Raw genomic sequence first — 72089 nt, 5'->3', positions numbered from 1 at the left:
TTATTGACGTATGCACATTCATTATACCAGGGCACAACGAAGTTGTAAGGAGGTATACTGGAATCAGCTTTTCCATTTCCGCCCAATAACTTAAGATTCCTTTGACTTACATTCTTCATATTTGGTATTTAAATTGGTCATGATTAGTAGATGATTGATTTTGAGGTCACCAGGTCAAAGGTCAAGGTCACAGCTAGGGGCCTTGACTAAAAAAATTGTCCGCCCAATAACTTAAGATTCCATTGACCCACATTCATTATATTTGGGATGGAGGTTGGCCATGACCATAAGATGACCCCTGTTTATTTTGAGGTCTCCAGGTTAAAGGTCAATGTCACAGGGGCCTTAACTAAAACATTGTCCGCCTAATCACTTAAGATTCCTTTAACCCACAATCTTCATATTTGGCATGGAGGTTAGTCATGATTAGTAGATGATCCCTATTGATTTTTAGGTCACTGGGTCAAAGGTCAAGGTCACAGGGTCCTTGACTAAAAAAAACTTGTCTGCCCAATAACTTAAGATTCCTTTGACCTCCAGTCTTCATATTTGGCATGGAGGTTAGTCATGATTAGTAGATGACCCCTATTGATTTTTAGGTCACTGGGTTAAAGGTCAAGGTCACAGGGTCCTTGACTAAAAAAAAACTTGTCTGCCCAATAACTTAAGATTCCTTTGACCTCCAGTCTTCATATTTGGCATGGAGGTTAGTCATGATTAGTAGATGACCCCTATTGATTTTGAGGTCACTGGGTCAAATGTCATGTCACAGGGGCCTTGACTTAAAAAAAGTTTTACTCAATTGCATAAGAATGTTTTGGGCAACGGTCTTCATATTTGGTATTGAGGTTGCTTCTGACCAGTAGAAGACCTCTATTGATTTTTAGGGGACTGTGTCAAAGGTCAAGGTCACATGGATTTTACTATAATAAGCTCGTCTACTCAAATGCTTAAGAATACCTGTCCACAGTGTATTGATTTTGACATTTTCACATTTGAAGCAATGGTAGAATACATAACTTAGCAATGCACTGGCTTAGTGACCTCAGATTTGGCAGGGATGTTGTCCTTCAGCTCTAAATGGCCACTGTTGATTCTGACGAAGTGGTGTGAGGGGGTATTCACACAGGTGGCAGTATCAGTGTTTGGACACCCCACCCCTATCTGCCCCTGGACCCCTACTTCAACCCTGAAAAAAAATTCAACACTCTTAGGCTTACTAAAAGGTACCAAATACAAAAAAAAAAAAATTTTCCACTATCAAAATTATAGTTATAGACTATAACTATAATTTTGATAGTGGAAAAAATTTTTTTTTTATATAATTTCATCGGTCGTTTTGTATTTGGTACCTTTTAGTAAGCCTTAGAGTGTTGAATTTTTTTTTTTTCAGGGTTGTAGTAGGGGTCCAGGGGCAGATAGGGGTGGGGTGTCCAATCACTGATACTGCCACCTGTGGGTATTCACGCCACGACAGTGGCAGTTCTAGTTTTTTATGCTGTGCATGTACCATGTTACAATGCAGTTGATTGGCTTATCTGTTTGATAGAGGAATATTGTGAAGCGATAAATGAAGTGATAAATAAAGTTTGATTTTTTTTTCAGTCATTATATGATGCAATGCGAAGAAAGTTCATCACCACGTCAACTTTTGAGGCAAAGGAGAATGTTAGAGATGGTGACCATGGTAATATTTTAAATACATGTTTTATTTTTATTTTTTATGAAATACTTTTAAATTTATTCATATAATGCATTGCTGTAACATTTTGTTAAACAATGATTATAATGTGTGCTTTTACGCATATTTTAAAAGCATATCAACACATTGTTATTGATCCTCATGCACAGATTATGTTTAAATTAAGATGTTGATATAACAAACATGTTTTAAAGAAAACTGTGATTATCATTAACTTGATGGTTTAGTATGTACAATATTGTTTGCATTTTATATTGATGCATTCATACAATTTTTAGCTCTACGGATTTTATGATTTGACGACCATCTTGTTTGTTGAAAATATGCAGTAAAAGGTACCTTTTATTTAATTGTAGATTTTGTTTTCAATCCACGTATTGGGAGTTTAGATGGTGATCCGCCAGCGAATCACGTACAGAAAAGGTTCAGTGTCGGTCTGTGTACACCGAGGCAATAAATCATGGCAAAAAAATGGATAGACAGATTCCTGACACACATATATAGACCTTAAACAAAGACTCTGCTAAAGTGAAATATTCTGCGTTTTAACATACATTTTAATTTGGTATATGTTTTATTTCCAGGTTAATTAAATCTTAACAAACAAAAGAGAATATGGTAATACTCTGTGTCAGTCCGTCCCACATTTCTTGCTCACTGTCACATATAGTTACAGTGTAAACTTTTAGAATTATTGGCTGGCTGTCATAATGACATCTCCCCTGAAACCGTTTGGTCATAGATCCCAAACCTGTCAAAAAATAAAAATAATTATCAGATATGTTTATTACAATAAGAATTTCACCGTAACATATATTTGTTAACAAGAGTCAGTGTTTATGATTATTCAAATAAAAGGTCAGCGTAGGGATGTAGCAGAACTTAGCAGAATTGTTTCTATGAATTTGCGCAATCATAAAAATTAATTTAATTTCTATAAGGCACACGAGGCATTGAGCTTAAATATTTTTTTAATGGATCTCTACGTACAAGTTGGTTACAATTTTAAGCCTGGGGTTATGCACTGATAATATAAGGAATCATAATTCTATCTTTTGTTTGATTAACATAATCTCTCTGTTAAATTTCAATTTTTTTCCGTCTGCAGCACAACTCTAGGGTTGACCATAAATAAATAAAAGGAACAAGTGGAAATGAAGAAAATCTTCCTGTCAGTTCCTGTTTTTCAATTACCTCCCTTTATTCCAAATAATTTCCACCAAAGCAAAAGTCCAGAATCTATGACTACTGGAAGAAGCTTAAGTACAGTGACCAAGAAGTAAAGTCATGTAATGAAATGTCTGCCATAGTTTGTAATTTTTGTCAAGAGCACATCTGTATTTGGTTTTCATTATAAAAAATAAACTTTATTAAAATGAATAATTCTGCTTTCCAACAACAAGCTGACACATTAATTTGTGGATGATATGAATGTCAACATGGCTCTTGTTGAATACTTTTCAATGACAGTTCTACGAAAATTGTTTGTTACTGTGATTCTAGAAAATATGTTTTATTACTACATGTTTGTTAATTAAAATTTTAATGATTGTTTAATAACTGTTATAAGATGAATAATGTATTAAATGTGTTTCAAAAATAATGTTTTCCCCTTTTCATGTCCTTTAATTACGTATAATGTGGTCTGTGTTTGAAACTCGAGTTATAACATTTCAAAGGTTAAATTATTCCATGGTTTAAATAAAAGTTAATCATCTTTTAACTTTAAATTGCAACTTTATCATCTTTATTGTTCAATTGTTTATATTGGGTAAAATTATCTTATTTGTTTGTATTTCTTTGCCTATCTAAAATAAAATATTAAAAAACAATGTTACAATTAATTTATTATGTCCTTTATTCAATTTCTATGCCAATCTAAAAGACAATGTTTAAAAAACAATGTAACAATTAATTAATTAAGTTGTTTTTTTTCAGTTTCTATGATAAATGATAATGGTGGTAAATTAGAAATGCCACCTTTCATTTATGAGGAAATTTATAGCCCAACTTTCTTGTTCAAGTTAGCACCTTAAACGAAGCAAGTTTAAAAGCATTTGTCAGTTATAAGTTGTTTTAAGTTTATTGTGACATAAAGCAGTTTTGTGATTAATAGAAAACAATGAATTTAACTGTCCCTTTGAAAATTATCCTTTAAATTTACTGTGACAGATACAAAAATGATCTGTCTACAAAACACGTCTAAATAAATCATATAAAATTACCATATCTAACTGTGATCACATTATTATTCCTATGACAGCTTTATTTAAGATAATGAGCCGCGTCACAACAAAACCAATGTAATGCGTTTGCGACCAGCATGGATCCAGACCAGCCTGCGCATCCGTGCAGTCTGATCAGGATCCATGCTGTTCCCTTACAAACCCTTTTACAACTATAGAAACTGATAGCGAACAGCATGGATCCTGATCAAACTGCGCGGATGTGCAGGCTGGTCTGGATCCATACTGGTCGCAAACGCACTATGTTGGTTTTGTCGTGACGCGGCTCATATAATTATTTTCCTTATCCTCTAAAGTGAAAAGGATTCATGATTTATCATGATGTTGTGGATTAATAATCTAAATGGAAATTAATAATGGATGAATTGGAAAATATTTCTAAGACATGGTAAAATGTTATATATATTTTATAAGACATTGTAAAGTGATGGTAAAGTGTAAAATATATCTTCAAAGACAAAGGCAAAGTGTTGATACTTGTTAAGTGTTAAATACATACATGAATACGAAATTAATTATTAATGTCTCTGAGACATGGAAAAATTGTTAAAAATACTTCTAAGATAAATTAATTTTTTTTCCAAGACATGGTAAAGCGCAAAAAAATATTTCTGAGACATGTGCAATATTTTGTAATATGATAAAACCACCAGAATTTGTAACCTCAAGTAAATTATTTATAATAAGATAAATTCTCTCTCTTATATTTAATACAAGAATTGGCATTAAACTAAAGGCATGTTCCCTTTAAATAAAAGATGTGGAACAGTTCCTGGGAATAACTACTTGTGATTTATTAATTGTTATTACTTTATGCCCCAAGTTTCTATTGGTTTTCTCTCATTTTCAGCTCACCTAAGCACAAAGTGCTTAGAGGTGAGCTTTTGAAATGACAATTAAACATCTAAACACCTTGGTATATTTTGACCAAACTTCATGTGGCACTCTACAAAAGTTATATAATGAATGGTTCCAGTGTGATGTGTAAAATCAGAGGTGATAAAAACAGTCTTGAAAAAAATGAAATCTTTAAAACTTCTTCTCAATAATAACAATGCTGAGGGCTTAAACGGTTGGCATGTAGCATTACCTTGTGGTTATCTACAAAAGTTATATAATTTGTGTCTATGGGGTAAAGATTTGGCATGGCCCCTGTAGTAACTTCGTTTATATAGACCTATATAGGAAAATACATTTAAGTATTCTATTGTGATACTGCAATGCCTAGAGCTTAGATATAACCTTGTTTTTCTTTTGAAAAATGTCATTGATCATACCTCAGGGGTCAAAAACAGTAAAAAAGTTTTGTTGTTTTCTTCTTCAAAACTCCAATGCCCCGATCTTAGATATTTGGCTTGTAGCATTCATTACCTTGTGGTCCTCTACAAAAATTATGTAAATCATGCCTTTAAAACACATTAAAACTTTACAGGATAAATACCAGAAAAGCCGAGAGCATAGTTATTTTACAAAAGTTTGCTATATCATGCCCCAAGTCAAAAATGACCCCACCCTTAGGTCATATCTTATTTCTCACATACATAGACTTATATAGAAAACATGTCTTTAAAATACTTTCTTGGAAATTCTAATGCACAGGTTTTTGGCATGTAGTATGAATTTATCAGTCATTCCTCTGGCATCAAAAGTTACCCTATCCCAGGGGTTTATTAGTTTATTCAGGCTTATAATTAGAGGAAAACACTTTTAAAACTTTTTTTATGAAAATGCAATGCTTTTACCATGCAGCATTGTTGTGTGGTTCTTTACAAAAGTACATAAATCATAGTTAATATCCCTGGGGTATAAAAGGTCCAGCCGTCGGTTCCCTTATTTATATAGACTTACAAAGTAAAACACATTTAAATCTTTTTGTGCCCAGGGCTTTGATTCACTAAAAATTCATCTTTTCTGTAGACATGCTATTTAGATGGTAAAATGAAAGTTTAATTTAAAAAAAAATGAAACTATATTTACTATGTAAAATTTAATAAAAAGGAATTTATGTTCCTCTAATGATGATTAAAAAAGGCATAAACAAATTGGTCTGGCTTTTTTTATCAACTCTCTTACTATGGTAGCTTTTATGATTTTAAATCAAATTTCCTCTGTCTTATCAAATCTCACAACTTGTGTCAACACAATGGTATATTTAAATTTAAGATTTTATGACCAACTTTATTGTGTGACCGGGCAGAAAGATAAGACCACAAATCTTTGTGTGCTTCACATTGGTGGTATTCACTCCATGTTTTTCCCTTTCCGTGTCATCTAATCATTGTCTGTAGTCTGCACTACTCACTTCTCAGTCAGTACATGTTTTGAAATTTTCCCTAAAAATGATAAATGGTTTTGTGCAGATTGAAAGATGGACAAGTCCATTTAAGATATTTTGTGTGGTAAACGATAAATATTATCATAGTTAATATGCTAACCATATCTCAGTGGAATGAAAATAACCAATCTAAGCACAAAACTTGCATAGTATTACATGTACTTGATATTGAAAACACCTTGTAAAAAAAAAGTTCTGTGCTGTTGCCCAAAAGGTAGAAAACTTTTTAAAGGCACATTAAGCCTCAGAAGTCCATTTTTTTTAAATTCTTTAGAAATCTCAAAAAATGTGTTTAATAATGTTTTAATAATGGATTTAGAGCATATTAGATGTTTTATAACTGGAGAAAGTTGTGCTGAATGTGCAGTAATGTTTCATAAACGTAGCTAAATGTAAACAAAGTAATATTTTGACTTCCATACAAAATACTCATTCACCATGATTATACCCATTGCCAACAGAGCAAAAGATGTAGACCATGGTGGCAAATGAGTATTTTTAAAAAATTTTTTTTAAAAGTTTTTGTGAAATAAAAAATGATAGCATTCCTGGGGCATAATGGGACTTTAAAAATGTAATACAAAATTCAATGTTCCCAATCACCCCTCTTCATAACCACTAATTGCCTACACTTTATAACCCTCTCTAGAATATCCCCGGGAGATGCTTCGGTAGTTTAGCACGGAGGAAGGTAGTCTAGTACTGGTGTAACTCTCCAGGAATGATGGTTAGGAAACTACCCGCCTATATGACTGAAATACTGTTGGGAAAAGGCATAAAATGAAACAAACAAAAACTCTAGAATATTTTTCCCATATGAGATAGAAAATGTGTAAATCATTTTAAATTTTTGGTAGCGTTTTATGACTGCTGTCAATAGAGAATGATAAAATAACATGTGATTATTACACCAGTTCATGTCAATTAACCTAATTCTACCATTATATATGTCACAGTTTAGAACTGTTCACTTTTTAAGGGAGTTGATGTGCACACAGCTGGATCATAAGCACAGTTGGTAGAGCCTCGGAAAGGTATTCCGAGGGTTCTGGGTTTGAGTCCTGGTCAGGCTGCACATTTTTCTTACCCTGTGACACAACAATAATACAAGAATTTAAAGAGCCATGAAAGTGCAAGATATATTCTGTTTAACTTTGATAGCCTTTTATCATTGGGACAATAAACTAGTTTTACAATCTTATACTATAATATTCTTATCTGTTATGTGTAAATTCTATCAGGAAGGTCATCTTGGCAATCTTAGGATTCCCAATAATGCACTGATAACAGTAGATATCCCTGAACTCTGATTTTTTCTTTTTAAACCAATTGGATTAATACAGAAATATATGATTATCATTTTATTTAAGGACAGATATTCTGGGCTAAAACAGAGACTTATAAATTTGCTATATAAAGCTTTATGGTAAAAATGCAAAATTTGGTACTAATGGAATTTAGTGAATAAAGGATAATATAAACCAGCTTAATTTTCATAAGGTATAAAAATGTTGTGTTTTTCCCCTTATTCCCACCCCCTTTTATAATTACTCCAGTAATTGGATTTAAGGGATTTATGATTCATGCTTTCTAAATTAATTAAATAAATTACTTACAACCATGGTGAAGAACATAGTCACACTTAGATTTAAATAAATACTGTTTTAATACTAAATCAATTTTCAATAATTATATGGTAGATTCTTAATAGAATGCCTAAAAATAGCTTTACTGAATATTGTTTTTAATAGCTGCTGCAAAAGTGCTATTTAAATGAATATTACATGTATAAAGAAGCTTTATTTATTCATTCTATCATAGCATTAAGGTAAAATTAAAATTTGATATTTGAAAATATTTAAAATTGCTACACAGTCATTTTGTAAATATATAAAATAAACACATGTTTTGGTGTTTTGTTTTAAACTCTACTGAGAACACATTAGATATGAATTGAAATTTTCATGAAAAACTGGCAGTTTTTTTTTAAGAAAGCACCATTTAATTATAACTTTTAATTGACCGAAAATAGGGAAGTCACAACTTCCCATACAAAGTGTGTACATTCTTTTATTCAAATTAGACATAGGCCTATTCAGTAAGAATTTCATGAATTTCAATAAATTTCTGCAATAAACATAAATTATTTTACTCAAAGATGGGCATACAGTACAGTAGAATACCAAACTGTGAACAGAGGTTTCATTCTTTTTTTATATATTAGAGAGATATCTAGAATCATTGGTGGCTATGACTATAACCTTGGCAACAACTTATGATGGGGCAGTGTATTAAATTGCTTTTTTCAAAGATCCTAGCTAAATGCAACCACGGATTTATATTATTAGTAATATAAATTATATTATTAGTAATATAAATCCGTGATGCAACCCAACATTTCTGAAACTGTAAAGTTATGCTGGATTGAAAAATATACATCCTAGCTCCAGCCCTCTAACTGCCTTGGAGTATGCTTGAACAGATTGATACACTTTTTTTCTTACATATTTTAAATTGAAATATATTGACTTAAGAGCAGTTTTGGGGGCATCCGTTAGTCTTGTTTTTAGAGTGAAAGCTGAACAACTTTTCGAGATCAAGGGGGACAACATGAAATTAGAGTAAGTGTGCAAGAGTGACGTCCCTTGAATTGATTAAAGATGTCAATTTGTTAATTGATCTGGAAATCCTGTGTATGAACAGAATATATTAGCTGCATGAGCACATACAATAGGTTTTCAATTTCTTTGTGTTATTCATACCATAACAATTGTTGATAATGCTAAGACAGATTTATCGTGAAGCAAATTATTCAATTAAATTGTCACCCCACCCACTGTGTCTAGTCCTATAAATATGACGTCGCTTTCAGATATTTTTGCTTCTGGACATAAACTATCACAAGCCTGTAATGCTAATTTATTGGACTACCACTGTATTTGCAGTTGAATCCGAGAAACTACCAGAGTAATGGTCTTTCGGTTTATTATAGAATTAATGCTACAATGACTGATGCATTACCGACCTCCTAAAATGTTTATCTGTTTATGTTACCTTATCAGGGAACAAGACACTTCACCCCCCGTCCCCCACATACACACACACACACACGCACTTCACACCTCAAATTTTAATGGGAACACTTCTCCACCAAAATCAATAAGACACTTCACCACTCACCCTTATGATTTCTAAAGTAAATATTTCAACAAAATATAAACATTTAATTTTGTTAATTTTCTTTATCTGTTTATTTTAAGCAGGGTCTTTCTATTTGAAAGACCCTGTTTTAAGTAAATTTCAACAGATCTCGAGACATAGGATGATAGGTAACATGTTATATATGCCTCTGATTTTAATGAAATACTTAATTTTCAGTATTTTCAATCTATTTTTAACATTTAAAAATGTACCATCGAAGACAATTTACACTTAAGTTAAAATACAACATGATACTTTTAATAAATAACAACATTTTAATTATTACAACTTTTAAGCATAACATGAAAGGCAATATATTATAGACTTACTCCAACATTAATATTTTGGTTCTTCCCAGCTTATCTGGGGGTTACAAATATAACTTTCACAGTTATAGCTTCAAGAATAATTTCAACAGGTTTATTAATCTACCTATTGTGACCGGTAGTGCACTGTGAAGTTATAACCTTCAAAGTTTGTACCCGTGATTAGCTTGGAAAAACACATATTTGCCGAGTTCCTGATAACTTCTATGTAGAGAATCAGATGACATACAAATAGAATAAAATCGAATAACAGCTGTAAAATTGCTGACAAGAATATGTGGGACTTTCAACTTAAAAGTCATCAAGGTAACTACTGTAAATTACCGGACAAAGGAGGTGTGAAAGGGATTTAAGTATCATCATGCATTATGTACTTTTAGTGTCTAGCTTTATTTGTCATCCAATGAAAACCCTGTATTTCTTAAAAATTATGTGTGTTCATTTTCATAGAAGAAAAAAAGTCAATACTTTATTGAATTCCGTTCATAGTCTCCTTCTATTTTTTCGTAGTACTTCATAGAACCGCGTAGTGACGTAATTAAGTTAATAATAATGCGGCCAAATAAAGCTTGACACTAAGTATGTTAGTATTCATCCGTAGCTGCAGCTGTTCTACAGAAATTAGAAACATTCTCCTGTCACTATCGCTCCCATCGAAGTTTCTAATTTCTGTAGAACAGCACGGATGAACACTAACATATACGTATCATTAAAGACAACATTTCACACACTTTAACTGATTGATATAAAAATAAGTTATTTTAATAAGTCAGACTTTCATTGCAATTTTAATGTTATAATTATATCTTCAATGAATATTTTTTTTCACCATAGATTACACCACACATATTTCTCCTTCATTTGTGTAAAACACAAAACCAAAAAAAAAAAAATGGGGTCGGGGTGCCTCAATCAGATTTCATAAAAAGAGGTGTAAATTGTCTGCAAAAAATGGTCTAGGGTGAAGTGTCTGAGGGGTGAACTGTCTGTAAATCTATTATCAAAGTATTTAAGTCGGCTTTTTTCATGTTTTGGATAATTTAAAGTATCTCGAAACTTATTTTTTTCCAAAAACTACTTATTTAATGAAATTATTTTACTGTTAACTTTAACATCTTTTACTTTAATTACAAATAGACATGTATAAAAGTTTAAGACACCAGGGATTTCAAGACAACCCAGTTGTTAAAGGCTGAAAAATATATCAGAATTGCACATCAAAATATTTTGTCTAGAGGCTGGGTAGTTTAAGGTCTTAAGTGCTGTGACAGAACTGCAACAGCCAAAAGAAAGTGGCATATAAAGTTTCGGAAGCTGGTGAAATCCCATGTAATAAGTTATTAACTACCTGGCTACTTAAGTACTTTCAATAATTTCTTACCTTACTCATTCCTTTTGAGCTATACTTGTATATTTGTAAGAAATGATCTTGGCTTGTAATGTTTGCGACTGCAATATATAGGTCAATCTGCCGTGATTAAAGGTGAAGCTACATATGTAAATAAACACATGTTTGGATTGCTTCGACGCCACACAGGGACGCAGTAAAAATGTGGACCTTTATAAATGAAATATCATATAACATCAGCTACTGTGATTTAAGATTTTATCCAAGTAAGATTTTTTGTTTATATAAATGTTTTATAGATTTTTTTCGCTAGAGCAAGATATTGGTAGCCATTACTAAAGTTTCAACAGTCTGAACTTTAATTCTTTAATTTATGTTGGTGATTTTTTATAATATTGTAGATGTATAGCTGGTCACGGAGGACAACATGGAGTGTCAGAGGAGTGAAAATGAAAATACAGCATATTCCTCTTCAAGTTTGCAAAGCATGTATTCGATGCTATGTAAGTTTAAAATTTAATAAGGAAATATTTATTAACTATAAGTTATCACAAGTTTTTGGTTAAGTTTATCTTGGTATATAACATGGGCTGACTAATGTTGTTTTTAACATATTTATTTAAGCTTGATTGCGAAACAAGTTCTTGCAACTTATATTAATCACTTTGGAGTCCGCTTCCTGGAACCAACCAGTACTGGTGTCATATGAAGAAATATGCTCGTTACCCTAGCTCAAACCCATGATCTCTGGGTTGAGAGGCAGACACCTTAACCACTAGGACACCGCTCCCCGTTAAATGTTGTGATGTGGTATAAAAATAGCAAGTTACATGTCAGCCAAAAAACTGATAGTTTAATAACCAATCTTCATAGAGCTAAATGTTAAACATATATACAGTCAAACCTGTGTCAAAAATCACCTCTTAATTGAATTAGAATTACATAATTTATGTAATGTAATGTTCAGTTTCTGTTCTAATCTACTTAGTTAGAATTTACCTCTTAAAAGTAGACATGCCATCCACTAGAGGAAGACTTGCTTTTGATTTTAATTGTTACACAAGATTATATTTGAAAATTATTAATACATGTAATAATGTCATACATGTCCTGTATCTTTTTTCTTCTACAAAATGAAGGGTCATCAATCTTTTACATATTTTAACTTTAGTACATAATTATTATACTTATATTAAAGGTATTGTAGATTTTAAAATTGCTGCAAATATATAAAATGTTAGATCTAAAAAGCATTTTTTTTCCTTTTACAAAATGAAGGGTAACCAATCATTTAAATGTTCATATTTCAACTTTAGTGCATAATTAAAACATATATTAAATATTAATTGTAGATTTTAACATTTCTGTAAATGTAATATCTAAACAATAAATGTCCTAGAAAGTTTACAAGGAATATATCACTAAAGAGATACACAATGTAAGTGAGTTGAAATATTTCCTCATTTTAAAACAAGCACTTGTATCATAAATATACCACAATTAAATCATTATAAAGAGATACCAGGAAACATGGTTTTCATTTCATACTGTAGTTTTAATTTGAGGATATTAAACATGATTGCACAAAATTACAGCAAGGCCAGCCTGAACATCCATGCAGACTTGACTAACTAGGATCTGTACTTTGCAGCTTATTTTATCATTCAAATAAAACCTTGGCAAAGTTCCAAAATCAAACCAAAGTCCAAACTCCTTTATACCAATATAGCATATTGAAGGTTCAATCATGTTATAATATACATTATTAATAATGTACTGTACATGTTTAACTTTCGGATTGGAATGTGTGCGTTTAAATTGACCTCGATAATAAATATACAGTATTTATATTATAATGTACTATACATGTTTAACTTTCAGACTGGAATGTATGAGTCAGAATGGACCAGGATATGTGTTTTCTTTATAACATTATGCACTCTGTGTTGTCTATTGTTTGGTTGGGTATTGTTTCGAGACCCTTGCTTTGAATGGGATATACGAACTAGTTTAGTAAGTTGTCATATTTTTTGTACTTTTCTACAAATCAGAAAACATGTAATAAAAAAGTTATTGCGCATGCAAAAAAAAAACTTAAGCATTTGTAGATCCTTTCTATGCACATATTTGAAAATGTATACATGTCTGTGGGTGCAGGGTTATGTGTCACTTTTCTTTCTGATTATAAACACTTCATAATTAATTTTTGGGTATGCGATAAATAGAATATTATATTTGTATAACTTCATTTTAAATTTATTGAACGTGTTGAATAAAGTGATATTATGCTTGCCAGAGGCTCCCATAATATAAATTTATTTAATAAACACAACCAATTCAGTATGAAATCTACACTCATTCAATATCCTCTTTTCATTTATCTGATTATAGAAAAAAAAAAGTTATTTTAAATAGTTTGTAATATCTGAAGAATAATTTGATTGTTTCAGTGTAATGACTATGAGAATGGGTTGATAGCTGGTTCCCTGTGTTATGATCTATGTGCAGAGGAACTTTCTTTATTATCTAATTGTATAGATCAAAACTCCCATATTTCTGTAAGTATTTTATATTCTGTAACACATTTGTAAATGTTTAGTTCTTGGAATAATAAATTCTTGGAGGGCTATTATCTATATAAGGAGGGGGATATAGGTATCATATTATCCTGTCTGGTTGAACCAGTACAGTAAAAACTGTTATTAGTTGAAACTTGAAATGCAAGAATTATACCTCTTCATTGCCTATTGATAATGTGATGCGACCTTTTCTTAGGTTATTTGAGTACAAAGTGCTCAGAGGTGAGATTTGTGATAACTAGTTTACAGTTAGTAATTTGTCATTTATATCAACATTTTTTTAACCGCATTCACAAAATTAAGTTAAGGATTTTAAACAAACTTCACAGGAATGATCTGTAGGTGGCTCTCTTCAAAAGTTTTATGTAAAATGGTTCCAGTTTGATTCATAATTAGGTCACAAGAGCTAACAATAGACTTTGAAAATGAATTTTTTGAAGTCTTCTCTTCAGAAACTACAGTGTCTCTAGCATATACATTTGGCATGTAGCGTGACTGTGGTCCTCTACAAAATTTTTATAAATCATGTCCTTGCGGGTCACTTATTTTATATACTACACCTAAACAAGAAAACATATCTTAGGTCTTTTACTTGAAAACAACAATGTCCATAGCTTAATTATTTGGCATTTAGCATTGATTACTGTGAAAGTCATCAAAAATTTTAACACAATGTGGTCTTCTACAAAAGTTACGAAAAAACCTGCCACTGGGATCCTGCCCTGGGAAGTCACATAATGAGTGTTTATATGAACTTGTAAAGGAAAACACATTTAAATCTTATTCTGTGAAACTTCAGTGCTTAGAAATTAGGTTTGTTGCATTTTCTGTCGGACCGCTGTTAAAGTTATATGAATAATGCTGCTTGAGTAAAAAATGACATGTCCAGATGTGATCTAATTACCTTTTCTAACAACAAATAATCTAGGGTCATAATGGCAAATTTTTTTTACATTTAGTTACTCATTCTGAATTTGATAAAAGTTTTGATTTGCAAAACCTTTATTATATTTATTGGAAGATCTTTAAAGTTATTTCAGAGTTTGCATATAACTGAAGCTTGAAAAAGTGTACAGTCATGTTGATACCACTGTAATTAGCATGAAATGTTATGACCCTTGCTCTACCTATCTTAATGGTCTGACTCTTAGACTAAATCCTATTGCTTGTGACAGGCATATAATGCATTGACTGACATCTTGGTCTAAGAGCTGCACAGTCCCCACCTTTGCCCCCTCCAAAAAAAGAAAAATGTTTTATAGCTTCAAGTAGTAATAGGAAGGATAATGTCCAACAATGAACACAATGACTGTAGTTTGTTATTTTTCTGAATTTATGAAACAGGTATTTAAATGGGAAGGAAATGTGATAAAAGCCCGTCTACCTGAGAAGGATGGTACCCAATCTAAATCTGTGTCCGGTACCCTTTTTAACAGAGACTCTGTATGGGAGGGAATGACACGAAATGAATTCTCCAATGTGATAAAGAAGTATTTTTCTCATATACTTGGCAACAACGACCATTCCCGCCTTATAGAGAGAGCCTTAAGTTTCGCTGACTTCAATAAAGATGGCCAGGTATAAAATACTCTTCTAATTTATGTGACTTTAACAGATTTTTAATCTGCAGGAAATAATGTTCAATGGCTTACTATTGTATTTGATAACTGAACATGAAACGAAAATATTTGAAATTTCTCATGTTAGTTGATGGATAATAAATACGTACAATAATCAAATAAATATCCTAAATACATGATGATTATGTTTATTAGATTAATATTATAAAATGATACTAAAAAGGCGCAACCTTTGACAGGATCGGAATTATTTGTTCTAGAAATTTTATGTACCATTTGATACAGGTGTAGATGAAAAATATATGTGCAAAATTTCAGGTCATTCGCTCTATAGGTTAATTCTTAAAAATCATTTTACTTGTCAAAATGAGTTTTTATGCCCCCACAATGTGGGAGCATATAGCGTTGCACTTGTCCGTCCGTCAGTCCGTCCGTACGTCCCGAAATCTTGTGAACGCAACTCCTCTTAAACCGGATGGCAGATTTTGCTTAAACTTCCAGGGATGAACAACCTTAATGTGTAGATAGTAGTAAAGAAAGGAATTTTTGCTGCAACCAAATTTAACAGAATTATGGCCCTTTTTTGATTTTTTCATTATATACTATTAGAAATTTTGTGAACGCAACTCCTCTTAAACCGGATGGCAGATTTTGCTTAAACTTCCAGGGATTAACAACCTTAATGTGTAGATGGTAGTAAAGGAAGGAATTTTTGCTGCGACCAAATTTAACAGAATTATGACCCTTTGTTGATTTTTAGTTTTCAACTTGTGGCACATGTAGTCCAAAAAGTATTTGACGTAGAGTCATAAGATTGACAGAACAGTGGCGTGTGGGGGGCATCCGTGTCCTATGGACACATTTCTAGTTTTGAACTCAAATCAGACTAAGAATTATAAAAAAATGTGTTGTTTTCTTTCAAGTTAACTGTAGTATATTTACATATTAGCTTTTGTATAATTTTCTGTTTTCAGTGTCCCATCTCATAGTGATCTATGTAAGAATTTGAAGCTTCTTTAATGTTTATTTTATGAATACCACATATTCCACATATTCATTTTTCCTCTCTTGTATTTCAGCTGACATATGGTGAAGTTAACTCATTTTGGCAGTTACTTCAGATCCAAGAATTCCAGACATTGTTTATATTTCAAGATAAGTCAGTATTCCCTCTGCTAAATGGAACGTGTGGTAACTTGTACTCACATGAGGCAGCTTATTATCCAATATTGTACAATAAAAATACATCATCATATATAGATATAGCATTTCCTAATAGGTAAGTAAAAAAATGACTTTTCAAATTTGTCAATTAATAATAGAATATAGTAACGGCTTGAGAACTAGGTGCTGATTAATTCATTTCATTTCATGCAGTCATGTTTAGATTTTCCATCTCTTAAGTCTTGTCCTCCAAATTAAAGTCTTGTCCTCCAAATTAAAGTATTGTCCTCCAAATTAAAGTTTTGTCCTCCAAATTAAAGTATTGTCCTCCAAATAAAAGTCTTGTCCTCCAAATTAAAGTCTTATCCTCCAAATTAAAGTATTGTCCTCCAAATATTTCTTTCTAATACATGTATATTGTACTCACCCAGGCATTGGTGTCACAATTTAGTTTAATTTTTGCATGCAAGTTGGTGTCTCAAAAAACTACTGAAGGGAGTGGATTGAAATTTCACACACCTATTTGAGAGCATAATAGGAGGTCACTGTCCAAGGTTGTTGATTTAGACATATGGCCCTTTTGAATTTAGAAAAGCCATTTTTGATCTAAGAAAATTCTACATTATTCAGGCTCTTGGTTTACTATCAAGCACTAGTCGAGCATTCTGTACTACTGACAGCTGTTGTTAATTGAACACATTAAGTTTAGTTTTCATTTCTTTCTGACATAGTTATTTTATGGACATTGCTTTATATTCCCAACTTTTAATAAATATTTTTTTAAAAATTGTAGGAATTTGAATTTTATTTAATAACCTAACAATATTTATTTAATTAAACATACATTTAATAATGATTTATTGTAAAACATATTTCTTTGAAACATAAAGCAACAAAATCAACTGTATAATACTGAAAATAATAATATTGAAAATAAAATGTACCTGTATATATATTTCAACAGGTACAGATGGAATCTTCCAGAGTTCCCTAAACGATTACACATATCCCTTGGTCTTTTAGAATATGTTTATACAACGATGGAAACTGAAAATACAAAGTTTTACATGTGTAACTTCAGTCCAAAAAACTTTGGATATACCCAATATTTTGAAATGAAAGTATCAAACGTACAAGGTATTGTATCAGAGCCATTTTTGAACACAACGTTACAAAGTATTACGTGTGAAACTGATGTAGATTGTTTATATGGTGATGTTTGTAAATCTCAGTGCAATAGTGACCTAGGTCGATGTTTCGGGGTCGGTGCAAATTACATTCCAGACTTAGTCAAAATATGTCATATCTTGCAGGACTATATTGTGTACAACTTGCCAGTTAAATTGAAATACACTCTAAGTCACATTGTCGCAGACTGTATCAGAATTGGTAAAAAATTGCGGCGGAAAAGTCCGTCGATGATTCTGGTGGATCAAAACCTTGCATTAGATCGCCTGAATCAGGTACTTTGGAATGAGTTAAAATATGAAGAGAATAAGTGGCTGACTAAACCAACGAAAAAACCAGCTGTTGTTTTATGAATTGTTTTAATATTGTTTAATTTAGACTCGAGATTTATTTGAAATAGTTCCAACTGGATGCTGGTTAAACTTGTTATAAAATAACTTTATTATTGTGATAACCTGATACATTGTATTGTTGATTTTTTTTTTTCAAAACTTGATATAGGTATTTTTGGAGATTGATTTATAAAAGTAAAAGAGCTCCACTGAGGTAAAAAAGCATAAAGACTTAAAATTTTGAATTTCTTACAAAGTCAATCATTTAAAAATGGAAAAAGTCTGTGAAGAATAATACTAGTGTTATATAGAAAAAATATACTTTAATATTGAATATTGATTTTTTGTGTGATTCTTAGGATTCTGATATGACTGAAAAGCTGTAATGCTGTTCATTTATAGGTCATTTTTACATAATAAAAATGATCATCCTAGAAAAACGGGTAGAGACAATGATCTGATAACACAAATTATTGGTCCAGATTCTTATCAAATGGTACACATATGTGAGATAAATATTTCTTGTCCTGTCCTGTTACATGTATCTCTTAAAACCTCAGTGGAGTCCTTTAACTTCATTATTATGTTAACCTTATGTTTTAATTTCATTTTTCAAACTTAGGTCTTTCTGGAGATTAGAGTAAAAAAAAAGAATCTTTGATATTATTTAACATTAATTCTATCCTGAATGCTGAAGATATCTTATTGTAAATTTGATTAAGTTTAACCCACACATGGTTTAAATGTTACATTATTTTGGCATTGACTGCTTAGAGCAATGCTTAGGTTATACCTGATTTTGAATATATCATAGTTGTTTTTCATAATGAGGTTACATTTACATGAATTTCTTCTAGGGGGCAGTATAAAGTTGATGTTGTGGCCTTCCATCATTCTATCACACTATTTTTCAGAAATTTATGCCATTATTTGATGTTTATGCCATTATTTGATGTTTAATTTCTAATATGCCTGGTATTTTTTTTATCCTCAAGGCTAAGGTCACCCACACTGAAAATAGATTTATCTTTTTCTTCTTCATAGATCCTTTATTGATTTAAAACAATATCTTTAACATTTGTCATTTAACTACCAAATACAAACAGCAAGTTGAAAGGTCAATCTTATTGCAGCTGAAAATTACCTTTTCTCATAGTTTGACCTTCTCTGGTTTATAGCTATTTCAAAATTACATGGCCAACACATTTCATCTGTATCATGGTGGCAACAAGGTGCATCCATCAGTGTCACCCATTAGGCATATTATTGTTTCTGTTATGCAATACATTTTTAACTCACTCTTTTTGTTGAAATGTCTTTAAACAACATCTCCTAAACACCTGCAATCTCCACAGCATTGGTCCTTAGGTTGCCCTCTAATATAAAACACCTAGAATGTAGAAAGTTTTAGATTAGTACAACACAATGACTATACAATAATTAGGCGTAATGATAAAATTTGTCAGTATAAAGCACTCGGTATGTAGTAAAAATCTGAAATTGTATGTAGAATATTTTGCTTAGAAAGTTAAAAAATTAGGTCAGTCCCAAAATTTTAATAATGCTAGTAACAATTTGTTTTGTTACATGATCTTAAATGTAAGTTTAGTGCAATAAGAATATTAATTTTAATTGAAATATTCATGATGTGTTAAAATATTTTTGTAGTTACGATCTGGTAAAAAGAAAGTCAATATTTCATACTGATTTTAAATTGAATTTTAGTCTTTCTCATAAAGATAATGTCATACATATACCACCATGATAATGTCAAGCCAGCCTGGACATCAGTGCAACCTTACAATCTCTCACAACAACTGCTCATTGTAACCATTTGATATTAAAACCCCTATCGATAGACTGTTCCATACTAAATGTAGGACTAGTCCATTATAGAAATTCAGCAGGGTATAGTTATATTTATAGATGTGCTCTTGTTGAGTTATATATATAGCCTGTCACATGTATTCTATTTTTTTTATTTTTTTTTGGAATAATTATGAAATAAGACTTTTCCTTATAATATCTGTCATATGTTGCAGTTCGGATGGGAAAATATATTTTTTTGCATATTCTACCATATATTTTCTTGCATATTCTATCATATTCCATTCCATTTTAAACTGTTAACATTAAGAAAACAATTTTTCATGGAAATTTATGTCATTACACCCATAACTGTTTTCTTACAACAGCGTAATATATGAAATTATAACTTCATTCAAACAGTAAAATTATTCATCCTAAGCGTGCCATTGTACAGCACGCGATTCGATTCATCTGGCATGCCAGATGAAATTTCCGGCATGGGCAAAACGAACGGAAATGCCAGTCTGATATGCAAGAAAATCTAGTCATATTAGTTTATACAGTTTTATAATTTTGTTTTGATATGATTACAAATTGAAGTTTTGTATGTTTAACAAGCTGTCTGATGTACAGAATCAACCTATGACATTTTTGAATCCGAGAGTTGTTTTATGTAAATGAATGTCACAAAGAGATTAAAGAGTGCATAAGAAAACCAATTTTATTTGGGGTTGTAATTTAATGATTGTTGTATGTGATATATACATATACAGTAAAAACTCGCTAATGAGACCAATGAAGGGACTTTACGAAACTGGTCTTAATAGCGGGTTGGTCTCATTAATGAGTTTGGTCAAACAGAAAACCAAGCAATATATTAAGGGATACCATGTACTGTACACATCTTTAATTCTGGGCTAACCTATTTCAAATGAGAAGATATTAAGCATACAAAATTATTTTTTTTATTTTCATTTATTTTCTTTTACTTTTTTAACAATATAAAACTTTTAAACTTCTTTAGAGATACAAAATGTATTATGAATGTCTTTAAACACAAACATATTTTTACATTCTTGTTAAAGGAATGACATGACTGACTCAATTAAATCACCATTGTACTACAAAACACACCGAACAATTAACCTTTAATTATTTTCATAGTTTTTATCGCCGATAACAACTTCAAAAACATAATCGTGTCATGTTTTTATTTGTTTAAAATTGTGGAACGAAGGAGATAATGATAGCAGCAACACCTCTAAAATCTTATTGAAAGTTTTCTGTACAATGATTTGTTGTTTAAATTCTCCAGTTATGACATTAAAGGTGTGAAATCATCAACAATATTATTGATCATTTCCGGGTTTGATACAAAGTAACCTTGACCTCTGCCGTAAATTGGATGTCGTTAAATGTCGTAAAAGTAGGACAAGTGTTGTTTACACCGCGTGTCAAAAAGATTTCAGCAATATACATGCATGTCAATATCAAGGTGAGAAAGTGCCCGCGGTCGTATTTAAGGGTTTCCAAATGTACAGAATTTACGAAATGGGACTGAATTTACTGGTCGTATTACGGAATAACGGGGTGGTCTCAAAATCGGGGTTAGCGACCATTAAAATAAAGAATAAACAAGAGCGATCAGTAATCACATGTGTCGCCTCATGATGGCCAATTTCATGTTGGGACAAATTTTGTGACAGACGGACAGACAGACGGACAGTGCACAACTAGACTAACCACTTTGTACTGATCATTCCTGTAAAGTTTGGATGAAATTGCACCAGTAGTTTATGAGGAGTAGTCCGGACAAGCTTTTGCGTATCTGGCAACACACAGAATAAAACACCTTTTTATCAAAGGGCCATAACTCGGCCAAAAATCATTCAACTGGAAAACCCGTGAAATATGCGCAAGGACTTGAGCTACAGATCAATCCTGTAAAGTTTCATTGAAATTGCATAAGTGGTATAAGAGAAGTAGTCTGGACAAACTTTAAAAATAAAAATTATTAAAGGGCCATAACTCAAACAAAAATCATTGAACCGGAAAATGCTGACAATATGCACAACTAGACTTGGTACTGATCATTCCTGTAAAGTTTGGATGAAATTGCACCAGTAGTTTATGAGGAGTAGTCCAGACAAGCTTTTGTGTAACTGGCAACACACAGAAAAAGAAACCTTTTTATCAAAGGGCCATAACTCGGCCAAAAATCATTCAACCGGAAAACCCGTGCAATATGCGCAAGGACTTGAGCTACAGATCAATCCTGTAAAGTTTCATTGAAATTGCATTAGTGGTATAAGAGAAGTAGAAGAAATAAAAATTATTAAAGGGCCATAACTCTGACAAAAATCATTGATCCGGAAAATCCTGACAATATGCACAACTAGACTTGGTACTGATCATTCCTGTAAAGTTTGGATGAAATTGCACCAGTAGTTTATGAGGAGTAGTCCGGACAAGTTTTGTGACGGACGGACAGACAGACAGACAGACGGACAGACAGACGACGGATAAGTGATCCCTATATGTCGCCACTACTCCGTAGAGGCGACACAAAAAATCGGGTCTTTAAAAAATCGTTCCTATTAGCGGGTTGGTCTCGAAAACGGGGTGGTCGTAAAGCGGGTTTTTACTGTAGCCAATTGCCATGTGTATTGATATAAATATTTTGGTTTTGACAATTTCTTATGGCAGAGCTGTTAATGCATTGATTTTATTTTTTCTGTAATTTTTTTTAAGTGATAAGTTGTTTTGTTCTTTTAAATTGCATGTTTGTCAAGGCATTTGATACTTATTACATGTATGTCCAAATTTGTAACGAGGAATCAAATGTGTATTTTGAATTTACTAAAAGTATTGGATATAATTTTGTTTAGCAAATGTGATATTCAAAAAGTGGTGTATTAAATATGTATGTCGGTAGTGAATACAAACATTGTAGAATAAGATCATTAGAAATTGTTTGTATGCCAATTCAGACCAATGCATTCTATAATGAATCAGCAAGTAACTAAAAAAAGATTTCTCAGATAAATGCATGTAATACACAGAAAGAAAAGAAAATGTTAATTTTATAGGCCAAAACATTTTCAAACAGGCTTGTTGGTTGAATGTGGCAAACAAACATTTTACTTTTTAGGCCCTGGGGAAAGTATATAAAGATATTACTATTATGGATGCATTGAAATAGTATTCACTATATTTTTTTTCATTTAGTATTAATTTTTGTTTTACTTTACTTTCTACATATCTTTTTGAGCTTGCCTGAAAGTAAAAAGCTGATGGTGAGCTTTTAGTATTGCTTGATGTTCGCTTTCAATAAAAATCATTTTCGTGACTTCACTTGCACAAGCCACACACGCATACAGTGGTTTGAATGTTTCTGAAGTGTCATCAGAAAGTAAAGTTACGCCACAGGTTAAAACTAAATGAGAAATACATGATGTATGAATCCCAGCTTATTAAAATTTTGGAACTGTAATCCTGCTGTAATTTTTTTACCATTGCAACATTTTATTTTGTAAAATGGATGTAAAATTAGAGCAATTAGCTGGGGTATGAACATCTATTCAAGCAATTAATTGCTGCTTAAGGAAGTTGGGATCTTAGTGGCCATATGGTTTAATTCTCTGACTTTGAAGAGTCTGTCACTGCTGTGAGTTTGAATCCCAACAGTGACTTTAGATTTTTTCATGTGAGGAAGCTATCTAGCTAATTTACTTATAGAAGTTTGGTGTCTCTATTCTGATATGTCTATAATAATGTACTGAGGGTTCACTGATATCTTCTTCCATTAGTATAGCTGAAAAGTCGTTATATGACCTTAATAGGGTCCTGTGACTGAAAGTATAAGCAATATGTCAAAGGACAGAGCAATACATAGGTGAGCAATTTAGGCAAGTTTAGCTGTCTTGTTATTTGACCATGTTTTTAGTTTGATATTTGTTTATTTTAATCAGGGTAATTTTTTGGTATTTCTCTTACAATGTATTTCATGTGCATGTTAATTTATAAGCATTTCAGACTAATTTAACAATATAGATACAAGTGTGTTGCATTTTTCACATTTGAAAATCGAAAATAATTTTTAAAAGCTTGTTCACCATTTGAGTGCTTGGGTCAATGATAATAAGCAATTTGTCTGTATAGAAAGAAATTGTTATTGATTTTTTTCTTCATATTTTATTTTCATGATTAATCATGCCAAGATTACTGCTTTAGAATTGGATATACAAAAGTTTTTATGTACCTGAATATTAAGGAACTTTTTCTTATATCCTTCAGAAAGTTCTGTAAGTTAATTGTATTACTGTAATATTCATCTAGTACAATATTTTTTAATGTTGATTATATACCTGAAAGGGCTCATAATTGGAAATAAAATGTATTCTGATCTATACTAAATTTAAATGAAATCACCTGATTTGAAATGTATTAGATATTTAATTTTTATATCAGCATATTTTTCATGTGAAACTGTCCATCACCTATCTATTTAATGCACAAAAAAAAAGCCATTTGTACATGTAAATGAACTATTTTTAGATTTTTACTTGATATTTTATTTAGTATTATGCACCAGATACATGTGTATTATTTTGTTGTAGTTCTCCTGTATCTCCACTTGTAAGTTTTGTTATACCCTGTAATATCTGAGTATTACTGAGTATGAGTGACATACTGGTAATAGGGTAACTGCCTCTGTGATTTTGTTGTTTAATACTTATATAAACTCTCGACCCTTTACCATTATAAAGCCAGGACAGCTGGTATTTCTTTCAAGTCTTAGTCTAACAAGGGTCCATCCTGGTGGCATTACAATTTTACAGTTTCCTTTTCATATCCTTAAGATTGTTGTTACTCTATTTTAGTCATGTTTAAATATATTTCTTATACTGCGTTTTATTTACCATGCAATAAACAGCTTACACATAGTTCAGTGATTTTCTTTTTATATTATCACCGATTTGTAACCCCACTAAAACTTAAGAAAAAGAACCCCGGAAACAATCAATATTTTTAATCATCCCAGTAAGAAAAGAATTTGGGCTATGCTGCTTTCATTTTAAAGCAGCCACTTCTCGATTAGCATAGGTCAGTCAATCTGGCGCCAACAGCAGCATAGCTTAGATTTTCAATAAACTTTGTCACAATGATCTAATAAGGGGTCCCTCAGATGAGATGGAATATTGGCCATCTTCATAAAAAAAAACATTAAGAAAAACCTTACTTAACTAAGAGATAATGGACAGATAAAAATCATTGGATGTTGGCGAACAGACAGAGGAAAGATTCAACAAGAGCCACCGCCGGGCGGGACAATACCAGAGACATAGATAATGTTATATATGTCTCTGACAATACTCAACTTTTTAATATGCCCGAAAGAATATCGGGCATATTATGTTATACCCCCTGGCGTCCGTCCGTCCGTCCGCACTACCAAATAGGGATAGGGGGCCATCTAACTGTAAAGAGAACAATAGAGTTCATTCCGTAACAATAGAATAAGGGGCCATTGGCTCTCTATTAAACAATAGAAAATAACAAAAGAAATGGCCCCTTATTCCATTTCAGCCGTCCGTCCGTCTGTCCGTCCGTCTGTTAGCAATTTTGTTTCCGGAGCATAACTCAAGTTCCATTTGGCCCACAACATTCAAACTTCATAGGATGATTGTCCATATTGAGTAGAAGACCCCTATTGATTTTGGGGTCACAAGGTCAAAGGTCAAGGTCACTATGACCCTAAAACTGAAAACAGTTTCCGGAGCATAACTCAAGTTCCATTTGGCCCACAGTGTTCAAACTTCATAAGATGATTGTCCATATTGAGTAGAAGACCCCTATTGATTTTGGGGTCACAAGGTCAAAGGTCAAGGTCACTATGACCTTAAAACTGAAAACAGTTTCTGGAGCATCACTTAAGTTCCATTTGGCCGACAGTGTTCAAACTTCATAGGATGATTGTCCATATTGGGTAGAAGACCCCTATTGATTTTGGGGTCACAAGGTCAAAGGTCAAGGTCACTATGACCTTAAAACTGAAAACAGTTTCCGGAACGTAACTTAAGTTCTATTGGCCGACAGTGTTCAAACTTCATAGGATGATTGTCCATATTGGGTAGGAGACCCCTATTGATTTTGGGGTCACAAGGTCAAAGGTCAAGGTCACTATTACTTTAAAACTGAAAACAGTTTCCGGAGCATCACTTAAGTTTCGTTTGGCCGACAGTGTTCAAACTTCATAGGATGATTGTCCATATTGGGTAGAAGACCCCTATTGATTTTGGGGTCACAAGGTCAAAGGTCAAGGTCACTATGACCTTAAAACTGAAAACAGTTTCCGGAGCATATCTTAAGTCCAAAATTGGCCGACAGTGTTCAAACTTCATAGGATGATTGTCCATTTTAGGTAGAAGACCCCTATTGATTTTGGGGTCACAAGGTTAAAGGTCAAGGTCACTATGACCTTAAAACTGAAAACAGTTTCCGGAGCATAACTTAAGTTCCATTTGGCTGACAGTGTTCAAACTTCATAGGATGATTGTCCATATTGGGTAGGAGACCCTTATTGATTTTGGGGTCACAAGGTCAAAGGTCAAGGTCACTTTTACTTTAAAACTGAAAAAAGTTTCCAGAACATAACTTACTTTCTATTTGGCCCATAGTGTTGAAACTTCATAGGATGATTGTCCAAATTGGGTAGAAGACCCCTATTGATTTTGGGGTCACACGGTCAAAGTTCAAGGTAGCTATTACTTCAAAACTAAAAACAGTTTCCAGAGCATAACTGAAGTTCCATTTGGCCCTAAATATTCAAACTTTATAGGAGGATTGCTATTTGAAGGAGGTAATACTTTATTTAATTTATGTAATGTCTTACAAATGCTTCATCCTTAGTAAAGAAAAAAAACACTTTTGGGCATATAATGCTCCGCCTAGCGGTGCTCTTGTTTTACTTTTTCTAAAAGCGAACAAACAAATATTTAAAAAAGAATAAAAAAATCAGTTTTTTCTTCTTTTTTTTTTGCACACCTTGAGCACTTTGTGATCACATTTTGTCCGGCATCCATTGGAACAACTTCACAGAAACCACTTGGCCAAATTTGATGAAATTTCCCTGTTGTGAAGCTATATTTAAATCATTCAAATGGTTCTGCTCCATTGAACATCTGCATCATTAGGGCTACAAATAGGATTTTAAAATAAAAATCTTCTCTGATCTTGCCCCAGTGGGTCATTGATCCCCCTAATATGTATGTAGTTAAAACTTTAAAAAAAATCATCTCCATTTGAAAGTGCATGGCCTAGAGCTTAGATATTCTGTGTATAGAATCATCTCAGGAATCTCAGGAAAAGTTGTACAAATTATAGCCCTGGGGTCAAAACTGGCCTCGCCCCAAGGGATCATTGATTTATCTTATATGTATATAGTAAAAACTTAAAAATCTTCTCCTATTGAAAGTGCAAGCATAGAGCTTAGATAAGTTGTTTTAAGAAATCATCTCTGAATTGACAAAGGCTAGATGTTAGATATTTGGCATGAAACATTGTGTAGTGGATTTCTACCAAGACTGTTCAAATTATAGTGCTTGGGTCAAAATTGGCCCCAACCCAGGGGTCATTGAATGTACAGGTTAGCCTCACTCTTTACTGTTGGCATAGACAAAAATTACATCTACTAACACTAATAGAGTTAACCATTTAACTGCTGAAATTCTAAAATGGACTTTTCCAACTTAAATTTTTGGAACTGTTCATTATCAATTTTATGAATATCTAGATAAAAATCTTAAGTAGGTCTACAAACAGAATTTAGTGTGGTCAAACTGCACCAATGTGCAAGGCTGCCCTGAAGATATACTGGTATCCAAAGTTTATTACTTTTGTTTCAGCAGATTCAGGTTTAACTTCATTATCTGGCTTGTCTACTTGACTACGTTGGAGGTCTTTCAGTTACCATCATATTAGGATTGACAGTTATAAAAAGAATCGTTAAGTTAAACTTAAAAACTCTGCTTCAGAACTGCAAGGCTTACACCTTCGATACTTGGCATGAAACATTATAGGGTGAACCTGTGCCAAGTATATTTAACCAATTGGTCCCATCCCTAATGTACAGTTTCATGTAGAGGTCTTGTAATAAAAACTTCTGTGGAACAATTAAGTTGCCAAACACTTTGGTATTTTGCATGAAACATTCTTAAGATGACCTTTAACAAATTTGATTATAGCAATTTTAACCCCACTTCAGAGTCACATTGGCCAAGCCCTTGGGGCTATAAGTTCAACCTGTTACAAACTTTGTTGATATTTAAGTTATAACGCCCATATGTGGATGTCTGATACATCTGAACATTGTTTATCATTTGACATGCTGATAGTTGACCTTGAACCTAACTTGACCTTAACCATCAATGTCAGAATATCTTTAAACCTTCATGACATCATCATAGTGTAAGCTATTGTTTATTTTGTACCTTAAACTTTATCAAACTGAATGAGGATGTGGCCTTTTTATCAATAATTTATCTGACAGAGAAATAAATTTTGTTATAAAATGTACATAGCAAGTTGAAATAAGCATTATTTATAAAACAGAAAAATAAGGTTTATAATATGAGCTGTTTAGGAAACATTTGAAAAGTAAAGACTTGGACAGAATATGTGGCAGTAAATTATCTGTTTATAATTGATTGTGATAGAAAACAAGGACAGTGTATGACTCTATCTTTTTGTATGGTACATATCAACTAACTAACTTTGTTTGAGCAAGTTAATCCACAAGATGGCTAACGGTGAGCAGATCAATACGGATATTCTTTCTGATGAAGTGTTTGATGTACTATGTACAATCTGCAAAAGTAAAAGCAAAAACACAGAAGGTGTAAAATTCTGTGTGGATTGCCAAGATTATTTCTGTGTTATATGTGTCCAAGTTCACAGTCAAGTTCCTGTGTTAGCTGGTCACAAGATGTTTGATAAATCTTTAGTTACACCAGGAATCATCAAAGGTCACCCAATAGCACCAGAAGTGCCTGTATGTGCTGGTAACAAGGTATTGGATAAATCTCAGGTTAAGTCAGGAACCAGTAAAGGTCTGCCGAGGGCACCAGAAGAGAGATGTGACAGACACAGTCATAAACACATTGATATGTACTGTCAGAACCATGATAATGTTGGCTGTTCTACATGTATGGCAGTTGATCACAGGTAAATTTTAACAATCGAGCAGTCAATTTATGGAGAGTTTTGTAAGTTAAAAAAAATAAAAGTTATGTTAAAGAAAACTACAGCTGTCACTAAAAGGGATTCATACCCCACCTGCCATTACAAGAAAAATAAGTTGCCTGAAACTAAATTTAGTTTATGTTTCATATGTATACTGAAAATAGCTATTATTCTTTGCTTTGTAATAGAGAATCATCTGGATACCAAAAGCAATCAAAAGTATGGTCTCCACATAAGCTTTGCTTGCTATTTACTATGTTTCATTACAATATCTTATTCCTAACTCTAGAAATTGACAAGAAACCATTAATTTTTTCTATTTTCAATAACATCGACCTTGACCCTAGGGGTCCGAAAGCAATCCTAAACAAAGCCACTAAATAGCTTGCTAGACACTAAGTTTGATAACGGTATCTCATTAAATTTTCTAATCTAGTTGATATCAGTAAACCATTTTTATATTTTAATAAGTGACCTTGACCCTAGGAGGCCCAAAAGCAATCCCAAGCTAGGTCTCCACAAAAGCTTGCTATTTGTTTGAGCACAATATCTTATACCTCATTCGATTTATCGTTTAAAAGTAGTCCAAAGTGAGGTATCCATATAAGCTTGATATATATACCAAGTTTGATTACAATATCTTATTCATAACTCTAGTTAACTAATCATCATGAGACTACACAATCAACCAACAATAAAATATATACCCCCTTAAACTTTGTTTGTTGGGGGAAAATAAAATTACTCCAATCTGTTGTATTTATACATGGACATTCTAAATTTGTTTTCAGGTCATGCCTGGATATCGTCTACATTCCAGAATTTATCCAAAATAACACTTACCAATCAGCCTCAATAGAAATTCAAACAAAACTAAAGGAAATATCCAAGACCCTTGCAGAACAAGTTACCAACTTCAAACAAGATAAACAAAGGCTGCTGAAAAGAAAGGTCGAATTACTGGCTGATATCAGAAAATTTCGTCAAGAAATTAATGACCAACTTGACAAGTTGGAGAAAAATTCTATAAATGAGATAGAAGATATGGTTAAACTCCTTGAAGACAAGATTGAAGACAATCTCAAAAAGCTACAAGATAATTCGTCCAGGGTTACCTCTGCTTATGATAAATTAGCATCTTCAAACACAAATCAAGCTGAAGTGTTTGTTTTTGTGAAGATTGGGGAAGATGCTGCAAATGTTGCTGACAAATGTTTAGAAGATACGAAAAGAAAACATACTGGAGAAGACATAGTGTTTCAACCTGATAAAACAATTCTTACATTGCTACAACCATATAAAGCGATTGGCACACCAACAGAGATAGATACAAAGACTGCTGGCACTTTATTTCAGATTAAAGGGGAACAATCATGCTGTGTTACACCTGGGAAATACAGTTCCTTGGAAAGTGCATGCTGTCTGAAGGACGGCACAATTATTCTAGCTGATGCATACAATAAGAAGCTAAACCGGTTCCACAGTAACAACTATACCGTCACAGACTACTGCCTTCCTGGAGGACCCAGGCAAGTCTGTTCAATAAATACAACACAAGTAGCAGTAACTTTACCGTCACAGAAAGAAGTTCATTTCATTTCTGTTGAAGGACAAATGAGTTCAACAAACAAGATTAACACTGGTTTTGAATGTTATGGTCTTGCATACACCAACGATAATTTATATGTATCAGATTGTGATGCAGAAGTATGTATCTATACATTGTCTGGAAGGAGGCTGAAACAGCTCAGAATAAATCAATCACTATTCTCAGGCATATTAAATATATTTTCTTCCATACGAGGTCTAGCTGTCAGTAAAGACGCTACAAGGATGTATGTTGCTGATGCCCGTCGTGGATTGATAGTGTTGGACAACAATGAGAATGTTATTTCAACATTCAGTTGTAAAAGATTAGAGCAACCGGAATATTGTTATGTCACTGAAGCAGGTGGTGTCCTGGTATCTGGATATTACTCCAATAATGTTTTACAGTTTACATGTGATGGTGAACTGATAGGAGAGGTTATAAAAGCTGATAGTGGAAAAGGGAAAATTGCTTCAGTTTGTTGTAACCAACAAATGTCTAAAATGTATGTAAGCAGATTTGGAAAAAACAACATTGAAGTGTATGATATCTGATCAGTAATAAATGACTACAAACCACCTTCTGTAAAAATGTAATTGAAAGTACATGTATATTCTAATTCAGAACCTACAAGCATGAAATGTGAAAAAGAACAAGACTGTGTTTATGATACACAATGTTGCCACATTGTATTATAATAAATCACTAACAATAGATGGACCAAAAGTAGTTCATCATGTGATTGTACATAATTGAGCCGCGTCACGACAAAACCAACATAGTGCGTTTGCGACCAGCATGGAACCAGACCAGCCTGCCCATCTGCGCAGTCTGATCAGGATCCATGCTGTTCGCTTACAAACCCTATTACAAGTAGAGAAACTGATAGAGAACAGCATGGATCCTGATCAGACTGCGCGGATGCGCAGGCTGGTCTGGATCCATGCTGGTCGCAAACCCATTATGTTGGTTTTGTCGTGACACGGCTCATATTATGAATAAATTATCTTACAATATTGAATCAATGTCCAATGAAACTGTAGGTAAATATTTCGCCAATGTGAAACAAAACATAATTGTTACATATATCTCGATAAATTTATCATAGGTTAAAGTTAAACATCTAGTTTAAGTATCACTATCAGCCTTTAAGGTTGAAGAATTGTAAGTAAGTAAGGTAAGTAAGGTAAAGTAAGGTAAAGTAAGGTAAAGTAAGGTAAAGTAAAGTAAAGTAAAGTAAGTATTTATACTAACATAGTAAGTAAAGTAAAGTTAAAGTAAAGTTAAAGTAAAGTAAAATTAAAGTAAAGTTTAAGTAAAGTAAAGGCTTTATTTATCGAGGCTACACATTTGGTTTCCCAATCTTCCATGTGGGCCTCTATGAAAAACAAAAACAAAATTTGCAATAAATACAACTACAACACTACAATAATACGGCAACAACAATGTGGTACAATTTACAAACAAGAAATACATGGTAATATTATAGCAAATACTTGTATTCAGTTTATGTGCAGATTATCCATACATGTATTCTATACTATTTATAATTATTGTAAGATCATTTTCTTCTTTCAAAGTCTTTTCATTTTATTTTTTGCATAGAAATAACCTACATTGCATTTCCCAGCCCAATTGCATGTTCTGTTTATTAAGCAGAATTGTCATTTTTAGTGTGCAAAATGACCAAAAAATTAAAGGTGTTCTCAAACTAGGCTAAAAATTGTGCAAAAACAATTGCTTTTCAATTCTTTTCATTATTTTTTTCATTTTTTTACCATTTTAAAGTGAGTCACTTGATCTATGCAGGAATTACAAAATTTATGTTTTTTTTTTTTTTTTTTACCTCATTTAATAATTCTTCAGGGTTTGCTTAATGTTAAAAACTATATGCAGAATATGTTTTAATTCTTTATTTATCTCCTGCAATCTTTTTTTTTGAAAGCTTAAATTATATAAATTACTCTTAAACTTATATGAAGTGTATGTAATAATTATGTGACTTATCATCACTTGTATATATTTTGTGTATTATGTATTATTTTTATCTAATATTTGATTCCACATAACCTATGTAATAGAATTGGTCTGTTGTTGCATATATTTTCTAGTGATACAAGCTATATTTTTGATGTCTCTGGATGGAAAATTGTTGTTTATATTGTGATTTAAATGATTACAGAATACATTAGATAAAATAAATATTTGTCACATATTGAAAGTGAGTGTGGCATGCGTGAAATTATCGCCAAACCTACCTTTTATAACAGTAGAATATTTTATTCTGGTACAATTTGTAATTTTGTATAGGTTAATGTTTAGTTTGGTATAGGTTAATGTTTTTTAGTAAGCATTTACAAAATTAAATTGGTAAAAAACAGCACAGCCGTTCGACCGATTTAATTTGGTAAATGCTTACTAATGAACAATAATTAATTTAGTGTCTGAAACTGTCGATTTACTGGACTGATTAATAGTGTGGTGATTTACCAAAGTATATGTATTACCATTCATTTGAAATACTGAAATTCTATTGGACAAAAGTAATTTCAAACACTAAATTCTGTTTATGTACAATGTTCATGCAATTGTTAAATTACAGAGACATTCTACGTTATAACTTTTTCAAGAAACAACCATAAAGGTTATGAAACAATACTTTATGTTACTGTTTTTTAGTTATGATAAAATATTTTCATCAGATATTCATGTAGATACATTTGTTTGTTAAATAAAGTCTATTTAATTCATAATGAGAGTATTTAGTAAGATTGATGTATAATATATGTTATGTATTCAATATAATCGTATATATATAATCGTAAATCAATACAATAATATAAAACAATGCACAAAACAATTACTGAATTGATATCTTTTCCCTGATATATGATTAGCCTTACAGTAAATATTTTATCTATTGTTGAGAGAAACAAAATAGAAAATAATGTTCAGATATACAGGTTATTATATGAAAAAAATGATAAATAAAAGTCAAAACTAAATATGGGTCAGCTAGGGTCATTATTGGTAGGTATGTCAAATGAGTGACAAGTACAAAATGTTTCGTAGAGTCTAAATTTCAAAGCAGAGTAATTTCAAAAAAGATTCTTGTAAGCTTTTTTTTTTGCTTTATATTGAATATTCATATAAAAATCTTGTGACAGTACCATTTATGACTCTAAGAGCTATAATTTGAACAGAACAACTTTGATAAGCGTCCACTGGCAACTGTTTTATGCTTAATATGTAAGCTCTAGCATTTGCGATTTAACAGAATATTTTTTATGTTTTTACTTTATAAATATAAGGAAAATAACATGACCCTGGCCCTGAGCTTTATATTTAAACAATTTTGGCAGAAGCCTTGTAGTCTTGAGAAGGAGATTTTTCAAGTTTCTTCCTATTAATTCATTTTATTGCCATGACAACCAGATTTCTGCAAGAGAGCCAATTGTTTAAAAAAGTTTGGAAGTCTTTCTAAATGAAATCCGACAGGTTGTTTTTTGTTAAAATTTTGGAGCTATAAAATCATAACAAACACAAACAAATGCATGCACAGACACATCAATCACTATAATTATGCCATTGCATCCTTGCAAATCAGAACATCCCTTGCATTCACACCTTATTGCTGGAGACATCTTTATCATAAACAAGAGCAGTTGATAGGATAGCATGCTTGACTCTTCTCACCGTGCTTGATAGTTTAACAAGAACCTGGATAAAGTAAAACTATCTAAGTTCAAAACTGGCTATAATTCTCGTAAAATCCATGTTAGTGTGGGCCTTGGAAAGTGACCTCCTTTTATGCTCTCAAATAATCGGTGAAATTTCAACCCATTCTGCTTTAACTTAACTAAGAATTTCCAATTCATTAAAAAGGGGTTAAAATAAGCAAATCAGAGATATGAGACTTATTAATTGATACAAACTTGCACCAAAATGCGGTGTAGACACCAACGCCCGTGTGAGTACAATACCTCTCTCTATTCAAACTTAAATCTGACTACAAATAATGCCTGTGGCTAGTAAATACTGACTTGCTTATGCTGGTAAAATAGAGCTAAGCCCGGTAACATATCAGACTAGATTAAGCAAATATGATAAAAGACGACCTAAGAATGCTAGACAAAGTTGGGTGATCATCCATAAATTAGTTCAGTAGAAGAAGTTGTTTAAAGGTTTTTCTACATTTAGCTCTTTTGACCCCTAAAAGGGGCCAATTGAAATGACATGAGCAAATTTAAGTGTGACTGGCACAAGGATGCTACAAATCAAGTTTGAAGTAAATTTGCACAGCAGTTTCAGGGAAGAAGACGAATATTGACACATGACGCAGGAGCATCCCCCTTTGATACTTATAACTCACCCTAAACCTTCGGCTCTGGTAAAAGACAATGATTGCAGAACAATGAATTGGAAAATTATGGTTCTTGTGCACTGCACTTCACCACAATGAGATCTATCCACTTGTGAAGTTTCAAATCAGCATCTGTAATAGTATTTGACTTATGCTCAGGAAATGTTCAAAGTGTAAAAATGAATGAAGGACAGTAACTTTAAAATTAGGGAAGTGAGGGTTATCGTGCTTATGCACTGAACTTCTACTCAGTAAGAACTATCTACCTACAAAGTTTAAGTTGATACCTTTTATAGTTCTCAAGTAATATCTGGACAAAGTTCAAAGTGTAAAAAATGAATAAAAGGGCAGTAACTCCAAAATTTGGGATCAGAGTGTTATGGTTCTCTTTTACTGCACTCAGTAAGATCTATCTACCTACAAGGTTTGAACTTAATATCTCTTGTACATTCTGAGTTATGTCCCAGACAAGAAATCTGCAACGGACCAACCGACCACCAGCTGACTCCAGTATACCCCCGCAAACTTTGTTTGTCGGGGTATAATAACAAAGTTATAGCCACTAATAGCAAAATTTAGACATTTGACCTTGTAGGTCAAGGTCACTTATGAATGAAGGTCAAGGTTAGTCTGGTCTACTTGAAGGTCTTGTCCAAAGGGCTGTTGTAAAAGTTATGATCAAGGTACAAGTTTGCAGACAGCAATGGCAAACCCTATATGACTGTTACAATACCTCTTTTGAAAAAAAAAAAAGAAGTCAAACTAAAAGCTATTTACCCTAAAGAGTTGCATAAAAAGTAAACAAGACATTAACATTCATCAATGATGTTTTATTATTACCTTTTTATACAAATTGTTACTACATTTTGTATATCATTATATTCAATATAAACTATGCAAAGAAAAAAAAACACAAAAAAACTAGACCTATCAATAAATTTATGACTTTGTACATGAGTCTTTCTAAAAACCGTAACAAAACATTAATAAAAATTTAAAGGGCTGTTCAAAAAGTTCTGATAGAGATGATACTTTCCTTTTGGAGCCTTTAAAATTCATATAAATAAACATTTGTCTTTAATTTTTGTACAATTTCCAACTTGGTTTTTCTCCTTAATATTTTAATTTCTACTGTATTTTTTCCTCTGTGCTTAAAAGTGAGATAAAGAACAAGATAATAATTGTGTCCTTCATTATTTGTATCAACTCCATGCAAGCAGTTTTAAGAGCCCATTAACTGTATTATAGAAATACAGAAAATGAAAAACCTGCAAATGTCTAGAATTTTTATTATTATATGATCTTAATATAGCTGCAATCTCATTGGTCCAAACAGTAGTCAACAGAACTTTTTATAAAATCATATTCACTGGGTGTAGTATCATATTCACTGGCTGAATTGGATTTTCCCAGTCTAAAAATAGATTGAGACTCATATTTAATGACTACTGTAGACTGTTAATTATGCGTGTTAATTAAAAAATAAGTGTTGCGTTTTGTTTTTTATGGCATATTTCTCGATTAAAATATCATTACTTTACTATTATACTTAAAGGCTACAGCCTCGGTCAATATGTCACCTGCCTGTGAATATCACATCATATTCAATGGCTCACTAGTCAATAATTGTATAATAAAGGATAAACACTTTACTTGTATATGGTAAAAACTTTTACACTTTTAATTTTTGTTTTTGTAAAGATTAAGAAAAAAAAGAAGAATCTAGTCAGAACTTTTTGAAAAGCCCTTGAAATATAAAAGTGCAACATCATCACAAAATGGACCAATAAATGTATTATCTTACAGGCTTATAACTGTTATATATAAAACATATGTGCAATAATAGTGATGTTCTTAGGGGTCAATAACCGTTATGCCATAAAGGCCAATATATGTTACATTGTATGGGCTATTAAGTGTTATCCTATGGGCCAGCAAATGTTATACCCTATGTATCATTAACTGTTATATCATATGGGTCATTAACCGTTATATCCGATGGGCCAACAATTGTTATACCCTATGAGCCAATAATTATTATATTGAGTAAGTCATTTTCTGTTATATCCAATGGGTCAATAATTGTTATATGGGCTAATTAATAACTGTTACATTATTTAACTATCTATTTCACAGTTTATCAACCTCAAGTCAATCTAAGTGTTTTGAATTTGATACAGATATTCATAAAAATCCTAAATAATCATATAATTTGAAACATGTAATTTCACTTGTCACTAGCATATATAAACATAACTGCTTTAGGTCAGTGGTTTTTTATGTTTTAAGCCATACAGTACCATTTTGTCATGATGAAGCCCCACTATAAAACAACATAAAAACAACAATGACTGATTTACTGTCACTAATTTATAAACAGGTACTAAAATTTGAACTCATATTAGAGGGATTTGGTTTTAAAGCAGTCTGAAAACATAAAGCAAGATATGACTAATCTTAATTTTACTTATATAACCAGATAAATCGAACACTCTTTTAACAAAGTTACAGAAAGCAACATCATTTAAAGGATTATTACATAAAAACATATTTCAAATTTAAGGGCAGATAACTTAAGAGTGTTCTTAGTTACCAATTTTTTTTCCAGATAAGATGTTTCTTTTATCATATTCTAACATGTTGCAAAATTTGAATAAATTCTTTAACACAGTTTTCATTTTGCGTATTTGTCTATATGCAACCAAAGCATACACATTTAAATAATAATTAATAAGATCTAAAAGATAACATGTATACAATATAGATGATTTGAAGCTTTAAAAATATAAATTAAATAATTCAACGTAACTATTTATACCTTTACATTTTCTAAGACATACAATCAATTATTCAGACATAGACTCAACTGTAATAAGGTTTTGAATTCAATTACAGCTTAAAATTTGTGTAAAATGTGCAATTTAAATGATTCACTGGGTGTGTTCCAAAATGTCTTGTTTTCAAATTTATGAAAAAATGAACACATTAATGATCAACATGATAACTTCGGACAATTTTAACAAATTAACGAGGCCTGGTGTTCACAGAGAAATCAGGAAGTAGTATCAACAAAAAGAGCAAACATGTTACATTTTCTGCATTGTTTCTATTTTATGCCAACATCTATTTGAAATCATGCAACAAATGATGTTTAAATTAAAATAAACATGTTTAGCTTTGAACAAATTAGACTTAAATATGTCAGTACACAAAAAAGAAATGCTGACTTGGTGATTGTGGTGTATAAGGTTTAAGCTCCACTTTGGACCACATCCATTTCAAAATTATTAGGAATTACTTCACTACAGTGTTGAAGCAGTACCTCTAGACGCTTGCAGAAATCATAATCACAAAGTAGAAAAAAAAATTTTTTTTGGCCTATTCTTACATTTTTTATTTATTTTTCGTACATCAATTAGTGCAAGGAGATGAATAAGATGTTTTAAAGTGCATTTTGGCATGTGAAAAGGCCACATTTTAGCAATTAATCATTCAAGCATCTTGTCCGGTATATACCAGAATACAGTATTTAGTGTGGTGCTCCAATACTTTTTTTAATCTCACTATAATCAATATTGGTTAGTTTGGGGAGCAGACTTGAATCATAATTTTTGAACATTTATTCTTACTGCTTTCTGTACAAATCACAGTTCATAAGCTAACTTTCCTTTTAACTTATTAAACATTACCGTATGTTGATACATTACCATATTTCAATACAAATTGTAGGATTTTTTTCTTCTTTTTTATTGCATGACTATGAAATGTACAAGCTTATTTCATTCTGACATCATTTATATAACGTTGATTTACTCTGTGAACACAGGTCCTTAAGATTAAATGAAAAAAGGCACTTATTCAACAAGGTATTTCGACTTAGCTACAAAATAGAAACAAATTTTAATTTCTTTACATGATCAGTGAAATAAAGATATTTAAAAAATTTACAATTATTTCAAAGGTTTTAAATTTTTTTTTTCCTATCTTGAGAAAAGTTAAACAAATTCAATATGTGTATATAGTTCTATAGCATGTACATGTATATAGAGCTACAGTCATTTGTAACTCCGCCATACCCCCAAGACTAGCAGAAAAGTTGGAACTTGAACACATGCGAATCTCTGGCAAACTAACTGACCGAATAGATAATCATACGAAGAGATGTTAAATTTTTTTCTATAAATACTTGATTTATTTACGGTACATCAAGCAATATAAAAATAAATATTTCATGAGTGGCGGTAGCCACAAGTGAAATATGATAATTTTCATACCACAAGATGAAAATAAATCCTGCATTTATAGAAGAAAAAAAACTTGAATTTTCTGTTTATCATATACATTTTTCTCTTTTTTGATATTACAATTTGAAAGACTCCCCCCTAAATTTTGTCTATTTGCTGAATTTAGAAGAAACTTGTCTGGCAAGACACCAATGAAAATAGGAAATTTATTTCACTGCAGTGAAAAATAAATTTTTACTGTGAAAATATGGAAATATGGAAAATGAAAACATGCATTTTAATGCATCAACATTTCTCAATATTTCATTTATAAGTACATTGTAAATAATAAAATAAAATGCCTACAAATTCTTCATTACTACTGCTTACACTTTATTACTCATTACTTTTGGTGGTGGTGGGGGAGGGGGGGGGGGGTAATACGATTATCCACTGTATATAACTAGCAGTTCTGGGACTGCAAGATTGCACACATTTCTTAGTCATCCACAGGGGATGAAGGAGTGGGGGGCAGGAGTTACAAACGACCGGTGCATTAAATTCTTATATATAATTCATAATATTACAAAAACATACTTTAGTTTAAAACTATAACACAATAAAACATATTTATTTAACTATATCATGTATATGATTGACATGTATATATTTGTGTTGTCATTGGTTACTGTAGTGAGAGACAAGACTTTGTCATATAGGCAAGATTATATGAATACAACAAATATATGATAAACATGGGGGAAATAATGTTACATAAACATATCTTACTTCACAAATATTATAGAATAATTTATATTGTATACTAGGATTTTGTGTAAGTGTGGTTTTCAAGAAATGAAAGACAAAAGCACAACATACAATTCTAATAAATATGTAAGAATAAAATTTGAGCCGCGTCATGACAAAACCAACATAATAGCTTTGCGAAAACAGCATGGATCCAGACCAGACTGTGCATCCAGGCAGTCTGATCAGGATCCATGCTGTTTGCTATCGGTTTCTCTACTTGTTATAGAGTTTGTATGCGAACAGCATGGATCCTGATCAGACTGCACGGATGCGCAGGCTGGTCTGGATCCATGCTGGTCGCCAAGCCATTATGTTGGTTTTGTCATGACACGGCTCAAATTCTAACAATGATTTAGTTGTGTGTTTAGAACTAGCCCTACCAATAATTATTGGTTTTAATTGACTATTCTCACAAATTATTTCTGGTAAACTATTTCAATAAACTATTTGAAGTGAACTCAAGTTCTATTTACTTTAACAGAATTTATTAAGTCAATTTAAAGCAGCATGCCTCCAGATTCATCCTTTTGTTCATGAAAATTTTGAAAATGTATTTTAAAGTAAAACATTGTGACATGAACAAAGAAAGTAATTGACACATTGCATATCAGCACTTATAATCCACGTAAATTAACAAAAAGAGGTCAAAATATGCAAAAATAGCCCTTACTGTGTTAATAATGCAGTAGAAATATGTTGATAAATACTGCAAAAATCAGTCATTAATTGCACATAAGATATAAATTATCACTTGAATCTTTTATCTGTTTACTTTTCTTAAAATCTTAGTTTATCCTGCTACTGTCTATATCATCAGCTGGATAAAGCCTTGCCGGATAAACTTATCTATCTCCAGTCATTACGTCACATGATGACGTCACATGTTTAGCAGCAAAACAAAACTTCATATTGATGCTATTTTATCAAGGAAAAAGAAGAATAAAATTATTCTAAAAACATGATAAAAAGCAGGATAAATCAAATACATGGTTGATGTCGGGATGGAGAAGGTTTAGCCGGATCGCTGCGAAAGTGAATCTCGCTAAAGCTCGCCAAGATTCACTCGCTCACCGGATAAACCTTCTCCATCCCGAAATCAACCATGTATTTTCTATATACTTTCCCATATTTGATTTTCTAAAATATTTCAGCTCATCTGGAGGCATACAGCTTTTAAAACATCAATAAACATCTGATCTACAAATTGTTTACCAAAAATATCTAATTAAATGTTCCAATTAATAAAGAAATTTTGTTAATAAGAACAACAGTTCTTTAAAGTAATACAACAAACAAGTAGAAGTTATAACCAAATAACTAGTTATTATCTTAAATCGTTTAGTAATAAAACCATCTTTTCTATTTATCTGGGATGTATATATACCTTCCCTGGTTTTATTTTGATATTCCAAATCTTGAATCTCAATTTGAGCTCCTTATGATTCTGTCAATAAATATATATTGACTGTATAAAATATCCCAACCTCTCTAAGCTGTCCCCCACAGATGACTTATAATTAAAGTATAACTGCACATTAAAAAACAAACATACAATAATAATACTATCCCGCCAACAATAATTAGAAGCAGGAAATGACATCATGTCTAAAAATAGAACATAAAAAAAGATCACAGCTTTTCACCATAAAAAATTAGCACAGATTAACATAGTATACACAGAAGCAACAAAATTTTAAAAAAGCATAAAGAAAATTATACAGTTTGAGCGTACCCCATTAAAATGCTGGAACATGTTTTTTAACCTCTGGAAGAGCTAAAGGGTCAAAGTATTGTGTAACAGCACTGTTAAGATTAACGCTCAAACTTATTGTTCTAACAGGCTTACAAAACCAAAATTAAGTTAACTAATTAAGTTAACTAACATTTAATTAAGTTACATATAAATGTTATTTACAAATATGAGAGTGTGACATCACATATAATTATATAGTTTGTCAAAAATGTGGACATGAGGTTGACATTTAAACAAAAACTGATAAACTTTATCATAAGACATATAGAGTTAAACTAAACTAAAACGTCAAGTTTGCAAAGGGAAATAAATATATGTACATAACAAAAAAAAAACAGTAGAGTGACTACCCCTGTTGTAAAGGGTGTTTAAATAACAGGTACTATTACAAATTGTAAGAAATATATTGAGTACTATGCATGCCACATTACTCACTTGACCAAAAGTTGGCAATATTTTTGTTTTATTACCCAAGATGCTGGAATTTTTAATTCATTTCACAACAGATATAGAGTCTAGATCTACAAGCAAATGCTTAAGTTAAAATCGAACAAGGACCAAATACTTCGGTTCTGGGCACATTTTGATGACAAAATTTCATCTATAACTCATTAAATATGAAATAACCTTGAACATGATTTATCATTCATTTTTCATTTGTTCAAAGTGGCAGTTGTAATAACTTTTGAGGTCCAACAAATTGGCAGTAACAAAAATCCATTAAAAATACTATGAAAATAATTTGTAAAGTTGATGGAGATCACTTAGCATCAACAGAAGTTTCTTCTCATACATGTTACAACAGTAAGATGTTGCCGGAAGTAGAGATCTAAGATATATATATATAAATATATATACACATCAGGGCTTACATGATTTAATCTTAGAATCTTACAGGACTGCTTTTAAAGCAAATGTTTATAGAAATATCTATTTGTAAACAAACAAAAAAACTGTAAACAAAATCTTTACAATCATAGCAGAGATCTATTGTATTACGTTAATCTTAAAAACTGAGAGTGCTTTCTTTTGTAAATGTTAAAAAAGCAAATAAAAGCAAAAAGGTAGTTTAACATGTTTTTATCATACTAAAGTTTGGTTGTCTGATTTTTTTTCTCACTTACTGGAACATGAGGTGACCGGAATAGAGTCAGACCAGGCTCTATACTGTATGTAGCTACATTTTTGTAACCTGATACTGACATCACATAAACATAGATGGACAGATCCATACTCAAAGCAGCCCACATCTATCACACAAAATTTCAGCAGTTTAATGAGTAACTAGATAGCTGTAAAATATTATACACAATACCATTCCAAAGTTAAATAGCAATGTTGTTTTTTAAATGTCTTAAACAGTAGATCTGTGATGTTGTTATCATGCTAAATTGAAAGAATACATATGCACAACAAAAAAGTTCTGATTTCAAAGTGCCTGACATATAAGTTTTTACTTTCAGGCAAACCATAAATAAATATGAGAATACATTTACTATGTCTTACAAATATCTATATGTATTATAATATAGGAGACAAAGTACATGGATTTTTTTTCTTCTATTTTTCCATAGAAGTGTAAGTTCTTGGATATTTCCCCAATTTTGTTTATAACACAGACGTCAAAAACATGGATTTTTTTTCTCATCTTTTGATATATATATAATGTATATCATCTTCACATCAAATTATTTTCTGACAATAATTTTTGTAAGATGTAACCTTTTTAACAATTTTCAACAATGAACCTACTTTTTTTGAACTCTAAAAACACAAAATGGCAAAAATAAAAAAATGTATAAGCACCAAGCATTTGAACTAAATAATTCCCTATATATTTACAAATATTCATACATTTTTTATGACTACATTTATATTTAACATCAGTTTTTAATACGTACATAATTTCTAGCAAAATAATATCTATTTTATTTTGCTAGAAGTTTCCCAATGTCGCTAGATAAACATTTCATCTCACAACAATGAAAAGTTTTAATTCTAAAATCTATTTTTAACCTCATTAATCTTGACACCATAGGTAGAGGTCCACAAAAGGTACCAGCACACTAAAAACTAATATCTTAGTCAATAAATGAAGGTGCTATGGAGACAAAGTGAATCTGGTGAAAGGAAGGGAAGGCCATCTGGCCAGTATATTATGCCTGACCATAATAATTTCCATTAACAAACAGTACAACAGTCTAGTAATTCATCAGAATTATGTACTCAACCTTAAATCCAGGGATGCACTTATTACATCTCTTTAAGTCATTACATTTAGATAGAGTATAAAGACAATTAAGCAGAGAAAAAACACAATAATTATATAATAAAACTCTATACAAACAAACTGTAAAAGTGGTTACAAATGAATCACAATATTATTATCAAATATGCCCTTTGAAATAAATACAATACATATTAAACATAAATTGTTGTAATATAGAATTGACAACTCAAATTGTCCCGCAAAACATGACCTTTCCATATAAATTTTACTTTTTTTTCTTCACACAAATGTTACAAGTATAAATGTACAATATACATGCACTTTTAATTAAGTTATCACTGGACTATAGTTCTATCCTGGTAAAAATGGAATTCAATTTTTCTAATATATATCATTCTATTCTTCTTCCTTTTAAAGTAAAATCATAGCTATAAAGGTCAAATGACAACTTTCCAGCTTTTCTAGCAGGATACCCCATGCTCTCCTCCATGCAGGAGTGTGCACCTAAACTGAACCACTAACGTTCCATAATGAATGAATCCAAAGACTCTGTCGAGAATCAAACCCATAGAAGATAGTGGCTGACTAACAACAGTTTACACACTCTTAATTGAACTGATTAAAGCCTAGGTGCTTTTCATCAGGATCAAAAACTTTTGATGAAAATGACAAATATAAAATAATTATATAAATTCAAACTGCTAATGTTTTGACAATGAAATAGTTTGAAGCTATTTTCGTTTTTATTTGGCAAGGTCATGGTTCAACACGACTACACTTTATGTTTCGGAACATCCAACCCAACTCATATGAATTTGTGCACATACATGATTGATTAACTGTAGATATATTTCTTATTAACTATTAAAACATTTCTTGCCAAATACCTAAATTAGGACAATAAAAGCCTTAGCATTAGCATAGCACAAGTCACAAAAAAGCTCCTTTAAACTTAGGTTACTTTATACTGAAACACACTGCTAAACTGTCACCATTATAAAGTATTAACATTTACAAGTCTAAATACATAACATTTCTTAAACTGACTTTTCCATGAAAAAAAACATTCATCATTTTAGAACAACTTTCAAAATAAGTACTGACTGAATAGCCAACAGTGCAGACCATGATCAGCATAGAAGAAACAAATTCTGCCAGCAGGGTGAAAATTAATCTGTGTATCTATAACTAATGATTAACTGCACTGTTCACTGACTTGACTAAAGTGTGTGTATCAGTATGTGTATGAAAATTACTCTAAAAAAATCTTACATTACATCATATTATGTTGAATTACATTTCACAGTCAGCTGGCATGTACATTCAAAGCCCTATTTTCCTTTAACCCAAAAAGAAAACAACAACCCACCACATACATATAAGCACAGATATTCAATTTTTATATCTAAAACTTCTCTAAAATTACCACCTCTACTCAAGATTTATTCTGAAAGTATTCAGCACTTGATAACTAGATTATAAATCTTAGTACAAGGAAATAAAGGCTACATTTAATTTAGCAAAATATATTCATAATTGATATTGCATGAAAAAAATGTGTCAAAACTTTTATTTTTCTTTCATGTAACTAGTTTAAGTCACACAGGACTTCAACATACTATGTATACCATACTACATGTATATTCCAAATCTTTGTGAAACACGACCAATAAAGTCATGAATGTAACTGTGAAATTTTATATTTTAGATTTACAGAATTTATAACTTGGTAGATAGGTTTATAGCTTGTACATGAACCCAGAGATGGGCTGCTTGAAACTGACAGACATGTTCATAGCTTGTATAAACAGATATGACCAATATAGCCCATGGCTTTGAATTTGAATAACAAAGGTTAAATAAATGGTGTAGGTTTTGTTGAGAATAAAGACTGTATAAATGTATATGTGTGCAATGATCATCATAAACTATTTATTACATCTCATATTACACATGACACAATTTTTTTTTTGGTTTGTAAATGAAACAAATTTATGTTTATTCATATAATCAAATAATATGACATGAAAAATTTTTCATGATTGAATATACATTTATCCACTTTCAGCCAGAATAATGGAGTAATAATGCCTCACTGAGAAATGTGTGCAAAACTTCAACAATTAAATCACATTAACAAGTACACAAGCAAAATGAATAAATTCCAAAATATTCACAAAAATTTACCCCCCACCCCCTTAACATTATTAAATTCATTCAAATTTGATGCACTTACTGAATTCATGTTATCACTTTATTCATTACTTAATAACTTTTCAGGAGATGGGTTTTGAAACATGAGGTTTATACTGTTTAGATAATATGTTTTTGTGCATTATAGATGCTGATCACCTGAATAATGTTGTGCTGAATAAGAAGTTGTCATCAAAGTAGCAAAATGTAAACAAAGTAGTATTTTGACTTCCTTACAAAATCACTGTATTTTTACTAATTACCAAAATGTAATAAAAGTAAAAGGTATTTAAAGTAATTGGCCAATGAGTAACTTTTTTTAAAACAATTACAGGACACAGAAATAAAAGCATTTCTGAGGCATAATGGACCTTCTCAAATGCTAGGTTTTATATATATGACTATAAAATGATCTTTGATGTGTAATGTTTATAACATTTATATATGTTTTACATATGGTTGAATATACAATTAAGCCTTAATGTGCTGACGGTCATTATGTCTTGACTATGCCCAGGCCAGCCTGTACATTTGTGCTAATTCATATCATTTTAATATTGACTTCCCTTATAGTCACAATGGGCAGTTCCAAATACAATAAAGGACTAGTCTATTATATAAATTCAGTACAGTAAGGTTTAATTTATCCTGACATGATAAATGAGGTGATTAAAGTTGATCGTAGGCACATTGTGGGGGGTGAGTTATCGCTGAGTATATTTTAAACTTTTTCCAACTTGTTAACTAACTTTTTCATCAACTCTAGAGAAATTAGTGAATCAGAAGAATTAGATTTACTCATTACATCTGTCCTGTCCTCAACTAATAATGCCATAATTTTCATAATGCAGTCAATGTAAAATGTATCAATTTACTGTGTATAGTTTTTACACTTATTATTTACTTTCTAATTTTTTCATGACTTGTTATAAAGTAAAAGGAGCTTTTTTGTTCTTTTTTTACAATCTTAAGCAGATATAATAACATAGAATAATGCTTATTTCTTATACATTTTGTATGATTCTATTGTTTTTTAATATGGCTTGTCACCAACTTGTATTTAAAAAATCAGTAATTGATAACAGTTGTGCACTTTGTCAATATCTAAATCAAATTTAATCCTTTTCAATTCATTTCTTACTAATCAAGGAATGTTTAATTTTCATTTCAATGCTTATGAAAAATAAAATTCAATTTTTTTTTTCATTTTCAATCCAACAATGTTCTGATACAGAATTATACAAAATAATTAATAAATAATTTCATAAAATAATCTCTGAATTTTAAGTTTTCAATGCTTTTCTTAAAACTTTCATTTCAATCATACATCACTTTTAACACACTGCTAATTTTAATAAAGACTAAACAATATGCAAATGGACTGTCGTTACACATTATACTGACTCTACTGTAGAAGAACTTGTGTTACATAGCTTGATGTTGGAAGAATTGATGTTACAAAGCTTCATGTCACAATACTGGTGTTTAATAGCTTGGTGTTGAAGAACTGGTGTTACAAAGCTTGGTGTTGAAGAACTGGTGTTACATAGCTTGGTGTTGAAGTACTGGCGTAACAAAGCTTGGTGTTTGAAGAACTGGTGTTACATAAATTGGTGTTGGAGTACTGGCGTAATAAAGCTTATTGTTTGAAGAACTGGTGTTACAAAGCTTGGTGTTTGAAGAACTGGTGTTACATAGCTTGGTGTTGAAATACTGGTGTTATAAAGCTTGCGCTGCATCTATAACAAGCTGTTGGTGTTGTTGCTGTTGTAAAGACATTGTCCAGAGATTTAAACTGGTAATAAACAGTATATATAGAAGTTATATAAATTTCATCTAAGAGCCATCGTTCCATCTTTACCAACAAGAAGTTGTAATCCAGCAGCTGAAAATTAAAAAAATTAACAAATTACTCTTTATTTGAAGTGAAATGGTCTATAATGGAAGGTCTGTAATGCAATAGATAATTAGGTTCATAGTATTTAGTTTCGCACATAACATTAAATGACAAAAGAATGATACATTGATAATGTTGGCAAGTGTGACATACATGATCTGATATTAAGACATATTTATATAGTAAATAATGAAATGTTCTAGAACAAAATATTATAATTCATCATAAAAATGTTCTTATTAAATCATTTAGAACTTTATCAACATAATTTTTTCATTTAAGCAATATTTTATAAGAATATCCAAATGATACATTTCTACTTTTTTTTATCAATATCATCAAGTTATGGAAAATGTGCCTGTTGCAGACCAAGTCACTTTAATTAATTAACATACAGAATATTATGTGAATATGCTATTCTGATTAGTTGTATAGCTTGAAGCTGTATTCTTGGAATGAGTGGGAATACATCTTTGTGTAATCTGCGAGAGTAACATTCAACTCTCTATACTGTTGGTTGCCCAATTATAATATTATACTTGTTTTTTTTTGTTTTTTTTTTGGTTTTACGTCACACAGACACAGTATAGGTCATTAGGCGATGTTCCAGCTTTACTAGTAGAGGAAGACCTCAGGTGCCCTTCCGTGCATTATTTCAGGTAAGTAGAACCACCGATGTTCCGTAAGCTAGCTGGATAGCTTCCTCACATGAAAGAATCCAAAGTCCCTGTCGGGATTCTAACCCACAGTGGTGAGGGGCAAGTGGTTTGAAGTCAACAACTTTAACCACTCGGCCAAGGATGCCCCTATTTTGATACTGAAATCTCTATAATTAAAACCAGACAGTTCCTATTTTTAAACTAGACAGTTACACTATAACTCAGAAATATGCAAGTTAACTTTTAGGTATTAATTTTACAAAACATTACAACTGTTTTATATTTCCCCAGTTCCTGAAGCAAGTAAGTAAAATAACAGGTTCTCTTAACATAACAGTGACAGGTGTTTATCTATACATGTATTTTGTATAAACTTGGCCAAGTGTTTATATATACATATTGTAACAGTGTAAATACTGGGTCAAGTATTGCTGTATAAACTGTGAAGTTTTGTTTGTTTGTTTGATTGGGTTTTACGTCACATCGACACAGTATAGGTCATATCGCGACGTTCCAGATTTACTGGTGGAGGACGACCTCAGGTGCCCTTCCGTGCATTATTTCAGGCACGAATGGGCACCTGAGTAGAACCACAGACGTTCTGTAAGCTAGGACAGTGAAGTAATTATATAATTATGTTGTATAAATAAGGTCAAAGGTTTAAATGACAGGAAATTATTCATATATGTTTTACAACTTACATTCATCAAGTTCTAAAGGTTTGAGATCAGTTGATGCTAACAATTCTTCTACAAGACCCTCGGCGTCTACACGAGTCTGGTCCACACGACGTTCTTTAAATGAAGATTCTTCAAACTTCTACAAAATATCAACATGCTATCATTAACATTTGGAATAGAAATGTATCATATTATTAAACTGTCTAGTATTATACTTAATAAACATGTAATACTTTCAGATATAAACATGCTGCAAACAAAAATCTGCATCATGCAAGCCTCTACCTAACAAAGATTACTCAAACATATATGGCAATCTCCTACGCAGTGATCTCCCCTTATCAGTACAGAGATCTCTGCCATCACAAACATTGAAATATCAATATTTGGATATTTATATTTTTTAGCTTTTTAATTTATTTTTCATTATTTTGTATACTTTTGATAATTTTTTGATAAAATATAACGGACGTAGGTACAAAAAGTTAAAAATAAAACAGAAAGAGAAAAATGACGTTAGATTTATTATGTAACGGCCGTTATTTACATTTGAATTTCGACGTTACGTCATGTGACTTTCATCATCATGTGACGTCTGTAAAGGCAGTGATTACAATTCTGCCAAGGGAGGTAATCAGTGTGAGGAGTTTGCAAATATGGATAACAAATCTGACTCTTCTCGAAGCTTGACAGTACAACAAGAGCCTGGATAGGGCAGGAATTTTCCAAGTCCACAAAGGGAAATATTCAATAAAAATCTATGGTAGAGCTAAATTAAAATAAAACTAAACACCAATAATTTACAACAAAAAAACCCAAACACTTTAAACCAGGAATATCTTGACAAGAATTTAAATCAAAATACAGTCATGTAAAATTTTCATGAAAAGAAAGACTTTAAGTAAAGAAAGTTAAATGTGAGGAGAAAGATTAAGAAAGAAAAAGTTGAATCCTAAAAAAATACATCTGATATCATAATCTTGTATCAGTCATATATCATAACACTCCAACTTATCAATAATAGTAAAAACTTTCATAAGTTCATAATTTGCATTATTTAATTATATCAGTGATTTTTCACCTTATAAAACAGGCCCATGAAAGGCCTCTTCCCAAATGAAATATCCATGAAAATTTTGCAATTTTTCCAAAAAACACCAGCTTCATACATCCAAAATAAGCAATTTAAGAGCCAGTTTTTCCTGAAATAAAGAGGTTAAGGCCTCTTCCCAATTAAGTGAGAAAAAAACACTAGATAATATATTTTTTCTCTATTTTATCTCTCTATAAAATCTTAGTAAAACCAGCACCATATAAATAAATGATTATATCTCTATATATAGAACTATAAAATAAAAGTAACAATAATTCTCCTGTCAAAATATCTACATGTACATTTACAAAAATATGCTAAGGTATTCCACCAATTAATAAATTGTACTTCAAATTTTCAACAACCTGCTTGCTAGCTTATTAAAGATAGATAAAGACTTGCGTAACTCTTCTATATACATGTATTTAGTTATTAAAGATAATTTAGTAGCACTATGTATAGACATTATTTGTATTGACAAATCGATTGATCTGTGTAAAATGAACGTAACTCCTTCATTGTGTAATACAAGTTACAGGTGTTTTGCATTTGAAGTGCTCACATGTATTTGTTGTTGGTTTTAATTACACTTTTTAACAGCAATGCACTCATATCAAAATGGTGGGTGAGTTAAAATTACTGTACTGGTCGGAGACCATCAACCGGACACTTTTGGAACATTTTTCTGTACAGATTTCATAATTTTTAACCTAGAGACCAAAAAATTTGACACAGTTCAGCTAGGTTCTTCTCCTAACTAATAAACTAGTTTGTTTATTTCTGATTGTATTGACACTTTTATCTGAGGCTCGACAAGGAGGGTATCAAAATTACCTAAATTGTCTACACTACAGTACCATGTGTCCGGACAGATATGTACATGATGTGATTTAATTCAGATTAAAGCCTGTATGTTTTGATTTGTAACATGATATACAATATGTCAGCAACAAATGCTGAAGTTTTGGATATTCTATTATTCACTCTGCAAATGATTATAGCTGGTATATGAGGTCAGGCATTGCTTTCTTGACCCCCGAATTTCAACGTTAACATTCTTGAAATAGACATTAAAATATTACCAATTACAGAGGTTGAAATAAATTTATTTACTTAATTTTAAAAGAAACATGCACTTATTGTTGATAAAAATGTGACTGACAACCACTGAACAAAGAAAATACTAAATTAAGCATTTTCGGGGCCGTCCGGGTTTGGTGGTTGTCCGGTTTTGGTGGTCCCCAACCAGTAAACAAATCATATTTGGTTTATATATATATTTTTTTTTTACCACTTTATGACAGTATATCACATACAAATTGGCCAACAGTAAATTCCTATACAAATAACAGGCAGAGCACCTTAGATAAATAAAACAATACAATGATTGCACCATCAAACAGTGCTACATTGACCACATGTGATCTATTTAGCCATTATCCTCAATACCTAGTGCTTTACTTAAATCTTATCTTCCAGATTTTAACTAAATTCTAATGAAAGCTGTAAGGTTGCTGACATCTAAGTCACCTTCAAGTTAACTTCCTGGTGTAACCAATACAGCCCTTCATATTCAGGGTCGCCAATCATGTTTCTGAGTAATTTGCCTTAAAATTTCATAATTGGCTGATTTATTGTAATTTTATAAGGGACTATAAATATGTTTTTCTTTCTGCCTATTATAGTACATGTATATTATATAGTGAATATCCTTAAGTCAGCCTCTAAGTTTCTCCCTCACCCCATCACCAGTGGTAATGTGTGTTCATTTCTAAAAATCAGGTTTGAAACATTCTTCTAACAGTTTACAAAGATATTAATATTGAAATCACAATATAACAGAATAATAATAATATCTCTATTGTATTGAAGAAAAGACATTAATATTTTAGATGATAAAGAATATAAAAAATTTTGAAAACTAAAGTTTGTTTGGATGTAACGGATCATTGACAAACAACTGGCCATGCCACGCCAAACACTATAAATGTTAAAACTGAAGACAGAAAATAAAAGAACTAGAATAATCTAAAGAAATTTAAGGCATGAATTAGAAAAAAAATAATTTAAGGTTTTTTTTTAAAGAGAGTTGGACAAACAGAGTAAGAATTCAATTCACTTTAATCTTTAAATATGTCATAATTATTTTTCATAAAATATGTGAGATATGAAAGCACTTTCTAATGTGACATGTAAGTGAATATACTGTATATCCCCTTTCAAACACCCCAAGTGGTGATGTAGTTTGCCAAAAATCAAGTCCAAATATTATCCAGGACTGTTTTAAACGTCCCAAATTTCACATACTTCGTATTCAAAACACTGTTACAACTCTACCTCTATAGAGTAAAATTACGGTAAATGGTGACAACTGGTATATGAGTGATGTAGCGTGTACTGTCATATTGCAAAAATATGGTAATACCTATTCATAGCATGTTAACCAATTAAACTTGGTGATAAAATGTGACACATGTACACTGTTCTTACTTAAAAACATGGAATAATTTCACTGTATATACATTGTAATTACAAGAACTTCCTGTGCAGTAATTACTTTTTATTTTTATTTAAAAAATTAACAGGAAAGAATTTTATTCTTAGCTGGAAAATCGATTGGGGTGTGTTTGAATGGGGGAGATACAGTAAAGTTAATATTTTCAATATAAGTCATGTCTAGATTATACACACAAAATAAATTAACATCACTCTATATTTTACCTACCTTTGATCCCTATAATGTACATATATAAGAATAAATTTGATTTTTACATACACCATCACTGAATTCTCTATTTTAAATGACAATAAAATTTTTTTAAGAGCTATCAGAAGAGACAGCACACTTGACTAATTAAACACTGGACAGTGAAGAAATGCGTATTCCAACGTTCAAGAAAATACCTTCAGTAAGGAAAAAGACACTGTAAAAATCTAAAATCTCTACATGTAATTACTAGTTCAATATTTGAATCATTACTAAAATATTGGGTTCAGTGTTATGAACTTAATAATTTGGGTGAAATTTTCATTAAAAATAATGAATGGTTAAGTTCAGTATGAAGGTTGGACAAGTCTATTTATGATATTTAAATAACCTGCCAGATAAGCAATTAATAAAATTCAGAAAACAAACTCTTACCCTTCTTCTTTCTGCCTTAGCAAACTCTGTGAGTGATGAGCCTGCACTTGGACTTCTGTAAACAAAAGTATAAATAACCTTTATCACAAATAAACATTGTCTGGGTAAATTAATTTCAGGAGTTAAGCCCGTAACTTTGTCAACTCCAAAATATTGACATAAATTACAACTCACAATTTTCTAACTCAGTTATGTTCTTTTGCTCCACTTACACACAAGCGAAAAATTTAACAGAAAAACTTATTCAAGACATCTTTTTTTCACAGTCATCTCCTTTATATTGTAAATTCTTAATTAATCAAGGATATTTTTTAATTCAATTTCTCAAATTTGCTAAAGTTAATGTCTAAATAATTATGTCTCAAATGGTACTATATGCTTACTTATACCCACAATCTACTTTATCATCAACTTCTTGATTCTCATATCTATGATTTAATAATAATTATTAAGAAACTAAGATATTATGTTAAGAAACTAAAATATTATGAAATTCATAATCTCGTTAGTTTCATTTATATAATGCATCGTTTCCTGGGATAAAAATATCATGTCATTTACCTAGTATGTGTAGGGTGGCCATCCTGACATGTACTGGTTCCACTACTATTCTGTCTACTGTGTGTGAGGGAACCATAATTTGAACCATTCCGTGAATGTTGACTTGTATAACTACCATTACGGGAATGACTTTTCTCAAAATTATTCTCAGAATCCTCTGAAATAAAATATCATATAATTATTAGCTTTGACATCATGGTCTTGCTCTAAATAAGCTGCTTACATGAAATTAATGGGTATAAAAGCTGTATATAATCAAATACATAGGCCTACAGGTTTTCCAGAACAATTATTAGCAGGAAAGTCATGTTGTTTTCATAATCTTACAGTCAGTTCTAGGAATAGATGCGATATAAAATGTCCTTTTATTTAACAAACATATATTCTATGTAAAGAGAATAAAATTTAACAAAATAAAATATTATGCCTTTACTTTAAGTAGAGTTTTACACACAAGCCAATCTCTTATACGGAAATATAAAACAAATTATCTTACAGGTAATGAGGGAATGTTCTTTTTTCAAAATTTAAAAAATGCTCTTGTAAACTACAGTCATTGAATCTACACTGTATACAGCTTTATACACTTAAAGAGTAGATTACCAATATTCATAAAATCATGAACAAGTAAAGCATGTAGCCTTTATTTTCTTTTAAGTTTAATTGCTTATATTGTCAAATGTTTAAACTGTAATAAGGTTCTAGGTTTTGACTATAGTATACCTCTAGATATCACACTTGGTCTGTCTTTTCTTGGCAAACTGCCAAAACCACTGCTGTTTGAGGCTAGACTTCCTTCCTCAGGGGAAGTAACTCTATTCTCACAGCTTTCTTCATCCTCACCAGGTACCAAAAATTGGGATTGTGTCATTCTGAAAAATTTCGAAAAATTGGTATATCATTTCTAGATTAATCAAGAGAAGAAATATGGATCACAATATTTAAAAGGCATACATAATTATACAGAAGTATTTCTATTCAATTTTAAAAGTTACAATGCCCTTTTTTATTAATTCTTTCAGTTTTCTGCAAGCCCGACTTTAAAAATGATCACTGTGGCATTGAAGACTATTCAGACATTTGAAAATGTACCCCAAGCCATAAGGAGAGATGCATACTAGTGACTATTAAAACTAAATATATTACACAGAACCGTGTTTATTTTATGTCTGGTATACAGGGTAAAAGGTTATCTCCCTTTGTAAGTTACTTATTATTAAGGCCCCCACGATTACACGTTTAAAAGGATTCGTTTCGATTTTCATTCGTAAACGTTTACGATATTTTTTTCCGTTTAATCGAAATGACCATATTATCTTACAAAATTTCTTAATCATTGCCTGTAATCATGGATTTTATCAATTCTTGTGGTTTATTCCAAAGTAAAAAACGGAAAATGGATGTTTACAGCCCTTCACACAGCATTACCCTGCAAAAAATGCTCGTGACATTTTGGTAAACAAGAGCTGTCCGTAAGACAGCGCGCTCGACTTTTTTATTGCTTGCCAATAAAAAAAGTTTTTGCAGTAAAAGGCAATACAAGAATCTCTGTATTTTTAAAGTGAACTAGTTGTTTGATACCCTTGAATATTACAGCAATGTTTATATGACATAATTTATGGTAAAGTGAACAAGTGGATAGGAATGAATTTTTTTTAGATTTTTTAAGTTTTTTAGTGCTTGCCTATAATACAAAACATTGACAGTTAAGGGCCATAATTCAAATAAAATCTTTGACAGAATTACCTTCTCCTGGACATGTTTGGGAATCATGATTGTAAACAAGTATTCCAACTTTCAAATTAATATCTCAAACAGTTCAGTCAAAAAGTGGACTGGTTACTAAAAACTTAACCAAGATTCTAAGTCGATAAAAGGCCTTAATTTTTAAAACAAATCCTTGACAGAGTTACCTTCTCTTGCGTACAGATGGGGTAATGATGTGAAATAGCATTAAAAGTTTCAAAGCAATATCTCAAAGGGTTAAGGCAATAAGTGGATTTTACCCATATTCAATGTATTTTCTAAGTCAAAAAGGGGCATAATTCTGTCAAAAACCTTGACAGAGTTATGTCCTCTTGTCTGTTGATGAAGGTCGTGATGGTAAACAAGTATGGTCAGTTTCAAAGCAATACCTCCAATGGTTTTGAAATAAAGTGAGGTGGTACAAAAAACTTAACCAAGCTCAATACACTTTCTAAGTCAAAAAAGGGCCATAATTCTGTCAAAAACCTTGACAGAGTTATGTACTCTTGTCTGTAGATGGAGGTTATGATGGTGAACAAGTATGGTAAGTTTCAAAGCCATACTTGTAATACTCCTGAAATAAAGTGGGGTGGTACGAAAAACTTAACCAAGGTGTGACGCCAACGCCCACGCCGGGGCGAGTAGGATAGCTCCCCTTTTCATAGAAAAGTCGAGCTAAAAATGGGGATATAATGCAGAAAATGTGTGCTGACTCAATCGTGATGAGCCCTGGACATTTTTTATTTGTACATGTATTAAAAATAGAAAGTAAATTATCATTTGGCGACTCAAATACATGGTGTATATAGTACATAAAGGTATCACCGTTTAAACGGTATCGTTTCGATTCTTAGCAATCGTGTAAACGTTTACAAAAAATTGTAAACGTGGGAGCCTTACTTATTATACAACAGACAAAATGTTACTACAGTAAATAAGATTGCAAATTTTAGTTAATATTTAGAGTCATACACTTTAAAGACTGGATCCCCAGACACTAACGACACTGTCATCGATACTTTCAATGTAGAGTTGTCCTGCCGATGCTTTGAATCATAACCTTCTAGAAGGAACCGTCTCTGTTGTTGCCCGGAACCAGCAAACTCCGACAGATTGATGTCAGCAAAACCTAGTTTTTGGTAAGATTTACCTCCCTTTAATTCCTGAAATGCAAATAAAGCAAATGTTTCAATGTTTCCTTAATATTTCATACAAAAGATGGTTTGATTGATCTTCAATTTTATTGATTAATTAGAAATATAACTTAACAACATGAAATGCCATGAAACCATTTAAAGTGTATAAAGCTGGCATCTGTGGTTTGTAAAATTATTGTTTCTATTAATATTAAAATGATTACAGAATACCTAGAATGCAACAAATTTGTCAGTATATTTCATTAAAAGCTACTGGGCATGCATGAAATTATCTGAACCTACAAAAATGGCAGGTGATTATTTTGTCCTGATATATTTTATTCTGTTTATGTACAATATTTATGTATATCAAATTACATAGACATTCTATGTTACAGATCTTTCATGACCTAAAGATATGAAAACAAGGTAATTATACTGTTTTTAATATTTTATAAAATATTGTTATCAGAACTAGCTTTATACAGTTAAAAGATAAATTAATTAATTTGTCCCTAAAAATCATAAACATAGGAAATTTTACTTTTGGCCATTTCTTTTCATACTTAACAACATCCATTTCAGTTACATTTTAGACAAGATTTATTTATTATTCTATAGCACTAGCTAAGTTTGACATGCACAGGTTTGTAGTTGTCAATAAATTGCACCTACCCTCCTAACTGAGACACGACATATACAAGGATCTAGTATTCCTGTACTAGCATTTGAAGTCATCTTACACTCAAATGAAAACTTGCTGTTCCATTTTACACAGTGGTTGTACACCTCTTTCCTGCAGATATATATGTAGTTTAAAGTAATAAAATGATAAAATGATTGATATTTCTAGCTTTTATATCAAGCCACTTACATACAAACACCATCAACATTTAGAAATCTATCTAAAGATAAGTATATTCACTGTATTCTAAACAAAATAAAATTTCAAGAAATTTTCTACATCTAAAACCAAAAAATACTTTTTAGTATAGCTAAAATAATAAAAATTCTACAACAAGGTCTGTCCATTGGTTTTATTACATAACCTTTGCATCATTGAAACACTATCCATTTGCAAGGCTGAAGCATCAAACACTTCCTTTTTCCATAAGAATACATTTAGTTCTGACTTATCTCCCCTTTTTAGTAATAGCAGCAATTATGACAATTATCAAATTCTACAATGAAAGTAACTCAAGTTTAATTGTACATTAAATCCCTGGAATCAGGGCTCCAGCTCACTAGAGCCATGTTATGTTCAATAAGGCAACAAAAAATAACTTGGCTTGAGAAAATATACTTTTTGAATCCTTAATGTCTAAACTAAGTTTAAATTATATTCAGGATAGAAATGAACATAATTGATTTTCTTACAACTGCTTATACATTGCTCTTTATTTCAAAACATGGCAATACTGTCTTGATTTTTAATTCGCTCAAAAAAAAAATTGTCAGTGCTAGCCAGCCAAGCCCAATATGAGATTTTCAAAGAACAAATTGTTTAACCAAACAACATAGTTTGATTCCAAAATTAGACAAATGCAAACGTTGAACACTTTGGACAAGTTAGTTAAACAAATGCTGCTTTGAAATATGCACATCAAATATATAATACCTGTTTGAAACTTCTGAGAAGCCTCCCTCCAGCAATCGTATCTTAGCAAACAGAATTCCACTAACAAATGGCACAGACGAGAGCTCTTCCAGGTCAAAGGTCACATGAAACTTGTACTTCTTCTTTCTTGACATAAAGGACATCATATTTTGTGCCACAGTGAGTGGATTGGCTACCTGAAACATACATCATAATACTTTACTTACTATGATACAATGTTGTTGGAAAAATGAATTTCCCCTTGTGATTACAATGATATTCATGCTTTGATGATAGAGCTAAAATACTTCAGCCAACCACCTGATAATGTAAGTTTATATTTTTGGATATCATAAGCTCGCAACGGCTGTATTGCATTAATATTTATAAGGTTACACAATCTTCTGGAAGTATTTGCTTTCTGCCAAAATCTGTAATTATTGTTGTTACTTACACACGCACAAATATTCTGAATAAAATATGTTTAAACTAATGGGTCTCAACTCTCATATTTTCTGCAATATTAAACAACTAGGAAAAGGTCATGTGTTTTACCAGAATAAAATAATATGAGAATAAAATGGAAATCTTTGAAGGACACATGTATCACATAATTTTAGATAGATGTCAGTCTTATGTTAACATACATTATTGAAGATTCAGTAAATAAATGCTTCAAGCACTATTTCTCACCATAATATACTCATGTTTGATCCATCATTTTACATGCTGAGCCTTATCTGCTCTGCTTCATCATAAAGGTTGTATACTAAAATCTATTTAATGGTTTCTAACACGATTCCTGAAATGAAATATTAATGTTAAATAAAGACCTATTCAAAATGGATTGAAGTGTATTACATGAAAAGATATATATCAAAACCTCAATCCTGAAAAACAAAAAAAATACTTCAAAGTTCAATTCTATTATTTAGAAAATAAAAGCCACATGTCTAAATTTGGGGATATCATTTATTAGAAAAGGAGCATTTTCAACCCAGACTAAAGTCACTTTCCCAGGGATATAATTCAACAGTCGCCACTGACAATTAATATCAGCAGTGTGCAAACATAATTACATGATAATAGCCCAGCTTGTTTGTGAAAGGTTGCCAAATTATGTTAAAAAGCTTGAAGAATCAGGTATGGTATATTAATTCCCTTGATGGTCAGATACAACGTCGAGTTCAACCGCTTGGCTTCTCTACATATTATATATACAATATATATTTTTTTTCTAGAATTACTTTTTTACACGGAAGTGGCTAGCCGTACGGGCCCGTACGGCTAGCCAAAAGTTCTAGCCGTACGTGAGTCACGTACTACTAGCTAGGACTCACTGTATTGGCTAGCCGTACAGCACTTTTCAAAATTATATGGAAGTCGAAAATGCATATGATATTTTGTGTCTTTAAACAAGGATTTTAATCATTGCTCCCCATTTGTCCTAGTGTGTTCACTTTAATAAAGATGCTCCGCCATATTGTAAAAAATGAATAAGAACAAGTGTTGTATAATCTATTAAAGTGTCAAAGTGTCAAAGTTGCATGTTACAAGTTATGACGTCCTTGATTTTCATGCTTGTGATTTGTTGTTTTATTAGTATGAAAGATGAATTGTTAAATCATTTTTGTTAATTAAGCACATGGATCAAATAAATAATGATCGGGGGGAATAAATAAATAAATAAGTAAATAAAAAGAATACTGAAAAAAACCGGTGAAAAGCAAAAATAATTTAAAAATAATTTTCAAATACAGTAGATAAATATCGACCATAAAAGCACAATCAATTAATTAACCTTAATTAAAGCCTACCTAGGGACTGACAATAGAATTTTAGAATGCGTTTCACGGAACATGCAAACTTTCCTTAATGATGGACAATTAAACTGCTATACCGTCGGTAATTGACGCAATTATCAGAGCCCAACAACAATTATTTTCGGTGTTTTTTTTTTGTTTTTCAATTTGAAAATAAAACTAAATGAAACAAAAAAGGATTATTATCAAAATGTTGTTAACTATTTCAATTGATGTTATTTAACTCAATAACCAGGGCTCAAGCTAGGTTCAAAATTTAGGGAGAAGTCACTTCTCCCTCCAGCTGATTTAGGGAGAAGTGGGGAGACTTTAGGGAGAAGTGAGGAGATTCATTTATTGATGTTTGTTGTATGTTATCGCAATTATGTTGACTCACTGTTCATATCTTATTAAATGAATTGGATTTATGTTACAAAAGAATATTCAATTTTAATTTAAAACAGAGACATAGATAGCTATTATTATAACTATTATTATCTATGTCTCTGTTTAAAAGTAGTTTGAAACAAGTAATAACAAGAATTTGTAACAGAGTTACCAACGTCCCCCGCCCAGGGAGTTTTATATGAAGCATAAAATTGTGCTATTTCAAAAGATTGAGGTATGGATCTCAGGACATTCAGTCCAAAATTATGATCAATGCTAGATCTGCAAATGTAACAATAAATTTGTTAAAAAAATAAAATGAAACACGGAATTTAAAAATCTATCATGTTAAGCTTTGACCTCTAAGTGTGAACTTGACCTTGGAGGTAGGGGAGCAGGTGTTGTGCATGACATAACGTCTTATTATTGTGACTATTTGTGCCAAGTTATTTCAAAATCCCTTGAACTATGAAGAAGTTCTAGATTCAACACAAAATATACCCTATAACAGACTATGTTAATTTTTGACCTCTAAGTGTGACCTTGACCTTGGAGGTAGGGATGCAGGTGTTGCGCATGACACATCCTCTTATTATAGTGACTATTTGTGCGAAGTATTTTCACAATCCTTTGATCTATGAAAAAATTATAGACCTGACACAAAATATACCCTATAACAGACTATGTAAGTATTTGACCTCCAAGTGTGACCTTGACCTTGGAGGTAGGTGACCGGTTTTTGCGCATGACACATCGTCTGATTATTGTTAACAATTATGGCAAGTATTTACAAAAGTCCTTCATAGATAAGAAAGTTATGGACTGGACACGACATATACCCTCAAATAGACAATGTTGACCTTGAATGAACAAGTACGACCTTGACCCTGAAGGTACAGGTCTGGTTGTTGCGCATGACACATCAGCTTATTATAACAAACATTTGTGCCAAGTTATCTCAAATTCCTTTGATAAATGACAAAGTTATGGACCGGACACGAAATATACCCTGTAACAGACTATGTTAATATTTGACCTCCAAGTGTGACCTTGACGTTGAAGGTAGGCAACTGGTTTTTGCGCATGACACATCGTCTGATTATTATGAACAATTATGGCAAGTATTTACAAAAACCCTTCATAGATAAGAAAGTTATGGACCGGACACGAAATATTAACTGTAACAGACTATGTTAATATTTGACCTCCAAGTGTGACCTTGACCTTGAAGGTAGGTGACTGCTTTTTCCACATGACACATCGTCTGATAATTGTGAACAATTATGGCAAGTATTTACAAAATCCCTTCATAGATAAGAAAGTTATGGACCGGACACGAAATATACCCTGTAACAGACTATGTTAATATTTGACCTCCAAGTGTGACCTTGACCTTGAAGGTAGGTGACTGGTTTTTGCGCATGACACATCGTCTGATTATTGTGAACAATTATGGCAAGTATTTACAAAATCCCTTCATGGATAAGAAAGTTATGGACCGGACACGACATATACCCTCAAATAGGCAATTTTGACCTTGAATGAGCAAGTGTGACCTTGACCCTGGAGGTAGGGGTCTGGTTGTTGCGCATGACACATCGTCTTATTATAATAAACATTTGTGCCAAGTTATTTCAAATTCCTTTCATAAATGACAAAGTTATGGACCGGACACGAAAGTGTGACGGACGGACAGACAGACGGAGCCTATTTCTATATCCCCCTTTTTTCTTCGAAAAGGCGGGGGACAATTAAGAATGAGTATCATGTAATGCAACCATTGCATTAAATGAAGATAAAAAAAGCCATAGTTGAACTCTATCATGGATCATATCATGGGTGGATTAATAGTTATTCCCTTCTGATTTACTATTAAAAAGATTGCGCCGGACATTATATTCATATTCACTTATGTTGTAAAGAAAATAAAAGTAGATAACGAAAGAAACGATCTTTAATTTCACTTTATTTTTAACAAATACAGTGTAATACGCCGTTAATCTTATCAAATTTAACTCGTCGACAAAAAAGGTTATCATAACTTTCATTTATAATTACCGTTACAGTTATATGTCGAGCGGTTCCGCTTAATTCTGACAATCATTCGATAGTGAAAATTTAATTGACGTTTGATCCGTCATCCTAAATAATTGTTACAGGTAGTTGTATGTTAGCGATTTAATGATTGGTTAAATAATGTCGCCTCGATTAAAACGTGAATTACGATTGGTTTCTCGCACGTATCGGTAATCTCGCCGTGGGCAGAGTCTAATTGTTCCTTGAGCGTCTGTTAATTAGATTTTTATGACATGTTGGTAAACAAACGGATTAAAGACATTTCGCGTTGATTGAGATGCATGACAGTCCCTTTTTCCGGCGGCAACCGCGAGGGTAAACAAAGCAAACACTAACCACATGTTATTCACAGTTATTGTTGGTAATTTACAATAATGGATCAATAAAATCGGGCGACTTCATCTTCGCTTTCATGTAGGATGTCGGCGAAGTCAGACGGAATTCGGCGACTATTTCGCCCGAATCGCCCACTAGCTCGAGTCCTGATAACTGCAATCAAACGCTATTTTTTCTCGACATCTTGAGAAGACAAAAATATATATTCGTACTTTCTTTACTGTAGCCAACAAGGCGATTAATCTCTAAAAAGTAAACATACGAAGACAATTGCTGTCTTGGTTAAAATCCTTGCTTAAAGTCATAAAATAACATATGCATTTTCAACTTCCATATAATTTTGAAAAGTGCCGTACGGCTAGCCAGTACAGTGTGTCCTGGCTAGTCGTACGTGACTCACGTATGGCTAGAATTATTGGCTAGCCGTATGTACCCGTACAGCTAGCCACTTCCTTTTTACACAATCCCAACACTGTGCCGTGTCCCTTTGCAATAGACTTTTTACCAAGCGCAAATTCAGCCACAAACTCTCAGATTTAAAGGTTCTACAAATATTTCTCTAGCACCCCATTTGAATACGCTATCTTAGTTTTATTAAAAGGATCTGGAAATCTTTCGTGCTATAATAGAAAAAAAAGCTAAAAAATATACCCCACCCACCTCAAATATTAGGGCGGAACTTCAAGAAACGGTTGCAAAAACAGTGATATTATAAGATGAACTCAAAATAATTTTAATGCTTATAACTATATAATTGTATTTATTCAGAAACAAGTCATAAATTATAAATGTTTTAACAATAACCCGGAAAAATACCAATTTCCATGAATAATTGAAGTCCACTGTTTTGATACTATTGCGCATGCGCTGTTTACCTTATGAGTTGTCTCTCTTTGGGAGTGGTGTAAATGCCATCTCTCTACGGTTGTAGGACGGGGACGATCAACACCCAACAAGCTGTGATTTGGTAACTGCAATGTCTGTAAAAGTATTTAAAGTAGAACACTAGTAGAAGAAAATAAAGACAGTATTAGAAATACACTATTCAGGCACACGATTGTGAACATTAGTGATAGAATTACTCAGTTCAAGACTATATAAATTTGTCCATACACATTTTATGACCTATAGATGCAACATTGCGCGAGTCACAGCTTTGACCGACCTGGAGTTTATGCGCGACTCTTAGCCTTACAATGTTGAAATTTGGTGCCAAGTTGTATCTGCACAGGTTGTTTTTATTAAAAACGTTCAATGAAGTTTAGCTCCGTGAAGTGTGAGCTTGACGTTTGACCTAGAGCTGGTTCGTGCGTAACACTGTGTCTCATGGCCGGAGGTAAACATTTGCGTCAATTGATACTTAAATCCTTCCATGCATATGAAAGATAAAAAAAACCTTGAAACTGCCTTCATGCCCGTCAAGAGCGATCCCGTTACGACCCGTTTTTGTTCTTTTTTCAAACGGGCGTATAAAAAAGAAAGTATTTATAAAACACTTAGAATAACAAAAAGGACACACTTCTGCTAATTAAGAGAAATGAGCTCTAAAAGTACATTGTAAGTTTTTATTTTGTTTTCTGCTATGTATTAGAATAGTCAATTAATGGATTTTTTTACTGCCCGGCCGATCATATTTTTATATGTTACACAAATAATATTTCTTCTGGATGAATGTATCTTATAACTTCCTTAATTGTGACATTATATTTGTTTTGCTTCAAATATGCAATATACCTTATCAGTTAGAAACTGATTCGGCATCCTTAGTTGTATATGAACTAACACCTATCTGTAACTGATCAGATGTACAGTAACTTGAGTAACCCGGCTATGATAGAGCATCCTAGTTTACATGTATAGCGTAAAAGTCGAGTGCAATCATACCTTCCTTCAAAACTATAAGTGCTTAGTAACCTCTGACATCCGGAGCGTTGGACCCCGATTCTTTGGGTGTCTAGGCCAAGCGCTGTTGGTTTGCAAGGTAAAACGCTAGTTTAAAAGTTATACTAGTCAAGACGGGATTTAAATAGCGGGATTCAAACCAAAAAGATCAAACCTTAAATATAAGCAAATTCAGAACAAGACGGGCACCTTAATTCAAAATAAGTTATGATGAAAATCGTTAAAGACCAACTATGCCTCAGAAAGCTATCATTTTTATTTCTCAAAAACTTTCTATTTTTGGTATCTTGATGCATTTTCTAAAAAAAACAATAATTTCCCATATAATGAACTATCTTGGCTTCTTTTGCTCTGTTGGCAGTTGGTACAATTACAGTGAATTGAGTATTTTGTTTGGAAGTCAAAATACTACTTTGTTTACTTTTTGCTACCTTTACATACATTACCGCACATTCAGTGCTACTCTAATTTCTTAAGCTGTTAAACATCTAGCATGATCTAAATTAAGTATTTAAACATTACATGTTTGACATTTCTAAAGAATAAGATAAATGTGGATTTCTGAGGCATACTGTGCTTTAAACGGACTCCATTGTGGTTTTTTGACATGACGGACCTCAGACTATTGTTTGCTGATTATTGTTCTATTTGATGTAGATCTTGACCAATTATTTGTTTGCAAAATTTCAGATTGTTTGCTCATTCCGTATTTTTTCTTTCAGAATATTTATTCGATTGTGAAAAATGACCCAAAATTGAACATCGGGCTATGAATAGCACAAAAATACGACTTTCAATTTATTTTCGAGTATATTTCTTAACTATCTTTTGCATTTATTCCTGTTAAAAGTGCACCAGCTAGTCTATATAAGAAATTAAAATTTTATGTGTTTAGGCTCTTGGACCTCAGTGGAGTTCCTTTAAAATGTGTTGAGAAAATGATGAGAAATGAAACGCAGATGTACGACCAGAGATTTACGTGTAATCAGGGATATAACATATAGATATCTATGTATGTCAATGACGGTATATGTATCGTATGTCCCAGACCAAACAGTAATTTTTAACTTGTTAATTAATCAATTAAAGACATGTATACTTAAAATGAATAAATACGATTTTATGAAAATTCAGCAGTTTATTTTCAAATTTATGTAAAAGTTGTGCGGTAACTGTCACGCTCTGTTAATCAAGCAACAACATTTAAGTGATTCATACCATCATCACCTGCCATCTTTAACTATGTGAACAATTAGTGGTCGGATGGTTCTGCGGTGACCAATTTTTTTTTTACAACCCATGTTGCTGTAAATTAGTGAAGTAATTGTCATTTTCTTTCAAATAAAGCAATTTAGTTTGAAGTTACGCCACAATGATAAACATAAACTTTTGTTTGCGCAACGTTCACTATGACTACCCCATTAGGCTATTGTATATAAAATATAATATTTCTCCAAGGTCTGGATATTATCTTCCGTTTATTTTAGTGAAAATCACACACAAATTTTATACATGACACACACCTTATCGAAAACTAGTTAAATGCCAAAATCATATTATTAGATCAATCTTCAGGTCGTAATCTGTTAAAAAATAAATTGCTGCAATGATTGAAATTATAATGAACTTGTCAATTTAAGTTATTGTTTAATATGCTGTACACTTTGCACGCAAATAATTGTTAATGAAGTAATGTGATAACCGGTTACCCAGTGGTTCAATGACATCTCGAATTAAAATGTTGAAATAAAAAAAACCCTAACGCTACCAGTAAATAATGAAAGTCTCAATAATTGAATAAGGGTAACGTCCCGTCCATTCACCACTGAACCTTTTGTTTGACAGTTACACGCTAACTGAAATCTTCACTATCAGGTCACATTCTTACGTGTCACTGTACTTTCCGTGCAATCTTGTACATGTAACCTCAAGAGAACTTTAAAGAGGCATGCCTCCAGATGAACCAAAATATTTCAAGAAAATCAAACTTGAGAAAAATGTACTATAATTTTAAGACAATTGAAAGTAATATCCAAGATTTAAGTAAAAATGCACATGCTATGTACGATTAATGACTGATTTTGCAGTATTTCTCACCATATCACTTTACTATAACGCAGTAAGGGCTATTTTTACACATTTTGACCAACTTGTGGTAATTTACATTGGTTATAAGTTCCATTTGAATTGTATAAAGTATTTTCTTTGTTCACTTCACAATATTTTACTGTTTAATATATTTTCAAAATTTTCATTAAGATTAGCCGGAATCTGGAGGCGTGCTGCTTTAAGATTATATATGGTTCAAATTAGCCGGAAGTTTTCACCACAACGAACTAATATATATGTAAGCAAAGTCCCATTATCCTTATTTCAATAAGGATACTTTTTCGCTTTTAGTCACGCTTTTTGCCACGAAAAAGGAAAGAATGAAAAGCAAACAAGAAAATAAAAAAAACCACCCAAAAACAAACACCTTCTATTAGAGGGATAATACAGGTGTGTTTTGATTCAGGTCAAAACAGTTCACGTTTATCATATTACCATTTAAAAAAGAAAGACTTTACAATATACATCAGCGCAGTACTTTTACGTATAAGATAAATCATTGTTCAATCAGGAAGAAAATAGGCATATCTACCCGAGATAAATTACAAAAACAGTATATAAATATTTCAATATACGGTTGAAGATGTGTTAAACATGAGTTAAATTCAAGTGCTTTAAATTTGACTTCACTCTATTTGAAAGCTATTTTGTCAAAAGAATTGTCGAATTCAGACAATTTAAAGATCTGGATATACAAGCATAAATTGATGGAATCATTATAGTTTATAAAGATCTCGGTATTGACACACAAAAATAGATTTATCGAATTTATTGAACCCGGAATAGAAAACGTATTAAAATAAATATACACTCGATTCTATTTTCATAAATAATATGACATTTGACGACTTTGGAAATTCAATGTTTAACAGGATGTACGATAAATAATGAGGAAACCAAACATGAATACAAATAAAGATGCTAAGAATTAAAATACCAGTTCATTTATGAACGAAGAATTGCGTATAACAAGTGAAAAAGTGCGTTATTTCATAAGATTATACATGCATTAAATAAAGTAAACGAGGATGAGTGAACGCGCTAATTCAACGTGTAGCAGACATATCGGCGAACCAGCCACAGCGTTTTGTCTGAAACACGAACAGAGTTTATGTATGAAATGTATACTAGGGGCACACAAGGTATGTGTGCACGAAGACAATGTTGAGTACATCGACAAAACCACAGAAAGAATTGAACAAGAAATTCCAGAAGCTATACGAACATATGAACATATTTTGACCACCTCTAAAACATGGTCACAAAAATATCAAAACACGTTGGAAAAATTAGAGCAAGCAGAAAAAAGTCTTGTATCTGGTATCAAACAAATGAGGGAACGCTTGATTGAACAAACGGAAACACTAGCAACCGAGGCGCTTGAAATTGTTCACTCCGTTGTACAAGACCAAAGATCAATGGTACTACATGATGTAGATCAACTTGACGAGTTTAACAGAAAAGTGTCCGATATTAAAAGCAACATAGAAAGGTGTAAAGCAGACGATGATGTTGTGGCTGGAGAACTTATGTATGTGCTGAATACTGTCAAAAATCTCCATACTAAGTTTCAAAACACCGAACTCATAGACAGAGATGTAAAATTACATTTTCACTTATCAGACGAACTTCAGTACATCAGAAAAAAGTTCATGTCCTTTGGAGAACTGAGCGTGGAAGATCCTAATTGCAAGAATACAGGACTGCGTTCTAGACCGTCAAGAATTAGTCTAAATCAGTCGTTTAGCCAAGAAAGCTTTGCTGATGACGAAATTGATTCGTCAGTTTTTGTGATACCGAAAAGCAAAGCTTGGGCTGTAGGTGAGAAGAATATCTACTGCAGCATACATGTAGAGGAGCCACCAACACCGTGTCCCAAACCTCCGCCATTACCGGACTTACACCCAGACATGCATATTGAAGACAAAATTGCGTTTATTGAAAATCGAGACAAATTTCAAACCCTACCTAGAATGAGAACAGATCATCATGATGTTGATGTCAAAAAGACACGATCATTTTACAAGGAGCCTAATTCAACCACTAATATTCCAATTCCTACGCTTCCGAAAAAGCGAATAAGCGTTCAAGAATCTGGTCGCGCAGATTATGAAGAAAACTGTCATGCTCAAGACGGGGATAGCGCTTTTCATGACCCAACATACAGTAAAGCAGATCCATCATCATTTCCTAAGAATCATGACGAAGGCACGGAAATAAACCAAATGGAATGTACAAATGATGTAAACAGTATTGACAATCACTCACCACCGATGATAAATGTCCGACCACCTTCAAACACTGAAAAACTTGTTCAAATGTTTGAAAAGCCTTCAACGAAAGAATCAAATAAACTTAGCCCAAGATTCGCGAAATCACCTATGCACCGTTTGAAGCATATTCTAGGTCCGACAGCTAGTGGTAGCGACAGCTCAATCAATTCTGTTGGCAGATCTACTTTTGATATTGACGTTGATAAAATCCCTCCACTTCCTAGGATGCATAAGTCAAGAGGAAGCCCAAGCAGACGAATTGATTCAATCACAAGTGACGTCACTGGCGACCAGTCGTGTTTTTCTGACAACCAATTTTCTCCAGACGGAATAGATACGTCAAAGGCAACGTCTATGAATGATCTTGCGAATTTAAGATTTAACAGACGTTCTCTGTCATCAAGTAGTTCTACAGGTACGAATCGTTCGTATCTCTCCGCATCTAGTTCTGCGTCCCTAGTGTCAAGTGACAATAGGGAATTTGACGCATCTATGTCTGATGAAAGTTTTTCCAGCGACAAAAGCTACATAAGGAAAAAAGAACCTGAAATGCGGCTTGTACCACCTCTCGACACACACAGTAGGAAAAGCGTATCTTACAATCTCAAGTTCAGTTTACCTTCTGTAAATGACGCACACATGACGTCACAGCTTTCCATGCGCCACTCGAACATTACGGGAGTAGCGGTATCAAGTAGCGGTATACTGTTCATTTGTGACATCGAAAACAACTGTCTTCAACTGTATGACACTTCAGGAACTCCACTCTTTGACTATCAAATTAAAGAGCCCTTTTCTTGTTGCATTATCCGCGACGATACAGTCGCTGTGACGTCACGAGCAAGGAAAACTGTGTGCATCTTTGATATTTCTAATTCTAAAATAGCGTGCAAACAGGAACAATTAATTCCTGAAGATGTTGAAATATTCGGAGTTGGTTATACAAAGGGCTTTTTAGGTGTTTGTTGCGGCGACAGAGTGATCATTCTGACAGAGGCATTGCAACCGTACCGGACTGTAAAACCGCTTGTTTTGATAAAGAAGAAAAAGTCGAGACACTATTTCGTTGATGCTAAATTCGTCGCAATGGAATGGTCTAAGTTGGGCTTCTTTATCTACACGTCCGAACAAAAGCTTGATCGAATTTCTTGCGTTGTAGTGGGTCACCGCGATAGAGTTGTGTGGAATTGTCACGTGGGGAAACCGAAATCGGTACTTCTTGTGAAAGAAAATGTGCTCGTGGCAGCAAAGCGTAAGATTGTTGTACTGGAGGCAGCCAGCGGACACAGATTACGAGAGATACACAATGAAGTGCCTTCACATCCGGTACATATGGTATTGTCGGATGGCTGGCTGTACATGTCAAAACATTCGTCTTCAAACGCCGAATCTAGAAACGTGAGAAAAATCGCTCTCTCTTCGGCCTAGAATTATCTGGTTCTTAATATCACACTTGAGTAAAGTAAACGTTCGAATGTATTCACACATTTTAACATATTTTGATTTATGTATTTTATTTACATTCAAATTTGTTTAAAATTGAATAAGAAGTATAAAATAGTGTCACGCTAGCAATGATAGCAGACAGCAAACTCATACATTTTTTGAGGTCCTTGTATTTTGTGGTTTTCAAATTTTGTTCACATCTTACATGCCAGTATTCATTTAATTTCTTATTGTTTATCTTCACGGATTTTTAACTTGTAGCTTTCTTTACATGTTTTGCGTCAATAATATGAAACATGAAAATCTTAAAAATCAAATTAAAACCGACGTACTATCCATTATATTATGCATGAATAAATTGTAATATTAATAATTGCCAAAACATATTCGTTTTTGTTTAATGTTTGTTTGGTTTATTTAGGACTTAAAATGTAAAGGGGGAAATTGATAAGAAGCACATGTCTAATTTTATCAGAATGTATTACAACTTCTGTAGTAGAATAGTGTGAAATTTAATGTCAATGTAATTAAAATTTTGTGCAAATTCAAACACGGATACGAGAGAGTTTTCAATCAGTTTGCATTTTTTCGCGTTGACTTTATAGTAAAGCTTTTTATTGCTCAAAACCACAAGGGAAAATCCGTTGAGAAAACTTGTGGGTCAAATCCTTTGCCAAATATATTATACCATTCTATTGTAACTGTCTTTACATGTACGTATATATTTCTTCTTCTTTTTTTTGGGAATATGATATGTTAAAATCAAATTAAAATCACTGGACTTGATTAACTGTTTTCTGTCTTTATTTGATATTGTGTACTTTTATGACTACAACTAGTTACCTAATGAGGAAGTTATGATGAGGTACGCTGAAATACGTAAGAAAAATTGTTATCTCTATACAAATCTCTCTCATTCTGTCATCACATGTGTATATTATATTTGTAAGATTTTTTTACCCATGTACATTTACAAAATACAAAAAAAATCCTGTACTTTTGTTGTTTCCTTTTGAAAACTTGGCCTTGAAACT

The 72089-nt window shown here is 32.0% G+C and overlaps 4 protein-coding genes across 7 annotated transcripts in view; 3 read left to right on the top strand and 1 right to left on the bottom strand.

Moving 5' to 3' along the window:
* LOC132751454 (E3 ubiquitin-protein ligase CCNB1IP1-like) overlaps positions 1–3528 on the top strand; it is a 39760-nt gene extending 36232 nt beyond the window's left edge. Inside the window, exons 10-11 of the mRNA XM_060741609.1 lie at positions 1606–1687; positions 2059–3528. Coding sequence (XP_060597592.1) covers positions 1606–1687; positions 2059–2159 — 183 coding nt within the window. The 3' untranslated portion in view covers positions 2160–3528. The remainder of the gene's footprint in view (positions 1–1605; positions 1688–2058) is intronic.
* On the top strand, positions 1923–18222 carry LOC132751451 (divergent protein kinase domain 1A-like). Of its 3 annotated transcripts, none has more exons than XM_060741607.1 (7): positions 1923–2037; positions 11560–11661; positions 13040–13171; positions 13609–13716; positions 15082–15315; positions 16397–16596; positions 17446–18222. In XM_060741607.1, exons 2-7 carry the CDS (start codon positions 11560–11562, stop codon positions 18020–18022), a joined length of 1353 nt encoding a protein of 450 aa, XP_060597590.1. In that variant the 5' UTR covers positions 1923–2037; the 3' UTR covers positions 18023–18222. The 3 variants fall into 3 exon arrangements, with proteins under 3 accessions (XP_060597590.1, XP_060597588.1, XP_060597589.1); XM_060741605.1 differs by lacking the exon at positions 1923–2037 and adding an exon at positions 4206–4336; XM_060741606.1 differs by lacking the exon at positions 1923–2037 and adding an exon at positions 8843–9017 and having other exon boundaries at positions 17446–18220.
* Positions 18223–28338: 10116 nt separating this feature from the next.
* On the top strand, positions 28339–31402 carry LOC132751456 (uncharacterized). The gene is made up of 2 exons (XM_060741612.1): positions 28339–29035; positions 29845–31402. Exons 1-2 carry the CDS (start codon positions 28611–28613, stop codon positions 31193–31195), a joined length of 1776 nt encoding a protein of 591 aa, XP_060597595.1. The 5' UTR covers positions 28339–28610; the 3' UTR covers positions 31196–31402.
* Positions 31403–45652: 14250 nt separating this feature from the next.
* On the bottom strand, positions 45653–64211 carry LOC132751448 (early estrogen-induced gene 1 protein-like). Of its 2 annotated transcripts, none has more exons than XM_060741601.1 (10): positions 64142–64211; positions 59418–59526; positions 58746–58921; positions 57803–57923; positions 56964–57154; positions 54969–55117; positions 54246–54402; positions 53685–53739; positions 49471–49588; positions 45653–48098 (listed from the first exon to the last, which is right to left on the bottom strand). In XM_060741601.1, the coding sequence occupies exons 2-10, from the start codon at positions 59418–59420 to the stop codon at positions 48046–48048; spliced, it is 1023 nt and encodes a 340-aa protein (XP_060597584.1). In that variant the 5' UTR covers positions 59421–59526; positions 64142–64211; the 3' UTR covers positions 45653–48045. The 2 variants fall into 2 exon arrangements, with proteins under 2 accessions (XP_060597584.1, XP_060597585.1); XM_060741602.1 differs by having other exon boundaries at positions 64130–64187.
* Positions 64212–72089: the final 7878 nt, after the last annotated feature.

The sequence above is a fragment of the Ruditapes philippinarum genome, unplaced genomic scaffold (assembly GCF_026571515.1).
Source record: "Ruditapes philippinarum isolate M1 unplaced genomic scaffold, ASM2657151v2 ctg1245_1_1_1_1, whole genome shotgun sequence".
Classification (NCBI taxonomy): domain Eukaryota; kingdom Metazoa; phylum Mollusca; class Bivalvia; order Venerida; family Veneridae; genus Ruditapes; species Ruditapes philippinarum.
This window is presented reverse-complemented; position numbering and strand designations above follow the sequence as displayed.

Excerpts from the sequence above, each read along its gene's own strand:
- LOC132751451 (XM_060741605.1), top strand. Across the intron at positions 11,662-13,039 it reads AAGCATGTATTCGATGCTAT|ACTGGAATGTATGAGTCAGA; the intron begins GTAAGTTTAAAA and ends TTTAACTTTCAG. Across the intron at positions 15,316-16,396 it reads ACTTCAATAAAGATGGCCAG|CTGACATATGGTGAAGTTAA; the intron begins GTATAAAATACT and ends CTTGTATTTCAG.
- LOC132751456 (XM_060741612.1), top strand. The coding sequence starts at position 28,611 with ATGGCTAACGGTGAGCAGATCAATACGGATATTCTTTCTGATGAAGTG. Across the intron at positions 29,036-29,844 it reads TGTATGGCAGTTGATCACAG|GTCATGCCTGGATATCGTCT; the intron begins GTAAATTTTAAC and ends ATTTGTTTTCAG.
- LOC132751448 (XM_060741601.1), bottom strand. Across the intron at positions 57,155-57,802 it reads GTCGTGTCTCAGTTAGGAGG|GAATTAAAGGGAGGTAAATC; the intron begins GTAGGTGCAATT and ends TTTGCATTTCAG. Across the intron at positions 55,118-56,963 it reads GGGGATCCAGTCTTTAAAGT|AATGACACAATCCCAATTTT; the intron begins GTATGACTCTAA and ends GAAATTTTTCAG.